The sequence below is a fragment of the Cornus florida genome, unplaced genomic scaffold (assembly GCF_030987335.1).
Source record: "Cornus florida cultivar Cherokee Brave unplaced genomic scaffold, ASM3098733v1 CherokeeBrave_3.0.0_Hap2_Chr04, whole genome shotgun sequence".
Taxonomy (NCBI): Eukaryota; Viridiplantae; Streptophyta; class Magnoliopsida; order Cornales; family Cornaceae; genus Cornus; species Cornus florida.
Genome location: NW_026775574.1, coordinates 57,564,856 through 57,636,944, shown reverse-complemented (window position 1 = coordinate 57,636,944; position 72,089 = coordinate 57,564,856). Strand labels below are relative to the sequence as shown.

At 34.3% G+C, this 72,089-nt stretch overlaps 3 protein-coding genes and 1 pseudogene across 3 annotated transcripts; 1 reads left to right on the top strand and 3 right to left on the bottom strand.

Moving 5' to 3' along the window:
* Positions 1-13,538: 13,538 nt before the first annotated feature.
* On the bottom strand, positions 13,539-16,693 carry LOC132303310 (xyloglucan endotransglucosylase protein 2). Its single transcript, XM_059800528.1, has 5 exons — positions 16,619-16,693; positions 16,312-16,505; positions 16,080-16,180; positions 15,386-15,579; positions 13,539-14,226 (listed from the first exon to the last, which is right to left on the bottom strand). Exons 2-5 carry the CDS (start codon positions 16,499-16,501, stop codon positions 13,827-13,829), a joined length of 885 nt encoding a protein of 294 aa, XP_059656511.1. The 5' UTR covers positions 16,502-16,505; positions 16,619-16,693; the 3' UTR covers positions 13,539-13,826.
* A 14,116-nt stretch (positions 16,694-30,809) lies between these two features.
* Positions 30,810-33,255, bottom strand: LOC132305009 (reticulon-like protein B2; annotated as a pseudogene).
* A 13,909-nt stretch (positions 33,256-47,164) lies between these two features.
* LOC132303308 (pentatricopeptide repeat-containing protein DOT4, chloroplastic-like) lies at positions 47,165-49,806 on the top strand. Its single transcript, XM_059800527.1, has one exon. The coding sequence runs from the start codon at positions 47,419-47,421 to the stop codon at positions 49,408-49,410; it is 1,992 nt and encodes a 663-aa protein (XP_059656510.1). The 5' UTR covers positions 47,165-47,418; the 3' UTR covers positions 49,411-49,806.
* Positions 49,807-50,490: 684 nt separating this feature from the next.
* On the bottom strand, positions 50,491-58,033 carry LOC132303307 (DNA replication licensing factor MCM2). Its single transcript, XM_059800526.1, has 17 exons — positions 57,657-58,033; positions 57,225-57,403; positions 55,368-55,546; positions 55,060-55,249; positions 54,615-54,834; positions 54,321-54,528; positions 54,105-54,239; positions 53,814-54,005; positions 53,469-53,641; positions 53,193-53,381; positions 52,983-53,099; positions 52,649-52,733; positions 52,410-52,562; positions 52,182-52,307; positions 51,902-52,084; positions 50,848-51,009; positions 50,491-50,751 (listed from the first exon to the last, which is right to left on the bottom strand). Exons 1-17 carry the CDS (start codon positions 57,902-57,904, stop codon positions 50,635-50,637), a joined length of 2,856 nt encoding a protein of 951 aa, XP_059656509.1. The 5' UTR covers positions 57,905-58,033; the 3' UTR covers positions 50,491-50,634.
* Positions 58,034-72,089: the final 14,056 nt, after the last annotated feature.

Genomic DNA, 72,089 nt, shown 5'->3' with positions numbered 1-72,089 from the left:
TAATACTTACAGTACTCTTTTCCTTTCAAGTCACTTGCCGATGGCTTATGCCCCTTAGGCAAAGATATCATTTTATCGGCCATCAAGTGATTAAAGATTTGATCTGTTTTTGACAAGTCAAAAGAATAGCTTTTCCAATATCGACAGCTCATTTCCTTACTGCCGATGTTGATGTTGATGTTGCATTGCCCCCCGTGGTCGGCTTAGGTTTAACCAATGCCTCATAAATGTATGGCTTCTTGATATTGACCTTTATAACGTCAACTTCTAATTCATCTCCAACTTCTGCTGAGAATACCTCATAATTAGGGTCCTTGTAATAAGTACCCTTAGAAGAATTCTTCCTTTCTTTCTCTTATTTAAGTATCTCTTCATACCGAGTAGCCCTGTCTGCTAAATCAAAGAGATCTTGAAACTCAACCCCATCAAACCTCTTGCGATGTTCAATGTCTAAACCATTTAATGCCAACTTGATATATTCTGGTTCTGGCAAACTTACTCGGCATTTGAGTTTAGCTTTTCTGAACCTGGTAACAAAAGTTTCAATCGATTCGCTCCGCAACTGAGATAGTCGAGATATGTCTGCCAATGTAGCTTCTGTCTCTGTTCGGTAGAATTGAGTATGAAAAGCTTCTTCCATTTCATCCCATGTCTGCATAGAATTTGCTGGTAAATTATTATACCATTCAAATGCCACCCCAGCAAGAGAGCTAGAGAATAACCTCATCCTCAACCAAGGATTAGGACCTGCTTTACCACATTGTGCTGTAAACCTCACAATATGCTGCACCGTAGAAAAATTCTCTTCACCACAGTACATAGAAAAATCGGGATACCGATAATTTCTAGGTAACTTATGGGCATCAATATGATCAGGATAAGGCTTTCTATATACCGGCCGAGCACGTTTGTGACCTTGTGCCACTTCAGCCTATATTAAAGCCAAAATCTGAGCCCGATCAATCCCTGTGTTTCTACCTGGAGGATTATTTGGGTGCAGCGGAACAAATGGATTAACCCACTCTCATTGTGGATCGTTATTTACTTATCCCCCGGCAGCTGCCGGAGGGATCAATAAATTATCCCTACCTGGGTTTTGGTTACCCAACACTTCTTGCTGATCTCTTACCGGAGGAATTAGCTGCACATATGGACATTGCACGTTTTGATTATATTGATTATTCACTGGTGGCTGATACACCGGCACTGCAGTTACTGCCAGCGGATCTGATAATATTGATGGATTACCAATCGGCATACCGAGAATAGGATTTGGCACATTGCCGATTGTGAGGCCAAGTGTTGTGCTTGGCGATATGATACATGCTGATGCTATTTGAGGCCCTTGGGATATATGTATTGATGGTGCCGACATACGCTGAAATATGTATTCATTAGCATGAGATGTTTCGGCCTGGTCATGTCGATTTTGGTTAGCCGATATGCTAGTCTCAAGCTTCTGACTCATCTTTTCCATTTGAGCATACATCATTTGATTTAACTCTCCGGTCATTGATCTCATCTTATGTCTTTGAGAAACCAAAATTTGATTGGATTCTCCCATTTGGGACCTTACTTTACCAATCTGAGCTTGTTGGGCATCCATTTTCTGCATAATTGATTCCAATACCTGACCCAAAGGAGTGTCGGATCGAATTAATGAATCAGCATCATTGCTTACGCCGAGTTGCTGGTTCTCTTCGTTAGTATTGTCACCTATAGTCACACCTTTCGAATTTCTTAGCTTGGGAGGCATATTTACTATAATTTACTCACCTGATGGGTTCCACCGGGGGTGCCAAAAATGTTGACGCTAAAATCGGCCAACTAGAGGCGATCTTAAATTGAGGTAAAACGGGCGTGCCAGAACCAACTATATGGTTCAATTGTGGATAGTCAACTTGCAGTCTCTTTGAGAAATTGACTTTCAGGCGATTATAGGAGAAAGAGAACAAAAATAGTCCTTAATGAGTTTTAATTGCCTTAGTTAAAAGGACTTTTCAATGAATAACTTATAATAACTATCAAGAGAATATAAAGGGGAGGAAAATAGATATAGAAAGAATATAGAGAGAAAAAGATTTAGAGGAAAATAGAGAGAATGAGAATTAAGAAGATAGGGATAGAGAGAAATAGCAAGGATGTTATTTTGGAAAAGAGCTTGAGAAAACAAACAAATAAATATAATGATTCTGAGGGTGCTGGACCTTTTATTTATAGAAAAATATGTAAACCAACTTCCTAAATACAAGCATTCTAATTATACTATAACTCTTTAATACAACTAAAAAATAAATTCAAAGTAAACAATTCTAGATAAAAACGAAATCTTAACTAAAATTAAATACAGGATGAATATTACATAAATCTTATCCATCATTTTAAAGTTCAAAAATATTCTATCCGCTTAGTAGAGCCCTCGCATGTTGCATGTGACTTGTATTGTATGTGAAATTGCCCAACACTTCTTCTAACCAAGACAACCCTGCAATCGGCCCATTCTTCCTCTAACTGCATTATAGCTATCCTAATCATTATCCAAGTCCATTGTTCTTTTCCCCGTAGTCCATGTTTCATCCCAATTAAACTGCTAATCTAAACCACCTTCTGCCCAATCATAAATCCATTACCCAAATATCCTCCACGGCCCATATATTAAATTAGGCCTATGACCCAAATACCAAAATGGGTGTCAACACATATACAAGAGGGGCGTTGCCTTGTTGTGGAGGCAAATTTGAAGATGGCCAGCCATCAATGGTTTCGTGAGAACCGGACGGACTCCTCTCCTGATGTCATTGCCATCAATGTCGCTGGAGGTGTCAATCTGGCCTCTCACCTCCTCAAGTATGGCTCCACCCTCGGCATTTGCCACGCTGAAGTTTTTAAGAAAGAAAAAAAGAAGAAATTATATTAAATCCTTATGAAGGTATTATTATACTAAAACATTTTTGTATGTTTTCACCTATACTAAATTTTTTAGCAGATAACCGTGTTGATAATGTGCACATTTTTGGTCAATTGCATAAAATTGTCGGATGTTTAAGTGGGTGACATACCAATCTTTAATAGTTTAAAAGGTTTTATTTAATTAAGGCAATTTGATAATTTTTGTGACACTATTATTTGCAAGCTTTCAAAAAGTTTCTTTTATTGATTTTATGGTCAATAATTCTAACATTTTATTTGATCTGTTGGGGAACTTGAACACATAATTTTTCATAAATTAATTTTCAACTTTTTTTTTTTTTTCTTCTTGTTATTGGCAAGAAACACACTACTCACTTTGTCTCTTCGGAGACTTGAACTCTCACCATCCACTTTGGAATGTAGAGAAAATATCACTAGGTCACAAAAGCCGTGGTACAAATTCATTTTCTACTTGAACCCTCAAAACCTCCACTTTCAGAGTAGATTAATTGCTTAAAACTCTCTCAAGTATAAGGAATTTGCATATTATATCCTTGTTTTAAGGAGTAATATGTCAATCTTTTACTAGGTTTTATATAGTTACCCTTAAGAGCAATGTGATAATGCGTTCATTTTGGTGGGAAGCTTTCAATAGTTTAGTAAAGTTCATTTAAGACCTTGCACTAATGTGAGAAAAAATTTAGTTTACCAAATTTTATGTAATAAATCCTTTATTTAATTTTAATTGTAATTGTATTTACATAGGTACATATATATATATATATATATATATATATATATATATATATATATAAATTAATGGTGCTTGTTTCTTTGATAAACTGTGTAATGTTGTAGAGATATGGATATCAATCTAGGAACAAGGGTGTTTGTGGACCGTGAATGTGTTGGGAAGCACATAGACCCAGGGGGCCAAGAAGTTGCTCATCACAGCTCTAGGGAAAGTTGACATAGCCACCTGTATGGTAGGTGTCAATGTTGATGCCTCCAACCTAGCTGAGCCCATCATCAACGATCTCTCTTGTACCACAGATTGCCTTGCCCCTTTTGTCAAGGTCCTTGAACAAAAAATTTGGTAATACATCATCCTCTCTTCTGTTTCATTATTGTTTCACTCTGTATGTTTAATTTCTTTTGTGTCTGTAGGTGCAAAAATCCGTCAATTATAATAAATTGAATAATAAAAGCAAAACACTCGATAAAATAATAAGAACAATAAATAATAGATATTCAGAGAATTTGTCGATGATTTTTATTGAAAACTCATGCCTCTATTTATACAAAATTTAATGATGAATTATGGTAAGACTCGTCTTACTTGTCCGTCACTATTTTTTCGCCATTATCCTCGTCATTATGTTCCATGTAAGGTTTTTCTTCTATATAAGATTATTTCCTTGTATAAATTCTTCTATGTAAAGTTTATCTTCTTTATAAGGTACTTGCTTCATATAGATTCTGCCTTGTGAGGCTCCCTTGATAAAGTAATTGGCTTGATCCGAATCATGGATAATCTTTATCCTAGCTACATATTTGGTTGAGGATAGATAGAGTTGAGCTGGTGTTCAGCTGATGATAGTCTTCTTGGGCTTCGTTATGTTGGGCTTAAAACTCATATGGCCTAGGAGAAATGGGTTACAACTTATTTAATGACGTGGATGATATTTATTGGTAGGGGGATTTTTCCCTCCACAGTTTACCCCAAATTCCCTCCTAATTTGAGCAACGATCCCTGATTAGAAGGAAATTGAATTTGCTCAGTTTCCAGAAGTGTAAGAGGCCGGTTTTGAAAGTGACTATTGACATTCTGACCACAAAACTTCTCCAAAGCTTGCTCTCGTCTTCCCTGTGTTCGCAGCCTCGTCAATTTCTCAGGCCAGTTTATACTTTTCTTATTAATTATGAACACTTCACCCACTCACGATCAAATAGAAATTATGGATTCTAAAGCACTCCTTTAACATCGCCTGTTCTTCTTAGAATTCCTCCTCCAAAAGTTTCTAAACCTCCTAAGATTTTGAGCGAAACCGTTGTGAGAGAAGATGAATCTTTGCCTCAAACGGAGGATTCCACATCTAGATTTGACAAAAATTTTACCCAAGAGGAAAGGGAAATGATTTCATCTGTCCGTCATCTCAAGTTCTCTAATGATTCTGTAATGGAGGAATTCGATATCCCTGAAGGGGTAAAATAGCCGAATACCCTTCTGATGCTGATTTCAGTTCTGATAAGGGTGTTGGTGAGAATGAGTTACTCTTATCTATTGGTTATCTTAATGCCCTTCGTTTTCCCCTTCATCCTTTCTACCACTTAATTTTTAATAGATTAGGGATTTCTTCTCTTAAAGTAAACCCTAACTTTTTTAGAATAATCTCCGCACTCCTCATTCGTCGAAGGCTAGAAAAGATTGACTTAAACCTTGCTGATTTATTATTCAGCTATACCATTTCTAAGCACCAAACTGAAAAAGGTCATTATTTCTTTACTTCGTCCATTCAACAGAGGATATGTAAAGACCTTCCTAGTTTTGAAAAGAAATGGAAGGAGAAGATGATTATTGTTAGGGGGAATTGGTCTGTGCCCCAATAAAAAAAACTCCATATTCCTCGGAAGTTTGGGATCTTAGGTATAGAAAGGCTTTCTCCTTTTCATCTGGATTGTTCTGGTTGTTTCCCTTATCAGGTTTTACTTTTTCATCGTATTTATGAATTTCTTGGTATTTTTTCAGCATCGTTTCCATCCTCAGTAGCTAAGAAGAGACTTGATTTTCTTAAAGAAAAAGTTTGGAAGAACCCACTGTACGCTGAAGACTCATTACCTCATCTAATCTTAAAGAACTTAAATCCAGCGCTTCAGCAGTTGCCCTTATGGATCTGTCACTTCCCTCTTTCCACAGCTTTCCTCTGACTGATGAGGAAAAGAAAAGGGCTGAAGCTCTTAAGAGAAAAGTTACCGAGAATGAACCTTTGCTGCTTGTACGCTCTACCGAGCAAGAAAAAGAGGTTGAGGAACTCCCTCTGAAGAAAAAGGCTAAGGTAAACCCTCTCTCTACTGCTAAAGGCTAATGCATTAACCTTACAAAGAACAAGAGGAAAAAGAATGACAAAGCTGAGACTAAAGAAGAGGTTAGGGCTTTTGGCTGAAACAGGGGAACTTGGAGGCTAACTTTTTCAAGGGCCGATAAATCAGTTCTTAATTCCAACGACTTTATGGTCGCGGATCCTTCTGCTGCGTTGGCAGTTGCCTGAGGGATGTGGCTTCCCAAGGATAAATAGCTGATGGGAAATATGGGTTGGGCCTGGATCAGCTCTTGCCTTCTGCCTCTGTGCGAGCTGTGGAGGTTTGTTATGCTCCTTTTCTTCTTCTTTTTTTTTTTTTTTTTTTTTTTTTTTTTTTGTGTGTGTGGTGCCTTCATACCTTATTTGTTTGTAGAATCTGTACCATACTATGGCTTTGTGGGCAACCGCTAAAGCTCAATCTATTTCCATCAAGAAAATGGAAAAAGGATCTTGCTGATATGGAAAAGAAGCTCTCTAATGGGCAATTAGATATAAAAATTTATTCAAACGTAAGAGATGTATACAAGGGCAAGCTTGCTGTTGCTGATGCGAAAGTAAAAGAGTTGGAGGCTGAAACTCAGCGTTTAAGGGAGTTGACCTTCACCTGTGTAACAGCTAGAAAGCAAATGCAAGACCGTTATTCTTCCCTTGTGCGCTTATCCAATGCCAGAGCTTTTAGATTCGGCTTCGTCCAAGGCTCGGCCGACAAACAGAAGGATTCGGAGGCATTCGATAAGGATATAGAGGTATCTTTTTCCTTATACCGAGAGTCCCAAGGCTCAAGAGGAAGATGTACTATTCGCAAAGATAGTGAAGAGTCACCAAGTGGGTCCTCAAGCTCATAGCTCTTCAAATATTACTCCTGCCCAGGCCTCAGGCCAGAATGTGGTAAATGCCTTTGCTCCTACTCCTTTTGATTCCAAAAGGAAATGAATTTTAACTTTGTAATCTTGTCTAAACAAGTAGACTTTTTATCTTTGAACAATGTAACATTTTTTTAAAAAAGTTTCTATGTCTTTGATAACTTTTTATACTTTTTGTGGACTAGAGATAGTTGTTTTTCCTCGGCACTTTATTGTAACAGAAGATTTTGCCCCTTTTATGGCCTTCGAACCCTTTATGGACCGAAGATATTTCCTCAGCACTCTCTTATGCCTTATAAGAAATTTTACTTTCTGAAGGCCTTCGGATTTTTATGATTCGAAGATAGTCAAAAAATGAGGGGCAAGAAAGAGGTTCCCGTGATAGTTAGGTCATTGATTGGAGACTGTCACGCCACTTGGTGATCTATCTATCAAGGGAACCCTTCTTGTTATTCATGGTGCGATTATATCAATGTTTTCTTTTTCTTATATTTTTTCGATGTGGGACAATTTGCTTGATGGACTTAGCTCTATTGGGCCAATCTTTTGGGCCTGATAGTAGGATGTCCACTAGGAGTATCTGCCCTCATTTGGGTTCAAGCCCATTCTTCTATAAGGCTGCATGCCTTCGGGTCATTAATGTCCAAGGATTTAATATGCCTCAGCATTTATTTTATACCTAAGAAGAATGGATCGACAATTTTAGACTCTTGAAGTATGAGGATCTAATATTCCTTGGCATTCGTTTGTGCCTTATAGGAATTTATTGATAACTTCGGGCTCTTAAGATCCGAGGCTTTAATATTCCTCGGCGCTCTTTTGTGCCATAGAGGAATTGGTTGATACCTTCGGACTCTTAAGGTCCGAGGCTTTAATATTCTTCGGCGCTCTTTTGTGCCTTAGAGGAATTGGTTGATACCTTCAGACTCTTAATGTCCGAGGTTTTAATATTCCTCTGCGCTCTTTTGTGCCGTAGAGGAATTGGTTAATACCTTCGAACTCTTAAGATCCGAGGCTTTAATATTCATCGGCACTCTTTTGTGCCATAGAGGAACTTGTTGATACATTCGGACTCTTAAGGTTCGAGGCTTTAATATTTCTCGACGCACTTTTGTGCCTCAAAGGAATTTATTGATACCTTCGGATTCTTAAGATCCGAGACTGTAACATTCCTCAGCGCTCTTTTGTACCTTAGAGGAATTTATTGATACCTTAGGACTCATAAGATTCGAGGTTTTAACATTTCTTGGCACTCTTTTGTGCCTTAAAGGAATTTATTGATACATTCGGACTCTTAAGGTCCGAGAATCTTAAAATGGGAGGAGGCCACGAAATAGAGTCACCATAACTAGTTAGTGCCATAATCGATTTGGTTGAGAGCTTACATTTCATGGAGACTCTTTGCTTGGCGTCTATTCGCTATCAAATGTGGTTTATAATAACCATTTTGTTTTCTTATTTTTATCCGATGTGGGACAAAGCAAAATAAGTTTATCTCATTGGTCCAATATTTTGGGCCTAAAAAGAGTAAATTATTGTAACGTTTTCGATTTTTTTACCATTTTTCATTTTCTGAAATTTTCTGATTTTTCGAGGATATTTTTATCTTTTCTAGTTTTGCATGCCGGACATCGTGGAGTGTGCCGGTTCTGTCTAAGAGTTGGTTGAGGCATTCCATTGAGTTTGGGACTCTTAGAAATGCACTGATTGCCATTTTGGCATTTTTCTGTTTTTCGGACCGAGAAGTCCTGGGTGGGACCTGCTGCTGGGACTGTTGTGTACGGGGACTATGTTTTGGGTCCATTACATTTCATGTATAATTATTTTATGCATATTTTTATTATTGTAACTTGAAATTTTGTGTGGTTGGAAAATTAAATGTTTATATATAATGAAAGAAAGGTGGATATTTTAATTTTTGATAGGGCCCACCATTTTCTTCTTTTTAAAGGCCAAGAGGCCATTTTTTTTTTTTTTTTTGCCTCAATTTCTCTCTCTCTATCCACGTTTTCATTCTCCCTCTTTTTCTTTTTTTCTTTCTTTTTCTGCAAAGCTTCAAGTTTTGATCTCTTTCTTGCCTTTGGGATTTTGTTAGTAGAGCTTTAGGCAAAGTTGGAGAACTCGTCGAGGCCGTTGTTTTGATCAGAGCCGATCTCCCTTTGGCCACAGTAGGAATTTCAAATTTTAGGGCATAATTTGGGGTCTACAAATTGAGGTAGGGGTCTCTAATCCACAATCTCTTAGATTTTTGTGAGTCAATTCCTCTAAATTTGTGATTTACCATGCTCAATTTGTGAATATTTCATGCAATATTACTTATGTGTTGTGCAAAGTATGTAACTATGTGATATATGGTGTAGGATGTTGAAGTATGTCTAATTGATGATAAATTTATACTATTTGTGCCTTAGTGCTAAATTTTATGATTTGAAAGTATGAAATATAGTTTAGAAATTTTGAAAAGCTTGTGTAGTATTGAATGTTGAATTAAAAGGCATGAATTCATCTAATTGCACGACCATTGAAGTATATGAGACATACGTGCATGCATGACATTGGGTTTCGCTCTAGCTCCTCCTCCGGCTAACTCCTCCAGAGATTGCCTTGTTCCCAGATTTTTTCATTAGCAATAGTCCCATGGACGTCGCCATCAGTCTTCCACCTGCCCTCTATTTTTAGGGTTTCGCACGTCAATTGGACGACGAATTGAGCCATTATCTATATCACACACACGATGACACATTGCGATCTGTTTGGCAGCAGGATTCTGTGACCCCTATTACATGCTAAATTTGTTTATACCCTTTATTAATTACCCTATTGTATTTATTTTCCACCTTCTAATTTTTCTAACTCCTTCCTAAATAATTCTATTTATTACAATCATTTTTTTTTTCTAATTCTATTTTTTTTATATTTATGAGATGCACTCACCCATGAGTAGATCACGGTCCAAACACAAATAAACAAAATCAGAAAAAATGATAAACAATTAACAATTTAAATCAAATAAACAAACATAATTACACAACTAATTCAAATAAAACTATTTAATTAAAATGCCTGTATATAAACTACAGATAATAATTTTTTATATATATTTTTTAAATTTTGAATATTTAGCCTTCAATAATGAGTGATATCTTTGTCACTTAAAACCTTATTTTATTTTAAGTGGTGTTTATTATTTTCAGTGATATTTAAATTATGTACTTCATTGAATAAAGGTTTAATGTGTTTAAAATTATATACAAAACTTGTTACCAAACCTAGACTTTTGTGTGTTTAATGTAGCCTAATAAAAGTGCATATCTCACAGCTAATTTCATGAAGGTTGGTGAAGCAATTCTCCTGTTTATCAGCTTGGTTTTTGAAATTTTGAAGCTTGTGTGGTGTATATATCTCTGTTCTATGACAGTCTGCTTCTACCAGAAAAAAGAAGAAATTGAACAATATTTTGTTTTGAATTTGTTTGCACCACATTTGGGGCATGTCAATGTAGCCAAATTCTACCAACTCCCTCTTTTTGGCTTTCTATATATATATATGTATGTATTAGAATATTTTTTTTTTTTTTTTTTTTCTTTTATTCATTGACAATAAACTTACATTTCTATTTTTGTTCCATTCTTTTTAAGAAGTAGGAGATATACCACTAGATTACACAATTTTTTATATAAAGGGGTAAATTGGATTTATGACTGAGAAAATGGTTATAGACAAAAGATGTGGCCCTCAGAACAGCATGTGTAGATAGATGAGTGGTCATCCTCAGCATACTTTATTGAAATTTGATACTTTTGGAGTATAAAAATTGCTTTGTATGATTATCGCGACACTTTTTCAAACCCTTTACCAACACATTTTAAAAGCCTATAGTTATGCTCCATGTTCATGTCACATTATTGAGAATTCCTTCCCCGCAACCTTAAAATAAAAGTACAAAATAAAGTCATATTTTCCAAAATAACTCCTAATAAGTCTAAGAAAATTAAAAATAAAAATAAAATTATTATTTAAAATTATGAAAGGCAATTATTTGAAAATAAACAAACATTTTTATAACGGATTTTTCAAAAACCAATTAACCAGTCAAATTTTTTTACAATTTTTTAATTTTCAAAAATAAGAATTATTCAATATATATATATATATATATATATAGGCTGAGGTTTTTTTTCTTTTTTCTTTTTGCAAATGTTGATTCTTGTTGAAGTGTCTCCAAAGCTAAACTTTTCTGTCTTCAATTTTCTGAACCTAATAAAAATACATATTTCAAGACTTACAGCTGATTTCATGATGGTACGTGAAGCAATTCACCTGTTTGTCAGCTTGGTTCTTGAAATTTTGAAGCTTGTTTGGTGTATTATTATAATACACCGTGTATATATCGCTCATATAACAGTATGCTTCTTTTGAAATTTTGAAGCTTGTTTTGAATTTGTTTGGGCATTTCAAATTTAGCCAAATTCTACCAACTACCCTCTTTGGCTTTCTATATTTATCATGTATGTATACCTAAAATTAGCCAACGACCTCTGAGATTTGCCCGAATTACTGTCAGAATGAACTTTTAAAATTAATTTTGTTCACACCCAAAATTACTCTCTCCGCCGTGATTGATAATAAATATTTATTAACCCAAAAAGGGGTGAATTGGGTTTATGACAAACTATTATAATAAATTAATTGTTTAGAAACTATTTTCATGACAAGTCACAATTGTTTTAAATTGCTTAGCTTGTTTGATCTTATCACCATGAGAATTTAAATGAGACCTTTCATATTCAACCCACCAATGAAATTTTTTTATTGAGTTTTATTTGACACAATATGTAAACATGATACATATAAGTGAATTTAGGTTTTGGTTAATCATATTCGTATCGTAATCGTGTCGATACGGATTGACGCGCTAATTAAACGTGTCGTGTTCATGTTTGACCATGTAGACACAATTATAACACGATTAACCCAATTAACTAAATGTATCGTATTCGTGTAAAAAAATGACTCATTTAATTAAACGTGTAGAATAAACATGTCTTGTTCGTGTAAAAAATGACTTAAATTTATTAAACAGGTCACGCAAGTCGTGTCGTGTTACACGTGTAATAATCGTGTCGTATTCGTGTCAACCCTAATCATGTACGTGTCGTAATCGTGTTGACATAGACACGAACATGCCAACACGAATTGTCACCTCTACTGGGAACGAAAAACATCCATATAGTATGCATATAGAATGTATAACCCTTTGTACATTCTGAAAATTTCCCAACATTCAATTTTTGAGCAAATCAGGGTCTAAATGCTGAAAAGACTATAGTGCCCCTCTATAATTAAATAAAAAGAATAAAAAAATAATTAAATGTGAAAGTTCTTCTTTTTTTCTCTAATTAAATTTGTAACGAAATAGTCACGTCAAGCTTTCTTTGATCATTTTGTGACCTCAAACCCTTATTTAATTATTTTTTCAAACTTAACGCATTTATATACCAAAAGAAAAAAAAAATTCTTTGATCATTTTGTGACCTCAAACTCTTATTTAATCATTTTTTTTTTTTTAACTTAACGCACTTATATACAAAGAAATAAATAAATAAAAATTAAGAGTGATATTTGCACAAAATTTAAACATTAAAGTTATTTTTCTTGATTTGCCCTAAAATCAAATCAAACTTAATAATAAACCTAATATATGGATTTTTCCATATAACAAATGAAACCCTAATTTGTAGATATTTTTCCTAGTAACAAAATTCATGTGGTGTAACAAGGCAAATAAATGGATTCGCAATAAAATCTTGTGGGTGGTGTCTTGAAATATATTTCATGTTGTCACTGAATTTTGAATGCGACTTGTTGACATAAGACTGAGAAATAGGTTACAGACAAAAGCTGTTGTCCTCACAACAGCATGTGCATGTAGATGAGTTGTCTTCCCCAGCACACTCATGGAAATTTGATAGAAAAATCACTTTTTCACTCCTCTTACCCAACTTTTTAAAAAGCCTACATTTATGCTATGTTCATGTCACATTATTGATTATCCCTTCCACACAACTTAAAACAAAAGTAAAAAAACAAGAACATGTTTGGTCCAATTTTTCAAAATTAGCTCTTAATAATTCAAAAAATAAAAAATTATTTTTAAGAAATTATAAAGACAAATTTAAAAACAACAATAATCAAGAGTTTGCTTAATTTATAATTATGGAATACACAATTTTCTATTCTCGAATAACAGAAAACTGTACAAAAAATTGTGTTTAGTTTAATTTTCTGAAAATTATTTTTGAAAATCCAATTATTAAAGTGCTTCTTTTTAAATAATAGTCTTTTATAATTATCTTTTTATTTTCTATATTTCTAAAAATTATTTTCAGAATTACAAATTAAACATACCCCAAACTTTTAAAATTTTTAATTTTTTTAAAAAAAAAGAGCTATTATGAAAAAATTGATTTTTGTTCAAATTTGTTGCAAGAGACATGTTGACTATCATCACTATAATCCATGTGATTATAGTTTGGAGTTGAGTGTTTATCTTGTTAGAGTGCAGATATATGCTTGTGTCAGTTCTTGATATGAGAACATAGTCAGCTGTCACTTTCAGATTCATTGCACATGGGGAAGAGGGTAAAATATGGAATATGGATCATAAAATATAGTACACCTCCAATATAAAAACAGCTAATGCCATTAAAAATAATAATTTGAATCCAAAAGTAACAATAATAAATGCATACACTCACAAGGGATGAGTCCAAATGCTAACTTTGAATTGGTACATATTACATATAGAATTGGACAAGAAAAAGAAATATAAATGATGCATCCCACAATGACACCTGACATTGATACACATGATACTAGGCAGAAAGGAAAGAATAAGACCCAACCCATCTCCCATATATATATATATATATATATAAATATATAGGTATAGATAAATGATGGATTCGGGCTTTTATACATCTCTGTCTCTCTTGCATTCAACAGGCATTGTAGGGAACCTGACCCTATCAGTGCAATAGTTGTAGATGGTGAATTTCTGGCGGACCCATCTCAGTCTCCTGTATTGGAGGGCATCAAGATCCTGGAACTCCCTTTGGTCCCACCAACGCTTGCCCTGGGTGGCACAGAACTTGGCCTGGACCGAGGCCTCACAGCCGTCAACGTGGAAGCCCCGGTAGGCGGCCACGAAGGGTGCCTTGGACCAGTCCGTCTTCTCGAGCCCACCCCTCGTGGCCCAGTCGTCGGCATTCCACAGGCTCGAGTATATCTTCATGGGTTGGTCAAATGGGAACCTCACTCCCAAGTCCTTGCTGTTCTTGAAAATCCTAATCGGTACATCGTCCACGAAGAACCTGATTCGTCGCAACAACCACAATCCATCAGACAATCATCCCAATTACGAAAAGAGTAATGATACAAAGTTCCAAGGGTAAAATATGAGGCGGGGGCCACTGGCCCTGTGGTGATCTGGACAGTGTGATACTTTCTCCAAAAAAAATCATACATTTGTAACATCATTTGATACACACATATGGTCATATATATATATATATAATCAAAACATCATCATTTTGGTTAAAAAGAGAGAAGTGAGTGTCAATAGTTGTGGTTGAAAATTAAAAGATACCATGTCGGAATCAATCTGTTTTATAATAACAACACAAAGGCAAATCTCCACCAACTCTTCCGGAAGTTGAAATTTTTTTAAAAGTTGATTGAATCAATTGATGTTTGTTTCTGTTACTTTTATTCAAAAAGTGACGCGAATCAGATCTATCATATATTACACTTTCAACACTTTTGGTTACAACCCATCAGGTGAATGATTTAGGACGAGCTTTGTACTACCTGAACTCAGAACAGTCTATTTTATATATATATATATTGACATTTTCTAATTTTCCTTATAAATGTAGAGAAAATAGCAAAAGTTTCCTCACTAAATTATTTTGAAAAAAAAAATAGCATTCCCTAAAACAAGGGACTAGAAAATTTAAAGTTCCAATTAGTTTTTACTTATATAACTAAAAAAAAATACTTTCACCAAATCAAATAACTTTTTTACTGATCAACGAAAGAGGATATTGTAAAGTTAGTTTCTAATATATTTATTGAAGCATTGAGTTACAGAAAATAAAAAATAAAAAAGTTTTAATCCAAGTATGAAATTACTGGGGTGTGTTTGCTACATCAATTTTTAAAATTAATTTAAAGAGAAATTAATTTCCATTATATCCGGATGAAATTTTACTGATACAAAATCAAAGAAAACTTTCAACTGTGTCACATGAGTTTTTACCAATCAATGAAATAGGATATTTTGATATTAATTGCTACTTTTTTACTGAATCATTGAGATTAAGAAAATCAGAACTACACTTAATCCAAGTATTAAGCTAATTGGGTATTGTTTGGTACTTCGAATTTTGAAATTTAATTGCAAATAGTTTAAGCATGAAGGCATTGATTTGGTTATTACTGAAATTTAAAGAGAAATATAAATAAACTCACACTATCTGGTAAAGATTCCACAAAACAGAGTAGGAGTGGTAGGCTGTGGTTGGGTCGAACCAGAGGTAAATCCTCTGCTCTCTGTTTCCCTTCCCTCCTGTAAACACATTTGTCTGTAAAATGTAGGGCTGCCCCGTTCTGTTCCCCAAGAATTCGAAGTCTATCTCATCATGCTCTGCGTTTTGTGAAGATAGCTGGAAAATAATAATATAATAATAATAACTTTAAATACACCAAGTATTACCCAAATACCAGAAAAGAAAAATAAAATAAAATAAACAGAAGCTAGTGAAGCCACAAAAAATAAATAAATAAATGTCAATCAGAGAAAGTAATAAAAATTGTTGGTTTATGCTTTTGAATCAGCTGGCAAGCGTCCAGCCAGAGTAGAGTGTTAGGGTGGACGGACCTATAGGCATAGGTAATGGGTTTTGGGCACATATTCATTTTTCATCATCACCATTTTTTTTTTTTTTTTCAGTCACCATCTTTTTCTTTTCTTTTTTTTTTTACTTATTTATTTATGAATATTTCTTATTTACTTCACATTTTCATTTTCTATCATCACCATTTTTTTTTTTTTTTTTATCAACTCACCATCATCTATTCATTTAGTTTCTTTGTTCTGTAACAGAGTAGTGCTAATTAGGTGTAGATCTAAATCTTAGCAAAAGATATGAAGAGATTCACTTACATAGAAAGCAGTGACAGTACCAGCAGAATCTCCAGGAACCATCTTTATTTGCATACTGAAGTGCCCAAATAAGTAAGATCCCTTTGATTGAAAACCAGTACCTTCACCCAAATCGTCAAAAAATTAAACCAATAACATTTATTTCTAAACAAAAAAAATAAAATAAAATCATAACCTCTATAAAAGGTAAAAATATAAATGCAATAATATAAATATTGTGTTATAAAAATACCAGTGTACTTGTCAAGGTGGAGCTGAATATCAGAGCCTCCATTGAAGTACTTGATGTGATCAAATGCCCAAGTGGGCACATAGTTTCTACCAAATGGCACATTCACAGGCTTCCTTGGAGCAGCACCCAATGTTCCACACACCATCAACAACACACCAAGTGATAGACTCCATAGATGGTAACAACCCATTTCTCTGTTCAATGAGAAGAAACACAAAATTTATGACAACACAAAGACACCCCAAAAATGGAAATGAAAAGAAGAAATGAAAAGAAATGGAGGCTCTTCAAGTTTCTAGTTCATTACCTTTAGATATAGAGAGAGAGAAGAGAGAGAGAGAGAGATCTGTGGGATGAGGGGAATAGAGGGAGTGCAAGGGGCCTTAAGTAGAGACCGATTTATCTATTCCATTATTGAAGGTTTTTGTTTTTAAACTTGATGTTGATGTTATTAACTTTACCGTGAACAATGACAAAAAAAATATTAGTTTTTAGCTATCAATGGTACTATTGTAAAGCAAGTTTCTTTAATTTGATTTGTGTTTAATTTGTAAAAAACTTTAAAAAAAAAAAAAAAAACTATAAAAAGTTTGCACATGACCCACCCATCCTAAATTTTTATCAAATAAACCCCCTTAACTATTAAAAATTTGCACCACCAAAGCCATAAAATGTTACCTTTATCCTTTTTAAAGTGAAAGGTAAATAATTCAAATCTCTCCAAATATATTACTGTGGGAGTTAATTGTCGGGACAATAATTATAATATATAAAAAACAATTAAAAATTTGTAAAATCCTCCTTTCACCGAGTTACGGTTAAAAAATACTAAATTGTCAAAGTATTGGAACTTTTGAAAATCTATTTTCTTTCTTTTGAATTAATTGCATAAAATTTCTTAAATCCTAAGACAGTCACATATTACATCCTATTTTACAGAGTAACGTAACAAGCAATTTTTTTGTAACGCATAGAGTTTTAATTTGTACAATTAATCTTACGAACAATTTATTTACTTTCAAGACACTTTTGATGGTTGTCCGACAACTTTTAGTCTAATGGTTTTATTCGCAAAATCTTAATAATTTAGATTGTTAATTTTATTTTAGGAATAACATATAGTTTGGTTTTTTTTTTTTTTTTTTTTTTTTTTTTATAAGTTTGAAGAGGGCTTTGATTTATTGTTTTAATTAAAAACAATTTACCATCGAATGTTAGTAAAATCTGGATTCACTCTCGTATAAATTCTTTTACTATATTTTGTTATACATTAAAACCTTGTTATTTCAACACATATACATTGGTAATTACCTCCTTTTATTCTTCTAAAAACTAGAAAATTGAGCGATGAGTCTCCTTTACATGAAAAGTGATTATTTTCTATAAAAAAAATATTAATAAAAGGATAAATAACATTGACCTGTGTGCATATTGCTTATATAATATGAACGTTCTTTATGGTTTCAAAAATAACATTAACATTCCTTGTCAGTGTTGTTGGTTTACTAAAAGCTTGAAATGACAATTATATTTATTGTACTTTTACCATTGACATATGCTCTGAAATGTTACAAGAGTAAAATAGTTTTCTTAAAAAAAAATTTACCCATTTTGACATTAACAAATAATACTGAGCGATATTAATAAAGAAAAGGTCAGTATTACTCGGACCAAAAATGAATGTCAAATGTTATTTTATAAATTATAAAAAAATTCTGTATTTAAGCATTCTACAAAAAAAATTTTGTCGGTATAATTTATCGCTAATAAAAAATTGAAGCAATTTTTAGATATTATAATACAATTGGAAAAAAATTATTGTTTGAAAAGGCACCTTTAGAAGGCTCTGTCTGTAAACATGACTTGTATGAGCGGAGGAGATACAAAGATTTTGCTGGTCACAATTATGGGTGTGACACAGCTGGTTCATATGGCGGTGACGGAGAGGTCCAATCCACAGTCTCCCAATGGGCAAGGGGGACAAAGGTCACTGGGCTGTGACTCGCTCTCACCCAGCATATCTCAAAAAGCATCATTGTATGTGGACCTCTGTGTGTTTCTTCGGCTCTAGCCCTCTGAATCCTGCAATTTTGTCTTTTAGTTTGGGCTGTCGTTGCCAGTTGTAAGTCATCTAAGACCACTTTATCACGCTCATTAATCACTTTAGGTAATGTAATACAGTGACAGTTTCGATTAGGTATGCCCATTTCATGCCTACTACGTGAGAAGTCTTTAAGTCCCTATCGTCTCAAAATAAAATACCATTAATCTCTCATTTAACACTCCAACTACAGCTGTTACATTTTTTACACTGTTTTTATTTTACAAGGAAAATACAAATATTTAAAACTAATCTCAGTCTCTATATTGTACCATCAGTGTTCTCTCCGGACACTTTAAACCCTAAATGCTCTAATATATTATAATACAAAAGATATTTAAAATTTAAAAAGTATGTATATTTTTACGAAGGAGCCGTATTTATGTTGTACTCGTATCGAATACCGACACTCTTCGAATTCGTGTTCGATACTTTATATACGTGTCCATAAATAAAAATTAATTTTAATATTTTGGACACTTCGCCGATACTTCCTAGACACTTTACCGATATTTTTCATACAAGTTTACCTACTAATCTTGAAAATAATATAAATACTTTTTAAAAATTTAACGTGCCAATGTATCCATGTCGTTCTGTCCGTATCTGTGTCCGTGCTACATAGTCTAAAACCATATCTATGTCCCCAAAGAGACAAAAAAAAAAAAAAAAGGGTGAAAATGAAAATTTTGAAGAGTGCTGCTGCCCCTAGACCTTGTTTTCAAGTCGAAATTGTGTCACAAATAGGGGTGTTTATTTGATTTATGAATCCGATTTGATCCAATCCAATCTTATCATTGCAATTCGGATTGCTTTATTAGTCTCTCAGTTCAGTAGCAAAGCTATGAAATAAGTAATTCGTAAGAATCAGATTGCAACGCAAATTTGGATGTCAAAAACCCTATCGGATCCGTTATTTATATACAGAGTCATATATATTGTAGCTGAGTATTAATGGTATTTGAGTCTTTTCAATTTCACAACAGATATTTATAAAAATTGTTCAAATTATTCATGGGCAAATAAATTCACAAACAACTCTAACTCCGTGTAGCAACCGGATAGGAAAGGTAGGTGAAATATTAAAATATAGAGAGAGTATAAGTAAAATATTGTCAAACCTCAAGAAGTGTAGGTGGATTTTTTAATCAACAGGCAAAGATAAAGTGTTAAAAATAAAAAGTATTGGGAATTTCATAAATTAAATTCTTAATTTTTTTTTTTTTTTAATAAGGGAAGGCCATTTTGGTAAAATCACCAGTCAACTAGTTGACTGTTTCGTGGCAATTTATCCTTACATAAATTTTTTTTTTTAGTACACGGGTGCTTTGATCATATGGTTAAAATGTCCAAATAATAATAATAATCATAATAAATAAATAAAATTTCAAAATTTTATAAATATAAATATAAAAAAATATAAATTTAAGAATATAAAATACAATAATAAATAGATCCTTCCTTGCATGCAACCACAGACAATCCTATAGGCTATAGAGGGTCGATTGGGGACGGATCCTTGGACTTCATTTATATAAAGGGCTATAATTTTTGTTAAAATCTCCACTCAAATTTTTAAAATACTCCACTACTAATATTTTTTGTCTTAAAAAAAAGTGAAATATTGGAGTCTGACGTCTCATTGTCTCACTCTCTAACACACCACATCCATGGTGTTCGACTCTCCCCCTCTTATTTCTCTCTTTTAACATCAGTCATTATACAGTGAACAATTGATTGACAATCCAATTATGTAAAAACAAATCTTTTTAATAATTGAAATTTTTCAATGAAAAAATCACAAAACTATAACCAAACACGTTTCCATATAAATTTCTAATTTTCAGTTCTCTCTAAAAAATAAATAAATAAATAAATAAAAACTAAACCAAACAAGTCCCTCCCTAATATTTTTTTTCCCTTTCTTATTTGTGATTGTTGATAACTAATTAAAAAAAAATATCTGTTACTTAAGTAGAGCAAGATTTATTTTTTAAAAAAATCTAGAATAATGGAATGGAATGAACTAAAAAATAAAAAAGAGAGAGACTATATAAATCATGTAGAAGAACACAATTAAATTCCAAGTACTCGTAGAAACCTGAAATGTTTAAAATAAAAAAAAAAACACGAAATAACGGACACCATAATCTTAATCTTAATGCATTGCAATGCCAAAGGAAATTAATTTAAAGGTTTGATAATATATAGTTCAGTACATACTTTCTTGTGAGTTGTGACACATTTTTTAAGTAACTTCTTGTGAGCCTCGTCACGGGAGTCTAATTACTACTACTATAAAATGATACTAACATAAATCACTGCACATCTTTAGGCGGGAAGCAGTGTGTAAATAATATATATATATATATATATATATATATATTGTGTGATTGATGGGAAAAAGCAAGTTACTCGAGATCGAATCTTAGCAAGTATCGAGAAGACAAAACATGACTCCTCGTGCCGTCCCCTACATAATTTAAAGGCATGCACGTGCATAATATTCTTTCCAATTTACGGGTGGGTGTAGTAACGGTAACATTGTAAACTGCAACTTTTATATATTGCTTGCGTGCAAAAGAAATATATATATATATACACACACACACACACACATTGCTTGCTTCCTTTGAAAAATGTACAAGTGTGTTATATTATGATTATCCACATTCTATTCTTAGAAGGATGAGATATAATAGTTGTTATGAAATAGTCCACATATTATCACATTCTATTCTTTTTGTGTTTTTTTGGATATCATATTATATTTTGGACATATAAAATAGTCCACATATTATCACGTAAGCAAACTTAACATTCCTGGTATATATTTCGTGAATTGCTAACCTAATTTTAAAAATATGCTATAAATACTCTAACGTTTTAAAATTTGTGCAAAAGCAATCTTAAATCACTTTTATGCAAAATCTGACATAAAGTAATTATAATATACTCGATTTATCCTTTTGAAAATCTCATGGAGTGTTTTATTATCTATACTTGTTTTATGTTGGGGGTGTCAAGTGTACATCACTCCTATTTAACTCTCTTTTTTTCCATCTCTCTACATCATGTTCTCTCTCTCTCTATTTTTCCTACAACTTATTCTCTTTATATATATTTCCTTTATAACAGTGTATAATCTCTCTTTGAGCTCTCACTTTCTACCGTGGGAAAGCTCATAAACCATTCTTACTTTAATGCCTTAGGTACGTGGCTCTTATTTGTACATTTTTTTTCCGTTCTCAAATTGGGGTGTTTTGTGCACTTGAGTGTTGATATGCTCCGTAACTACATTTATAGGGGTAAGTGCACTTTACTCTTTCAATTTGGGGGGGTTTTGTGCATGGCGCGTAAGAGGGTTAATTTGCACTCCACGACTTCGTTTGGATTAAGTGATTTGAAGGGATTTGAAAAGAAAATAAAAGATAGTGGAAATCGTATTTGGATACATTTTAGTGGAGTGAAAAGAAAGGATCCTTCCAAATCCGGTATGTGTTATGAAATGATTTGAAGTGATAGGATAGTGAATAAGTAATATTTTCATAATTCCAAAATTACCATTTTCTATACAAAATTTTGACAACATGATTTACATACAATTATCTTTCAAGCCATTAGATGTGTTGTATCTCAACATTTGTAAATGATATTAAAAATTGTCAACTTCATTAGATGACTTAATTGTAACATTCCTCAATTAACTATCATATAATTATCATACAAGACTTCAATTCTGTGAAGGGAAGGGAGGTGTTTACTGGTGCATTTGAACAAAGGGTGTATAGACAGCACATGACATGTGGTTGGATCTGCCAACAGTGTAAACCTGAGCACATGCACTTCTTAATTAGTTTAGGAGTATAGTGATAATCAAACATATATATATATGTGTATATATATTGACAGTCTTATCCATGAAGGTGGACAATCCGTTGACAGACACAGATATATATATAAATTGACAGTGTTATCCATGAAGGTGGACAATCCGTTGACAGACACCGAAGAAGACCCTGGAATCCGAAGAAATCCCCCATCTTTAATTAATCCTTCTGACTTTGATATATATATATATATATATATACATACATTGAATATAAAGAGAGAGATAGAGCCAGTTCTATCCACGAAGCCTCTTGCCTCTCTGGTCTGGTTACTTGTCAGTTGGATGATGGATGAGATATTTCCGCGGATCCAACTTTCTCTCTCTTTGTTCCCTCCTTCAATCAATACCATTACTCTCTCTGTTATTGGCTCTTTCCAATGTGACTTTGCTGCTAATCTTAACATCTTAACAATTTCAATCTTTATTTTAAATTAATTAAAGATATTTTTGTACTTAAATATGTCCATTTTTTAAACATATTATGATATTAAGAATTAAAATTCTCTAGGTCACATATATTGGACAATACACTTAAAAAAATTATGATCAATTCAGTTGAGTTGATCTCAACCTTTTCGGTACACACCAAATTACAGATTTGGGGAAAAAATATTGATTTAAATTGTTTGAATACATTTGAATTATATATATATAGTTTGAGAAGTTAATCTATTTAGTCAGTTTGTATGTCATTATGCTTTGAGTTCTTTAAATTTTTGGTTTTTGTTTATTCTACAATTTAACTTTAATTCTTAATTTATTTCTTTTACTGGAAATGCATCATAAATTGAGATTTAGAACACAGAAAATGAAAAAATATAGAAAGATTTGTTTTCCGTCATTCATTATTATGTTGATCCCCCGGACAGTTATTTGCAATCATTGTTTTCCATTTCCTGCATTTTATCTTTTTAATATACATATTTTCCTTTAAAATTTCAAAGATATCCTATAAAATTTAAAGATTTATATTATATTATTAATTTAGATAAGTTATCAAAACTTCAGAAAAATTTATAGAAGTTTCAATTTTTGTTAATGACTTCAAAAAAAAAAAAAAAATGGTTGATTCAGTTACATTGCATTCCTGATTCATTTTCAACTTAATTGTGTTACAAGTGTAAAACACAAACTTTGTACGGATGATAATCGGATTCTTCAAAAAAAAAAAGCATCATTTCTTTTTTCTTTTTTTTTTTTGGAGAAAAACTTTATTACTATCTTTGTATTATTCAGAGAGTGAAAACGACAAAATTTAAATAACACAGAGTAAGAATCTGAGTGAGAGCGAAGCGCGAGAGAAGTACGGCAGATCCACTAAAATAAAATAATTTTACTTATAAGGTAATATATAATTAATTGATGACACAAATAACAAAATATTAAAAGAATATTATAATTCCCAATATCATCATTATACAGTGTTGAGTTGACAATAGAAATATTATAAGATATAGCAATAAATCTAATTAAATTGATATAAATAATGCTACTTAAATGGAAAATATTCATGAGTCCCCATAATTATTGTCTATTTTCATTTCATGTTAATTAGGGAACTTTATTTTTCACTTTGAGAGAAGCTTTTTTTTAAAATATATTATCACTTCAAAAAATAAAATAAAAAATTGTTTAAGCCTACAATACACGGATTAAATGGATTCAAGTAAACTATATATTTGTCATTACAATTCGCACCCATTTGAAACTTTGTACAAGAGAGAGTTCTTTTTGTCCACATTGAAGCTTCCTCTACTTAGAGAGATTATTGAATGGTCTTTTATTCTGCATTTTTGTTTTTATATTGAATTTTCCAGCTCTCTAAATATTTCCTTACTCTTTGGCCCCTAGGCCTTGTTTGACATGCGGTTTGTGTTGATGTACCAAAACAAAATATTGCAACATGTTTAATAAAGTTGGTGTTTTCTAATATTTTCACACTGTGGCACTGACATTATAGTAAATATAATGGGTGAATGTTTACCCATTTACTCAAAAGTTTAAGTTATTGGATAATACTGCATACCTACCCATTTATATTCATTTCACTTCCCATCCGGATTCGATGTGGGAGAAGTACACTTTGTAACATTTTCCCCCACCCAAACTCGCAACATCCTCATTGTGGTTGGGTCACCCTGCCTCCCTAGGTGGCTCACTCTCCGAGTCGGGCGTTTGGCGTGACACCGGATCAAGGACTGGGTCTAATACCAACTGTAACGGATAGACGTTTGTCTCTTTACCAAAAAACTTAAGTTACTACGTATTAGGTAGTTTTACATATCCACCCATTTATATTCACTTTACTTTCTATTCGAATCCGATGTTAGAGAAGTACCACTTATAACAGTAGTCTAATAGTGAACAGTATCTAAACATTATAGCGAACATTTTTAACTGGTCTTTGTCACTAAATCGAAACACTTTAATATTACGAAAATAACAAAACACATCTTCATCTTTTTGCTGTCAAAAATCTTGAAACAAATTTTACGTTACCATTCCAATTACAAATAATTGAAACACACGCCGCAGCAAAAACGTTACTCATGAAAATGCAAAACATCAACCATGTTCAAACCAGCCCTTGGATTTTAAGCTAGAGATACATGTGGATTGGGTTCTGATCACGCTGGCCGATCGTACTAAATCTTTTATATATATATATATATATATATTGATCTGACAATTATTGATTGAGTTCAGTTACATGTACCCTGCCATGCATGCACAATATGTGCTCCTCACTTGAGCTACCTCATCGATATCAATATCAATTTGCAATGTCAGCCTTAGTTGGATGCATGCCTAATTCTCCTTAATGCAAGCTGGATCCTTACCCTACATATACTATATGTAACATGAGAGAGGGAGGTATCCCAAGAATATAGATGTAGCTTTTTATGGTATGGCAAAGTACAATCCATTCAAATGAAAATAATATAGTAAACTCACAAAAAGAATTCTTCTCATTGCTTTTTCTTTCCTCGTCTATTCAAAATATGTCATGCCAAATCATTTTATTTAATGGACAATATTTAAGTCATCTTCAGTGAGACATTAAGTTTCTTATTTTTTATTATTTTTTTTTTGGAGTGAGATTTTTTTTTTTGTTGGAGTGAGACGTTAAGTTGGATTAATAGAATATGGACAGGATTTTTTTTTTAGTACCAAATCAAAGATGGTATTTGTGTGTATCACTATCTTTGGATTTGGTAAGTAAATATGTACTATATCATTTTTGATTTGATAATTAAAGATGACAGTATTCATTTTTTTATTGGTCTACATCATCGGTGAGAACGATGTATATCCTCACTTGTGAGGACTTAAGTATTTTTCTTTTTTAAAATTAAAATGGTATGTGCGACCAAGAGAGAGTGCTACGAGCCCCCACCACCACGGCTCATTTGTAATATGATTCATTATAGAAAGAAAGTAATATGATACAGAATATGAGAGTCGTACACATCAAACTAAATTTAATTATGTAAGTAAGGGATGATGATATTTAGGAACGGATCTAGTAAGGGTTCAGCGGGGGCAGTCGCCTCTACTGAAATTTTTTTTATTTACAAAATTACCTAATTTTTTTGTTAAAATCTTAGAGACGCCCCACTCAATTTTTGATAATATCCCACATTATATTCTTTTTGTTCAAAGTCACCCCGTCATATAATTCTCCGGGTCCCATCACCGATGACGTTATTATGATATCGTCATATTTAATGACATCAACCCTTACATAAACAGTTGGATACATTTGAAGTTTGAATCGAGAATCATGAAAAAACAAGTGGCGATTTATGTTTTGGACAAAAGGGTAGGAGATTACATGTGACATTGTTGGTTTGACAAGTTTTAAACGTGCAATTGAGATTAAGCCAACTAATGTGCACCAATCTCACTCTTAATCTCCTCTTCTCTCTCTTCCTTAATTCTAATTTGTTGTTCAGTTGAAGTTAGTTGTAATGTGACACATATATATACCTTAGCTGTCTTTAATAGATAATGCCGGAGAAGCCGATTTAAACCTCAGTTGGATTAAATCATATCTGTACAGCTGCTATATATGGGCATGCTCACAAAAATGGGCTGTCATAATTAGCTGTTCAAATCAATTCAGCTCATATGCTGTGTCTTCACTCTTGCACCGTAAATCAAGGACAAAATTTTCAATATTTGGGATACCCACTTTTCAATAATCCTATCAATGAAAATTCTCTATTTTTTTTTTAATAATACATTCTTCGTACTCCAGGTATACAATACTTTATCATATAGATCAGTATATATATATATATATATATATATATATATATATATGACAATTTTTGAACGATTGTATTGAAATTTTTTCCGCAAGTGTGTCTGACATTGACTCGTGTTAATCTAATAATAGTGTTTTAATCGACTTTGGAAGTGGCTCAATCTAATTTGAGACCTCTAGATTCGGTGTGTACTATTCACTTTTTTTGGTACTGTTTTTCTATTCAAATCAAAGATCTAACTGTTGGGCCAAGGGTTAGTCGTACATCGTCTCTGTTTTGTTTGTGGGCGCATTGTTTGGGGTTTGCTTGTTCCCTTTCGGGTTTTCTTGCCCTGTGTTCTTGGGCTTTGGTCTAATTCTCTGTTGGGCTTTTGCTCTTCCTTTTGCTGTATAGTTTTGTTTCTTTAATTTTAATAATATTAATTTTTATATATATATATATATATATATATATAATGGTTAAAAAGGTTCAGTTATATCTACTCTTAAACATTTTTTTTTTTTTTTTTTTTGGTTAAAAAATAATTATATTAGCAAGAAGAAGTATTCCAGTATTGTTGGAAATTTATTATTTATTCCTAATTCTAGTTTTTCTTGTTGGTCATTGATAATTTTGAATATAATTTCCAAGCAAATTAATTACTTTCATGTATTGCATATATAACAGGAGATCCGACAATAGTTATACAAATTGCGAGTGAGAAAGTCTCAAAAATAAAATAAAACAATAAAAATAACCATAATAAGCCGGGGACGAATGAGAAATGAGATGTCATGTCTACAATAAGACTCCAAATGAAATCTAATTGGCTTTTTTCTTTGGCAAGTGTTCAAGTCGTCTAGGAAAGAAGATTTAAGTATTTAAATCGAAGATATAGAAATAATGATTGAAGATAGAGCATCCAAAAAAGGAAGAAATAGTGTTTAATAATCAGATTTTTGTATTGGAGTTTTGGATGACTTGAAAAGCGAATTTTTGAAAACTGATACTTGTAGAAATAAAACTACCTAAAAAAAAAGGATAAGAGTACGCTAGTGAGTGCCCGTTTGGATTGGTTTTTTAAATATTATTTTTGGGGTTTTGAACTAAAAAGTTATCTTGATTCTTGAGCAGTGTTTGACAATATTTTTTTAGAAGAGTTTTGGCCCTTTTGGGTGCTTGAAAGAGAGTTTTGGAGAAGCTGCAACCCCCAGCTTCACCAAAATGATTTTCTTAGAAATACAGGGAGGTCGTTTAGGGGTTTAATGAAAATTTTAATGTACCAAGCGTACTGAAAGCCTAGACAGTGAAAAAATAAAATTACAATATATGCCACTAAAAAGACATACCCATTGGACTAAGAGGCGGGAGACAGCTTGATTGCGAAACTTAAACATACCACGATCCAGAATCTTGAGTGGAACCCAATCATTAGCACTTTGATTTGAAATTGGAGGCAGGGTAGGGGATGCAGGAGTAGTGGAACCTACCTGGCCTTGAGAAGGGAGACATGAAAAACAGGATGCAATTTACAAGCAAGTGGAAGATCAAGTTTATAAGCGACTGGTCCAATATGGTGAAGAACTTGAAACGATCAATAAAATCGAGGAGCAAGATTATTAGAGACTTGAGTAGCAAGCGCGTGTTGTCGATAAAGCTGGAGGTGCAAATAAACCCAATCTCCTACTTCAAAAGAGCGTTCAACTCTATGTTGGTCAACAATGGTCTTCATGCGATTTTGAACAGCCTTGAGGATGTCTTTTAAAAGGTTTAAAATGTGATCACAATCACGAAGAGTAAAGTCCACAGAATGTACGCTGTAGAACCCGGTTCATAAGAACGAATAGTTGGAGGTGGCCGCTAGTATAAAGCTTGGAATGGAGTCATCTTGATGGAGGCTTGAAAGGGAGTATTATACCACCATTCAACCCAAGGCAACCACTTGAACCATGTAGAAGGTTTGTTGCTTGCAAAACAGTGAAGATAGTTTTTCAACGTTCTGTTTAGAACTTCAGTTTGGCCATCAGTTTGAGGATGGTAAGCAGAACTTCGACAAATTTGAGTACCTTGTAATTCAAAAAATGCATCACAAAATTGACTTGTGAAAATGGGATCACGGTCACTGATAATGGTATGTGGCATTCCATGGAGCTTAGCAACCTCACGAACAAATTCTTCAGCTAGTTCTGATGCGGAATATGGGTGGTTCAATGCAATGAAACGTCCATATTTGGTCAAGTGGTCCACAAGGACCAGTATCACCTTCTTACAGGTAGATGACGATAAACCCTTAATGAAATCAAGAGAAATATCCAACCAAGCTTCAGACAGAATCGGTAATGGTTGGAGGAGGTCGGGTGGAGACATGGTTTCATATTTGTGCCGTTGATAGATGTCACATTCAGCTATAAATTGTTTGACATCTTTCTGTAGACTGGCCATACAAAATTTTGAGAAAGACGCTTGTAGGTGCGTAAAAATCCAGAGTGACCTACTGTTGCAGATGAATGAAATTCGTGTAAGAGTTTAGTCCGCCATGGAGAGGAGTTAGCCGGGAACTAAGTAACGTCCATTATAAAAGACTAAGCCATATATTCCCAAGGAGTAAGGGCCAAGTCTGATGGGATCAGCTTGCAACCTATGCACTATAGTAGTCAAGGCTGAATCCGTGAAACAAGCCTATAGGATCTCATCTAATGCAGCAAAAACTGGTACAGAAAACGCCACGAGACTTGCATTTTCAAATTGTCAAGAGAGCGCATCATCCACCAAATTTTGGTCCTTTTCAGTTTGTGATGTTGTAATCATACCCTAGTAATTTGATAAACCACTTATGCTGTGATGCAGTGGTGATTCGTTGGTTGAACATATGTTGCAATGTGCGATGATCTGTTAAAATAGTGAAGTGCTAGCCTAATAGGTAAGGTCTCCATTTTTGTACTGCAAACACAAATGGGAGCATCTCTTTATCATAGATTGGCAGTGCCAGATTACGATCTGAAAGTGTTCTTCTCAAAAAAGCAATTGAACAGTTATCTTGAGACAATACTGTACCAATGCCATGGTCGGACGCGTCACATTCAACCGTGAATGGTTTGGTGAAGTCAGGAAGAGCCAAAATTGGTGTAGAAGACATAACAAGTTTTAATTTATTGAAGTCCTTTTCAGCTACAGAAGACCATCGGAATCCATTATTTTTAAGTGTGTCATGTAACGATCCAAATCCAGGGGTCCAGATCGCTAATTGGGTCCCAACCCGACCCAGGAACACACAAGGGAAAAATAATCATTATGCACTTTACTATATGTTAGGAGTCATAACAATGGCATACCAATCATATTTAACCAAATCGGATCCTGAAAGAATGATAACCTTGATTTCAGGTTCACCCTAGGCCCCTAGGGTTGATAAGGGTAAAATGGTCCTTTCATGTCAAAATTATGGGATGGGACCGATACCGTTATAAATATGGCTCAAAAACATGCAAGTTAGACTCAAGAACAATCCTATTAGGGTTTAAAACAAAGACATTATGGGCATTTGAAGTTTGGATTAACATAGGCATAGTGTCAGGCCACTTTGTGCTTGAGTACAAAAATTTGTGCTCGAGCATTGGCCACCTTGCAGAAAATGATTCTTGGCTAAGGTCCTGTGCTTGAGCACTAGCCTTGGAAAATGGCCAAATGCTCCTACAAAACTACTGTATGGGTCAAACAAATTGTTTAGGCACTTGAATGCATTTTTATTAGGGCTGCAAATGAACTAAGACGAGCTGAGCTTTAGGTTGTTCAAGCTCAGCTTGTTTGTTTATGGGATCAGCTTAGGCTCGGGCTCGACTTGTGGCGAGCTAAAAAAATTGAGCTCAGGCTCGAGCTCGTCTTGATTTTAAAAGCTCGGGCTCGGCTCATTTAACAAAAAAAAAAATAAAAATAAAATTCAAAATTAATTAGTATTCTACGGGCCACAATGAGACAACACACTATCATGCAAAAAAATACAATAACAATAACAACAAATTTCTATATTTGTGTCATTACAATATCCATTGTGTTTACCAGAAAGGAAACCTACAGAGTACAAACTATAGTTGCAAATGATTCGAGCAAACAAGTTAGGAAAGTAAAAATTCATCCAAAGTGAGAACCCAACTACTAGAAACATCATAAACAAGACTGAAAACTTATATTCCAGGCAAACATACATAAAAACTCACAGCCACCCAATTGTCTACCAGAAAGGAAACATCAACTTATCTTAAGCCTTTTTCTTGTCATTTAATGGCCCTTTTGGAATCTTATCACAACTTTGGCATCAAAAACTGCATACTGCTGCTTGATTTCAATATTTGTCTTTTCTACAAAGTGATCAACTTGGTCCTCATACTTTGTATGCATCGTATGAAGCAATACGAAAGCTGTTTCATTGAAAATTATGGTCATCAAAACATAGTACAACATTTATAAGAAATATATATGTATTCAATGTAAGAAAAAAAATTTACAAAATATTTATGTCATTACTTATATAAAATAGTGTCAAGAAGTTGCACCAATTTCCCCCGATTGACAGAACCCACAAACCTTTATATGTGTACATCAATAGGTACTATTTTAGGTAGGTGAGATACATTTTTTTTTTTTTTTGTTAAATGGGTAAGCTTTATAAAATGAAAAAATATATACATTATAAGTCAATCCAGCACTTCCTAAGGAGCATTCTCCTTGGTAGTGCCATAGTTAGCCATACAAGGCAATACAAAGAAACCTACTGCAAGGAAATTCAGTACAAAGGTAATACAAAGAAATATAGTACAACTTTAACTTACCAAATGTGGAGCAAATGGGGAACAAAATAATTCAGTTCTTCTGCAATCAAAAGTAGCATAGTGGAAGATTATAGTAAATCATCAAAGTATATGAGAAAACCCTTAAAGTATGATCATCACAACCATAATAGGTGTGAAGATAATCCAAGCCTAATCACAGTAGAAACCATGATTGGATGAATATGTGAGATACATTTGTTAGGGCTAGACTTTTAGAAATTTAGAACTAAATATAATTAAAAATGAATTTCGATAGTATTTCTTTAAATAAGAAAGAGACATCACATCTATGAGGCAGGAGCTAGTACAAAATAAACAATTTCTAAATTTATCCGTGGAAGAAGGTAATATTTCACAACTCAATCTCTTAATCAATATAAAAAATCTCCTAACACCGACAACTAATTATCACAACTTTGTAAAATTTTCTAAGTAAAAAAATTAGTAACTTCCTATTGGTTTTGAGTTATGTTTATGTTCATTAACTTTCTTTACTTTATCCAATTTCTCGCATTGCATTTCGCACACCATTTCAACGTGACCTAGCTCATAATCTTTGTTTTCAAAGATTTATTACTATCATGAATTGCTTTTTTAGGTATATTTTTCTGCGAAAGAATCATTGCAGATTAACTGAAGAAGAATAACCACTGCAACGATTCTGCAGCCTACCAATACAACGATGACTAGCAAAGGGGAAAAAAGATATTAAAAATAAAAAAGTAAATAGCAATAATATAGAGATAGAAACTTCTTCAAATCTCTTTCAGATGCAATCAATGTCAAGCAACATAGAAAAAAATCGGTTAATTTCAATCCTCAAGGAAGACACAACCTAGAGGAATGGATTCTCTAGAAGATGAACTTCAGGAATATGTGAAAAAGACCTGTAAAGAGTTTAGAAAGCCTATGAATTCAGAATAACAATAAATGAAACATACAACTTAGCAAAATCTCAACCATAGCACTAGAAAAGTAATAGAAACTTACTTCTTAATAAATGTTGTAGCATTGGACCACAAGAACAAGAATACAAGTGATATAATTAAAATGTGGCAAACAAGAGAGAGCAGGTGGTATTTGAGCAAAAACTGAAAGTCTGGTCTAATTTCATATTAATCATATATTTATAAAATTTAGCCAAAACTATTAGTTTCCAGTCAAAGGACTGCCTAAAATGGATCATATAACAATATTATGCAGGTTTTCTCTTTTCCAAAATCAAAATCACCAAAAAGCTCCAACCTACACATAAATGAAATAAAATAAGATAAAGAATTAGAATTTAGTTAAGTATGCTAGTAATCTATACAAATGGGAAAAAAAAAAAAAAAAAATACTTACCAAAAGAAATAGTTTCTGGTTAAGGGACTGCCCAAAATGGATCATATAACAATATTATGCAGGTTTTCTCTTTTCTAAAATCAAAATCACCAAAAAGCTCCAACCTACACATAAATGAAATAAAATAAGATTAAGAATTATAATTTAGTTAAGTATGTTAGTAATTTATACAAATGGGAAAACAAAATACTTACCAAAAGAAATCATGATTCGTGGAATGACTAAGGTAGTTTTATCTCTTTCATATCTTTAGTTATTCTCTTTAAAAATTAAAAATAAAAAACAAAAATCATTTCAATTGAATTTCAAATATAAGAGAACGGAAGTTATATTAGAAAGTTCATAAATACTTACATTTAATACTTCCTTCACTCCATGAATAGAACATACCCAGTCGCCAGCACAAATCAAAGCTTCCACCATTTTTGTAGATAATGATACACGATATGGATCTATAGTTCTACCTCCAGTGCTAAAAGCAACCTTAGAAGCAATTGTAGTGATAGGAATTGACAAAATATCAACTGCCATCTCGGATAGAATGTGAAATTTGATAATATTGATTTTCCACCATTCCATTGCATCAAAAGAGTGATCTATCTCACCATGACAAATGAAAACACCTTATTCTAAATACATGTCCAATTCAGATTTTGAAGGCTAGACACACTCATTTTTTCTAACAAAAAGATCAAATTCAAGCCTTCCTTTACTTTTGAACTTAGAAGTGTGACTAGCCTCACAATCAGTAGCTGAAATTGTTACATTCACTCCTTGCTCTAAGTTGGTGGAAGTATAAGTATCTATATACTCTTTAAATAGATCATATAATGCCTTACGCACTATGTCAATGTTTTTTTATGCTTCTAGCTCAGAATGTATTTTTGCAAAGCAAAACTCAATAAGCACCATTTTGTACCTTGGATCCAAAATTGCATCTATTGCCATCAAAAGATTGCATTCACCCCAATACTTGTCAAACTTTTCTTTCATTTTGTTGGCCATTGATTGCATATAAATAATTTTCATCCAATGAATTTTCACTCAAGGCTTCTTTTATCTTTCACAATTCAAGCAGAAACATGTTTGAAGTTGGGTACACACTTCCATATATGGTGTTTGTCACTTTCTGGAAAACCTTTAAAAATTGACACACCTCTTCTACTCTCCTCCAATCCTCTAAACTAGGAAACCATCTATAACTAGGATCTCTATCTTGATATCTTGAAAACACCTCTTTGAATTTTATTGCCGCATGTAACATAGCATATGTTGCGTTCCAACGTGTGGGAACATCTAAAATTAACTTCCTTGAAGGCAATTGCAACTGTTTCACAATCTCACTGAATTTGAGAAGCCGTGCCTCCGATGAATTTAAGTATTTAACACTATTACGAACATTTTCAATCTCATTCTGGATTTCACTAAGCCCATCTTGCACCATGAGGTTTAAAAAATGTGCACAACAACGTACATGATAGCTGCATCATTATTACTTGCATTGTCAAAAGTAACTGTTGATATTTTATTTTCAATGCCCCAATCAATTAGACATTGAAAAATAGTATTAGATATGACAATGCCAGTATGAGGAGGTGACACATCATAGAAATTCAAGATCCTCTTCTATAATTTCCATTCAGAATCGATAAAATGTTCTGTAAGGCACATATAACCAATCTGCTAACCAGACTTTCAAAAATCTAATGTGATACTGACTTTGTTAACACTTTTAAATGCTGTTTTCAACTTTTTATTCTCCGTCTCATAAATTGCCATACAATCATTCTTCGCCATAGTACGCGATATCTTTTGATAATGCGGGGTAGCCGTATTCATGAACTGATTGAAAAATTCATGCACCATCATGTTAAATGAATATTCATGCACGAGTATCATGTGCGTAACAGCTTCTCTAACCTTTGTATGATCATACTTGAAATTTGCAATATTTGGTTCACTTCCTAATCCTCATTTTCCTACACTTAGAACATTTTGTTTTTTATCAACCAGTAGACTGTGGACACTTGTTCAAGTGCCTAATAAGATGAGTTGTAGGACCCCTTACCCTAGTAGCAAACTTTGTCTTGCAAAATTTGCATTTTGCTTTTTTACTGCCATCCGGCTCTGTGACTATCTCAAATTATTCTAGATATGAGATGTTTTCTTTCTTTTATTTGTTTGAAATGGATTTTCTTCACTGACCACAACATCAATCAATTCATTAACCTCATCAATTGGCCTTTTGGCATTTCGTTTTTACTATCCATTTCTATACTCTTTGAATCTGATATTGAAGAATTCGAAGAGAAATCTGAATTTTCATTTAACATAGCTATATATTAAAAAAAAAAAAAAAAACTAAGGAGATGATAAATAAGATATATTGGCAAAATCTGTACCAGAGTTATATATCAAGAAAAAAAAAATGATATTTAACAGGAGAGAGAGAACAACCAAACATATAATATAATTAAAGAGATAGTAGAACTTAAACCTAAAGAGATGATGAATAACATATATTGGCAAAATCGGTAACAGAGTTGTATATCAAGAAAAAAGAAGAAGATATTTAACAAGAGAGAGAACAACCAAACATATAATCATAGATTCATAAACAAACGATTGAATCCACACCCTAAAAAAATAAAGAATAATAAAATAAATAAATAAATAAATTAATGTTTCTTACCAAAGGCAAAGATTCAACCTCAATATCCTCTGATGTCTTGAGACACCACGAGATTAGCTTCTTTGATCTGTTCCAAAATTCTCAGTAACTTATCTTGCTGGTGTCTAGATCGAGACGAAACTGTCAACCTTCAGGTAACGCAACCAATTATCCCCAAAGGACTTTAGAAGAAGAGGCCTCGTAATTTCATAAGTTAGGCCTCACAATTTCATAAGTTTGCCCTCACTCTAGAAGAAGGAATTGAAGAACTGAAGAAGAGGCCTCACAATAAATCGTCTTCGTTGGAGACTTGGAGTCTTAGATAGACGAATAAGGGAATTTTATTTTAGGAGATGGAGATAGAGTCAACTCAGTAAAGAGATAAGAATAATAAAAGGCTTCGTGGAGATTTCCAAGAGATAAGATTTCGAAGAGATAAGGTAAATTTTGAGCAACTGACAGGTGTGCAATAGCCAATAGGTTTGTAATTTGTTCTTTTTTATTTTGGGTACTTCTGCTATAATAAAACCATGTATATATAATATATTATGTATTATGTATATAAATATAACGAGCCTTAAATGAGCCCGAGTGGAGCCCAAGCTGTTTATGAACAACTTGGTTCATTTGAAGCACTAATTCTCATGGATCAAAATTGTTTTGAATTATGGTTATATACTCGAGTACATTAATGGATGAAATTTATACATCGACAATAAAATATCATATATCATTTATAGAGTCAAATATACTTATTAGCATTCAAATTCATAACATTGCTTCCTTATAGCTCAATATACATAAAGAGTGGTCCAATTAAGTACAACTTACAAACTTAGACCCTTGTCGAATTTACAATGCTTTACAAGAATTTACACCAACTATGCATTTGATACAAAAGTAATCAAAGTAAGCTTCCGTTAACCCTAACTATGCTCATGAGGATCCGTCATCAACCACGACTCCACCATAACCTGAAAAATGTTAATGAAAGGGGTAAGCACGGAGGCTCAGTAAAAGTAGCCTAAGGCGTCAACTTTGGACTCCCTTGAGCCACACATCACACAAATGTGATAAAGGAAAACTAGGATCATACTTGGGGTTATCATAGCATTTAATTCATGAATCAACCTCAACAATAGTATTTAAACATTTCAACACGAGTATACATATGATGCATTGTAATGCCTCATACTATCCCAACCTTGGTCTCAACCTACCCCAAACTTGACCTTTACCGGTCCCAAATTCCACCTACACTAATCTGCTTTACCGAGCTAGGATTGACACCATCCCTAGCCTCTTGGCCATTTTGAGGCCTAGTATCAACTTTTTCACGTCCTACACTGGACCGCACCCACTCTAGGTCGAGTTAGCACTGGGCTCGCGATACCTGGTCCAATTCTAAAATTTCTCTTTTCTGCCCATCCTAAGATGGCTATCTTATCAAATCCTATTCAAATTCCTCACCATTCCAAGATGGCCTAATTCCCCTCTCTTCACATCTTTCCCCCGTCATGCCATGCATATGAATGTAATTGCTTCAATTAACCTCAATGTCACTTACTATACAACTATAACATGAACATGACATTTCTTAAACACAATGATCACTAACATAACATTTTGGAGAAAATAACTACAAACATGGCATTTTGAATAATTTAGCTTCAAGCATGGCATTCATAGCATTTTAACTTCATTCAACAACATGCATGTTTTTTCATATAATTGCTCCTTTAGGTCATTTTTGCCTTTGAATGAGGGAATGGTCACTTGTAGCATATGGAACCTGTCCCAACTCATATAATTAGATGATAGAAATGTTGATAATCATCTATTTGATTCATATGGATAATTTACATAATCATACACAAAAGTATAGCTAGGCTCATTAATTAGATTCCCATTTACAAAATAATGTGAAGGTCATTACATATAGTCTGTGATACACATAGTCATCAAAAGAATATAAATACAAGTTTGAAAACTACAACTATGCCACTTATAACAAAGTTACATCAAAACACAAAATAGAAGGTCTCCATGGAATGGTGTCCATCCTACACGAGTCTTATACAAAAAAGAGAAACCAAGGGAAGCTACATCAACAATCTTGCTTGTAGGGGTGCGTTCTCCATTACCGCTTTCCTGTCGAATGTCCCCAACAATAACATCGACAATAATGAATCAAAACCACATAAACACACACCAGTCCATCACAATGATTATGCTGAATGCCATGATCTTTTCCTAAACAAACCTATAACCTTGCCATGAATGCAACCGCACTCCTCCAACTAACCCAACTCATTCACACATACACACACCGAAATCTATCAACTCTAAATGGCACAAGACCACCGCTCATCCACTATTTGGAACACGGGCTAGCTATTTCTGGCATAAGACCACCGCTCACCACCATTTAGGGCCTAGCTACCACAATTTTGGAAACAAGGTTACCGCTCGTCTTCCATTTATCCCAAATCACACTCTTGGAACAAGACAACCTCTTGTCTCCCGTTTACCCCAAATCCTTTCATAACTTTGAAAATTCATCTATAACTTCTTAAAATCTGTTTCGCACATAACTTTCTACCTCATCCTCACACCAACCCTATGCATGTGATGTATGTATATGATACGCCCATGCTTAAATTCAGATTAATAGTTATCAATCCCAATATATACACTATAAACACGCTTTCACTAATCAAACCTCAACACATAGCTTCATTTAAAAATTTCAACAAACACTTAGCATGTTTGTCATCATGAAAGCTAAATTCATATATATAGATTTCACCAATTTCATATTAAAACATATAAAAATTCTCAAGAATGACAATATCTACATATAAGTTAGTTCAATTTAACACATAAGGCATTGCTAGCAAAATTGTATCACAGATGACATGTGAATTTCTGAGGAACTAAGGGGGGGGGGGGGTGAATTGGTCCTTTTATAAACTTCTTCCTTTTATCTTAGTTAATAACAATAGATACAATGCAGTAGGTTGAAAACTTTAATCAAGTAACCAAGTACACACAATATTTACAAGGAAAACCCTCTCAATATGGAAAAACTTTGGTTCTTGGGCATAACCAATAATGTTCTACTAGTTGAATGCAAGTAATTACACACTCAGCTATCGCATACTCTACACACACCCTTGTATAAGTTAAAATACTAGCTTTCACAGCCTTTACACAAACACTAGCTCAACACATTGCTCGCAAGCATTCTCCCTGTCCTAAGCAATCTTGCTTGGACCCTATAAGCTCTCACAACTCACCAAATACAATATAAAAGATGAATAACAACAATATTCAAGTATACATGATAAGAGTGGTTGTACAGCTCAAAACATCAAATAGCTTCAATAAGCTTCATTCTACAACTCAACAGGTCTCGAGGGTAGAATGGTAATTCAGCAACAACTGTAATGTCCCGGATTTTTCTAAATTTTTTGTTATTTCATTTATTTTATTTTTCGTGCATCGTTTTACGCACTATGTGGGACCTGATTATTTTTATTGAATATATTTATTTAATTGTTTGGAAATTGGTGTGTTTTTATATGCATATAGGTATATGTATATATGTAGGTTAGTGGGGAGAGATATTATGTGGCATGTGTTGCTGGTTTGTTTAATGAAGGAAGGCTAGATTGGTAAATGGGCTAGTCAATATGGAGGACCATTTTGGGCCATTCATTTAGAAGGCTAGAATTAAGCCTTAAAGTCACCACCTACCATCATCTCACCACTCTCATTTCTCTCTCGACACTCTTTTTCCCCCATTTTTTTTTTCTTTTTTTCTTTCACATTCTCTCTAAGATTTCTTCGTGAAGGAGAAGAATTCTTGAGAAGCCATAGTTAGAGAAGTGGTAGATCTTGCCAAGGGGAACATTTTGACACCGGTCTTGCATGCATTTGGTGGATTTCGGTTGTGGATCTTGAACGCATTCATGGAAAAATGGCTATAACTTCAGATCTTGAGCTCTATTGAAGGGGATTCCTTGGTGCACTTAATTGATGACTTTTAAGTACGGGTTCTGTCCATTTTGTAGCCCAAGAGTCAACTATAAATAGAGAATTCAAGTAATTTTGTAGGGAGACTTGATTTGGGATTGGTTTGGGACCAAGGCTTGAGCTCTCTACACTTTCTCTTTAGGGTTTGCTCTAAAATTGAAGAAGAAAGCTTTGGCAGTGCTAGGAGATGAAGATTGAAGCTTCATAGATGATCATCACCATCTCCATGGCTAGCTAGCTTCCTTCTTAGGGCTTGAATGAAGCCTTAAGCCATGCAATTGTATCCTTTTTCCTTCAATTTGGGAATTTTATATTTGTGTATAGATTATATAATTTGGAGGATTGAACTTGGGTATACCAAGTCAATTTGTGTTTCAATGCTTTAATCAATTTTTTTGTGATCTTTATATTGTCTCATATCTTGATTTTGGTTTATTGATGTTAACATTCTCACTCTTTGTAATTGTGTGAGTGATAGTTATACAATGGTGTTTGTTGGGTTTGTCGCGGGCACCAACGTTTAAAGATGCACTAAGAGTGTGAATGTGCAATGTGGCCAAGTTTTAAATTTATAAAAGCCACTACTACCTTTAACTAAAAATATAGCTAGGGTGAGTAAGGATCGTCTCAAGGGATTGTGGGCGTGCTTGCAATGGAAACAATGTATAGGGTTAGTAGGTCAAATGATCAAAAGATGGTTTGTCTAGTTGATTGAACTACAATGCAATTGAAATTAAAGCAAGTAGAAGGTAACAATTTAGAATGTAGGGAAAAAGACTTGGGGTACTAGAGCTCACCACTAAGCTTGACTTCACTAGATACTAGCAATTGTATATCAATGGGGGAAATTGAATTGTAACTTGTGTGTGTGTGTGTGACATTAATTAAAACTAGGCATGGATGACAAATAAGTATAGATTGTCTAGCCAATTCAAATGGAAAGCACAACCTATCAAATGAGACCAAAATCCATTCAATGAAACCACAATTTATGCACACATAACTATTTAGAAGCATACACCATTTGCATTCATAAGTATGGAACACCAAGGAACAAGAATAGATTATCCACGCCACTACACTACATCTACACTAAAGACATGGAAATTAAACTAAGTAAGCTAAAGGTGTGGCACAATCTATCAAGAAACAAGTATGAACCATCAAATAAATTACAAGAGTGTTCAATTAAGCACTATGTTTTGATCATCACTAGATTAACTTCATTCATACACATAGACATGTATAAACTCCACTAAATCTAGAGAAAAGCACATGAATCATCCATTCTAGCATACATAGATATATAGTTGGAAATAGATAATCAATTGAGTTTAGATTATGTGTGTTTGGAGAGCACAAACAAATATTATATTAAAAATTGAGGGTACAATTGCAATGCACTACTTTTGTTAATAGTACTAGGCGAAAATGTCTGACAAGAGGTCTGACTAAAATTATGCAAATGTACAAGGGTCCCATTAACATACTGACATACCTGAAGGGGTTTAAATGAAGTTTACCCTTTCTTTTAATTCATAATTTTATCAGGTAAAAACTGTTTGTTTCCATTCTAGTTATCTAAATGGAGTTAACAAATGTTCCTCCTGCAATAAATATATGTGTATGTGTGTATATATATATATATATAGAGAGTAATAGTATAAGAGAAATTAGAACAAAGTTTTAGAGAGAGAGAGAGAGAGAGAACGAATAGAGAGAAAGAGACAAGCTATTTTCTTTTTTCCTTTTCTCAAACCATCTGTACAAAATTAAGCCTATTTAAGGCAAAACTTTCGTGGGCACCAAGTACAAAAAGAGGCTTATACCATAAGCCTCAAAACTTTTCAACATACATAATTGCATGTGGGCCCAATATATAAAGATATATATATATCTAACACTCCCCCTTGGGGTCCACTGCACCTACATTAAGAATATGCCTCGTTAAAACCTTGTTAAGGAAAACCCAGTGGGACAAAACCCTAGCGAAGGAAAAAGAGTACAGTATTCTTATGTATCTGAAAATGGTATTACATAGATTAAAACTGTCTCATTAAAACTTTGTCAGGAAAACCCAGTGGGATAAAACCTGGACGCAGGAAAAAGAGTACAGCATGCCAATATCTCTTTGATCAATTGCTCCCACTCATTAAATCAACCCTGAAGATCCTTGAGTTGACGATTCTAATGTTGTGCACCAGCTTCTTGAATGCTGTAGTTGGAAGCGTTTTAATGAATAGATCTGCTAGATTTTCACATGAACGTATCTTCTGAATATCAATATCACCCTTTTTTTGGAGTTCATGTGCATAAAAGAATTTTGGTGAGATGTGCTTGGTCCTATCACTTTTAATATACCCTTCTTTCATCTGTGCAATGCATGCCACATTATCTTCATATACTGTTGGGCTTTCTTTTATTAATGAGAGACCACATGTTGTTCGAATATATTGGATCATTGATCTCAACCAAAAGCATTTCCTGCTTGCCTTATGAATTGCGAGTATCTCAGAATGATTTGAAGAAGTGGCAATCATTGTCTGTTTCATAGATCGCCATGATATAGCTGTGCCGCCACAGGTAAACACATATCCTGTTTGTGAATAGGCTTTATGTGGGTCAGAGAGATAGCCGGCATCTATATATCCAATTAATTGAGAATTTGATGCTTTTGAATAAAATAATCCCATATCAGTTGTACAACGAAGATATTGCAATATGTGTTTGATTCCATTCCAATGTCTGCGAGTTGGTGCAGAACTGTACCTTGCTAATAAATTGATTGGAAAAATTATGTCAGGTCTTGTGCAATTTGTAAGATACAAAAGAGCACCAATCGCACTAAGATAGGGCATTTCAAGACTAAGGAGTTCTTTATAATCCTTTCGAGGACAAAAAGGATCTTTCTTGATGTCAAGTGATCGGACAACCATTGGGGAGCTCAATGGATGGGCTTTATCCATATGAAAACGTTTCAGAATCTTTAATGTATATGTTGATTGATGGATGAGAATACCGTTCGAAAAATGTTCAACCTGCAACCCAAGGCAGAATTTTGCCTTTCTGAGATCTTTCATTTCGAATTCTTTCTTTAAATAAATGGCCTTCTTTTCGATCTCGTCCAATGTTCCCACAAGGTTCAGATCATCAACATATACTGCAACAATAACAAAACCAGATTATGATTTGTTAATAAAAATGCATGGACAAATATGATTGTTTACATACCCTTCTTTGAGTAAGTAATCGCAAAAGCGATTGTACCACATTCGTCTAGATTGCTTCAATCCATACAAGGATCATTGTAATTTTATCGAGTGCATATTACGTGGTTTTGTTTCAGGCATTTTAAATCCTTCTGGGATTTTCATATAAATATCACTATCTATTGATCCATATAAATATGTTGTAACCACGTCCATTAGATGCATATGCAATCTTTCTGTGACTGCCAAATGTATTATAAATCTAAAAGTAGGTGCATCAATCACATGGGAGTATGTTTCCTCATAATCAATACCAGGTCTCTGTGAGAAACCTTGAGCTACTAGTCGAGCTTTGTATCTCACGATTTCATTTTTTTCATTACGCTTTCGTGCAAACACCCATTTGTACCTAACAGGATTAACACCCTTAGGTGTCTGGACTGCGGCTCCAAATACTTCACGTTTAGCTAATGAATTTAGCTCTGCTTGTATCGCTTCTTTCCATTTTGGCTAATCATTTCTTCGTCGACATTCTTCGACGTTTTGAGGTTCCGGATCCTTATTATCAATATCAAGAGCAACGAGATAGGAGAATATGTTGTCGACAACAATTTCATTTTTATTCCATCTCGTTTCATAATTTAATGAGATCTCATCATTTTCAGGTACCTTTGCCTCATCAAGGGCATGTGCCTCATCAAGGGCCATATCAAAATCTATTGTTTTTGCCTCATCAATATTTATTATTTCATCATTTTTAAGTACTTGAGACTCATCAAGAGCCTCTGCTTTATCAAAGGCTATTATATTAGATTGATCAATAATATCTATTGCTCCTTTTGTGACCTCTTCAGGAGTGCCAAATTTTCTTTGTGATTTCTTCTCACGAGGAGCGGTATCTTTTGCACCAACTGGTCTGCCACGCTTCAGGCGTGTTTTAGATACATTTGCTACATTACTGACAGAAGGTCCCTCAGGGACAGTAGTTCGTGCTGGCACATTTGCAGCTAGTATATGTGATTTTATCACTTTCTTTGTATCAGTAAATGCATCAGGTAATTGATTTGCAACATTTTGTAAGTAAATGATCCTCTGAACTTCTCGTTCACATTGGGTTGTACGAGGATCAAAATGAGACAATTTCAGGGCATTCCAAGTAAGATCACGTTGCTGCTATGCCTTTTCTCCCTCTAATGGTGGGAAACAGTCTCATCAAAATGACAGTCAACAAATCGTGCTTTAAGGACATCACCTGTCAGGGTTTCAAGATATCTAATAATAGATGGAGAATCAAAACCAACATAAATTCCAAGTTTACGTTAAGGACCCATTTTAGTACGTTGGGGTGGTGCAATTGGAACATATATAGCACAACCAAAAACTCGTATGTGAGAGATATTTGGTTATTGACCAAAAAGAAGTTGCAATGGTGAGTACTTATGATAAGCAGTTGGTCGTATACGAACTAATGATGCAGCATGTAAAATGGCATGACCCCAGGCAGAAACATGTAATTTTGTTCGCATAAGCAAAGGACGACCAATCAACTGAAGTTTTTTAATAAAAGATTCAGTCATACCATTTTGAGTATGAGTGTGTGTAACAGGGTGTTCGACATTAATTCCATCTGACATGCAATAATCATCAAAAGCTCGAGAAGAAAATTCAGCAGCATTATCAAGACGAATTATCTTAATTGGGTAATCAGGAAAGTGTGCCCGTAATTTGATGATTTGAGCAAGAAGTCTAGCAAATGTAGCATTATGAGTAAAAAGCAGACAAACATGTGACCATCGTGTTGAGGCATCAATTAATACCATAAAATAGCGAAATGGTCCACAGGGTGGATGAATTGGCCCACATATATCCTCGTGAATTCGTTGTAAAAATGGGGGAGACTCAACAATGACTTTTGAAGGGGATGGTCTGATAATCAACTTACCTTGTGAGCAGGCGGTGTATAAATGATTATTTGGTAAGATGATTTTTTTTTTTTATCCTTTAGTTGGTGTCCATGCGAATTTTCAATAATTCGACGTATCATTGTACTCCCTGGGTGACCAAGTCGATCATGCCAAAGTATAAAAAGTTTTGGGTCACAAGATTTTTTATAGATCACAGCATTTGACTCAATTGTCTTAATGGTTGTATAGTATAACCCAGAAGAGAAAACAGGGAGTTTTTCTAATATCAGCTTCTTGCCTGAGGTAATGGAAGTAATGTAAAGATATTCCACATTTCTTTTATTTGCGGTCTCAATATGATACCCATTACGACGCATGTCTTTAAAACTTAACAGATTTCTCCGAGATCTTGTAGAATATAAGGCATCATTGATTTGTAATCTTGTTCCATGTGGTAAAATGATGTTGGCTCTTCCAGAGCCTTCAATCAAGTTGGTGGGATCTGATATGGTACTGACACTGACGTTTGTCATAATTAAGTGGGAAAAATATTTTTGATCTCGAAGGATTGTATGTGTTGTTCCACTATCTGCAAGACATATATCTTCTCCATTTATTTTGGAACTAGTCAGATCCATTCATATTCATACAAATTTCTTTATCAGAAAAGAAACTTTTATAACAAAATAAACTTTAATACAAACTAGAAGATAAAAACTTTAATACAAGGAAAATAAAAACATAGTAGATAGAATATGAAAAGAAAATAAGATTAATTGGTGTGGACATTTCCATCACCAATCAGGAAGTCTATCCTTCCATCATGGTTCTCAAAAAAATCTGATACATCCAGATTTGTGATGTTAACTGGCTCAGAATGATTAATGAAATTCATTTCCAGATTTGTGGTGTCAACTGGCTCATTATGATCAAGGAAATTCATTTCCTTTTGTTTCCCCTTTTCTTTCATTAAGGCTTGGTAAAGATCAGCCAGATACTTAGGTGTACGACAAATACTTTGCCAATGCCCTGTCATGCCACACCGATAACAAGTATTATCATGTGCTTTGGGAGGTTGAGCCACATCATTCCCTTTTACTTGTCTTATTTCATTATGATCTCTTCTTTAGGGATATGGTGTGGATGTCTAATTATGAAAATGTGAGGATTGATATCCTTCACGGTAATAAGAATGATTTCTACCACGACCATATTCATTATTGTGGTAGTTATTTTTAACACGACCATATTCATTATTGTGGCCATTTTTACCACCACGACCACATCCACGTCCGCGTCCACGACCACGGGATGAGGCAACATATGTTTTAAGGATCGGTGTCGATCCAGTTGGATAGGACTGGTGGTTTCTCAACAAAATCTCATTATTTTGCTCTGCCACAAGTAAACATGATATCAGTTCTGAATATTTTTTAAATCTACGCTCTCGATATTGTTGTTGCAAGAGTACATTCGAGGCGTGAAATGTGGTGAATGTTTTTTCTAGCAAAAGTTCATCAGTTACAGTATCACCACATAATTTGAATGTAGAGCTGATTTTGAATAGAGCAGAGTTATATTCAGCCATAGTTTTAAAATCTTGCAACCTCAGTTGCAGCCAATCAGCCCTGGCCTTTGGGAGGATGACTGTTTTTTTATGATCATATTTTTCTTTCAAATTGTTCCACAAATAAAGTGGATCTCTTTCAGTGAGGTATTCAGTTTTCAGTTCCTTACTAATATAGCGCCGAAGAAAAATCATGACCTTTGCTTTATCTTGCAATGATGCATCATTTTTTTCTTTGATTGTGTCGCCAAGGCCCATGGCATCCAAATGGATCTGAGTATCCAGAATCCAAGATAAATAATTTTTGCTAAAAATATCCTGGGTCACGAATTCCAGCTTTGTAAAGTTTGACATTTTTAGCATAACTAGATGTGACAACAGTATAAAAATATAATTTAGCATAGTACATAAAATAAAATGACATTAAATGAAATAATAACATAATATAAATTATTTAAATAATAAAAATGGTCAATCCAGCCATAGTAAATAAATTATTAAACAATAAAGGCGGTAAAACCAGCCATAAAACATTAAATAATAAAGATGGTAAGACCGATCATAATTAGTGGATCAGTAATAAAGGTGGTAGAACCAACCATAGTGTAAGCATATATATCATTTAAGTGAACAAATTTATTTAATGAATAATAATCTATAATTAAAATTTTCTTATCATTTGGAGTCAAAAATATTATTTTTTTCGATAAAACAAATCAACCCAACAATCCATCAAAACTAATATCATAACATAGATATATGGTTGGGAGAGAAAGAGGGAGAGAAAACTTTTTCTTCAAATCTGAAATGGATGGAGCTCGTGCTGATAACGTGTAATAAATATATGTGTATGTGCATATATATATATATATATATATATATAGGGAGAGAGAGAGTAATAATATAAGAGAAATTAAGACACAGTTTTAGAGTGAGAGAAAGAGAGAGGCTATTTTCTGTTTTTTCTTTTCTCAAAACCATCCGTACACAATTAAGCCTATTTATAGGCAAAACTTTCGTGGGCAACGAGTACAAGAAGAGGCTTATACCATAAGCCTCAAAACTTTTCAACATACATAATTGGATGTGGGCCCCATATATAAAGATATATATATCTAACACCTCCAATCTTGAATACCCAAATCTGTATTTCCCTATTCTGTGCCTGTGGTGAACAGGGAATGGTGTCCCTAACTCAAATTTCATTGAGGATGTTTAAACTACTCATTTCCTATTGGTAACAGTCTTGGGCTGCCCAAAAGCACAACTATAAAAACAAAAAGTAAGTACTCCCCCAACTGAAAAATGGATGTGAAGATTTCATCATCCACGCAGATAAAGTTTTTCTTCGGAACTGAGAAACCAATACAAACAACCCAATTCAATCGTCCCTTCATTCATCTTACCTGCTTCCCCAATGCCGTAGTGAAATCCGTGGAATCTGCGCACACCCACCAAATGTTCGATGAAATTCCTGTTTCAGATACATTTGCTTGGAACAATCTTATCCAGACTCATCTCGGCAACAACCATTTTGGCGAAGCAATGTCGACTTACGGGCAAATGATGCTCCGAGGTGTTCGCCCTGACCGGCACACATTGCCTCGAATTTTAGCTGCTTCTCGCCATTCGGGCAGCTTCTTCTTTGGCAAACAGGTCCACGGGCACGCTTTGAAATTCGGGTTCTCTTCTGATGACTATGTAACTACGGCGCTAATAGAATTATATGGCCGTCTTGAAGGTGCTGATGCGGCTAAATGGCTGTTTGATAAATCCCCCAAGAGGAACTCAGTTTGTTGGACTTTGTTGGTTGGTTTGTTTGTGAAGGAAGATAAACCCCGATTAGCCGTTGATCTTTTTAATCAGATGGTGGACTCTGGGGTTGGCATTGATCCGGTGGCATTAACCACTGCTATTTGTGCCTGTGGCTTGTTGAAATCACTGCGTGAGGGAAGAAATGCTCATCAGATTGCTAGGAAATGTGGGTTGGAGTTTGATGTATTGGTGAGCAACTCACTCTTGAAAATGTACCTTGATTGTGGCAGTATAAGAGATGCCCGTGCAGTTTTCGATGGAATGACATCAAAAGATGCCATTTCATGGACTGAAATCGCTCGTGGATATGTGAAAAACGGAGGATTCAATGAGAGTTTGAAATTATTTAGGCAGATGAATATGGAGGGAATGAAACCCGATGCACCTGCAATCTCTAGCGTCCTTCCAGCTTGTGGAAGAATAGCAGCCCATAAGCACGGAAAAGAAATTCATGCGTGCTTGCTAAGAAATGGGATTCACATGAATCTCACAGTGCAGAATGCTCTTATGGACATGTATGTGAAATCAGGATCAATTGAATGTGCTTTGAAGATATTTGCACGGATGAAGGACAAGGATGCAATTTCATGGACTGTGATGATATTGGGCTGTAGTGTTCATGGAAGAGGAGATCTTGGAGTTGAATTGTTCCGTGAAATGGAGAAAGCCTCAGGCATTGAAATAGATCAAACCACATATGTTGCAGTCCTCTATGCTTGTTATACTGCTCGCATGGTTGACAATGGAAGGTTTTACTTTAACTGCCTAAGGACACCAAAGGTTGCACATTGTGCTTTATTGGTTGCTCTGCTAGCTCGTGCAGGACTTTTTGATGAGGCAAAAGCCTTTATTCAGGAACGGCAGATTTCACGGCATGCTGAGGTTCAGAGAGCATTGTTAGATGGGTGCAGGATCCACCAGGACAAGAGCACGGGAAAGCGGGTCATTGAGCAGCTCTGTGATTTGGAGCCTCTTAATGCAGATAACTATGTGTTACTGTCAAACTGGTATGCTCACAATGCAAAATGGGACATGGTCAATGGAGTAAGAGAAACTATAAGGGACATGGGTTTAAAACCTAAAAAAGCTTATAGCTGGATAGAGCTTCGGAACAAAATTCATGTGTTTGAGACGGGGGATGTATCCCACCCGAGGTCAGGGAGAATATATTGCGAATTACAGAGTTTGATGAAGAAAGTGGATGAATGTAGTGAACCTATTTCAGATTTTAGTCTCCATGATGTTGATGAAGAGCGAGAATGCGTTCCCATAGGGCACAGTGAAATGCTGGCAATTTCGATGGGGCTCATCAGTACACAAGCAGGGGCAACAATACGTGTGACCAAAAACCTTCGCGTTTGTCGCAGCTGCCATGCTTCAGTGAAGGTCATCTCTAAACTAGTAGGCCGAGAAATCATAATAAAGGATCCAAGTTGTTTCCACCATTTTAAGGATGGAGCTTGCTCTTGTGGGGATTTCTAGTTGTTCTTGTTTTCATTTTACAGTTGCTTGCATAATTATACCATCGAGGCCTTAAAAATCAGCGCTTGAGATGAGTCCAGAAGATACCATCTGAGTTCAAGATGGAATGGTATGTTTCAAGAAGCAGACAGGCACATCTCCTCAGTTGTAGGTAAATCAGATTGAATTGAATTGCATTTTTAGTTTATTGCTTCTTGGGAGGAGTGGAGTGGAGGAGTGAATTTAGGGAACACAAATCTTATTACATTGTCAAATCATTTGTCTGTTTAGTGAACTTGTTATGAAACTCGGATTTCAATTTACAAACTCCAGTTGGGATTTTAAAACAAATAGTCCCACTTGTCATTGAAACGCTCCAATTAGAGTGAATTACTTCTCAGTGTAGCTTTTTCAATATCTATCTGCATCAGTGTGTGTATTCGAATTGCACCTTTCGCTAATATGAAGGTTCTGGCATAACTTCATGAGTCAAGAATTTGAGGTTCAGGCTAATGTCAATTATGAGTAGTGATACTCACACCGAACACGAGTAGTGATACTCACACCGAACACTTCCAGTAAATTGCCTTGAATTGAATAATTTTTAATTGACTATTTATACTATATACTAAATACAAGTTATACTATATACTAAATACAAGTAAACAAAAGAGTCCATTTCTTTATTTGTTGCATAATATTTACTGGAAGAATCATTTCCCATCAATTATTTCATTTTGTTTAACTTACACCCAAACATTGTGTTTTACACTTTAATAACAAATATAAAAGCCTTTCTTTTCAACATAACTTGAATAATGCACAGATATACGATGCCCCAAATTTTTTTTTTTTTTTTTTTTTTTTTTTCCCTTTCAATTCAATAATTTTATGTTGCTCAATTTAATAATTTCTAGCATTTTGAAGTTTGTCACACAAACTAGTAAAATAACTTGTAAAACAATACTAAATTTATCTTATAGCTGCTTTAGTGATGGGTTCATAATCTTCTATCACCCAAAATAAAACCCAAAACATTATAAACCAAACTTCACTTTTGTATTTATCTCAGTAACTAAATTCTCTATTAACTTCATGATCAGCCAAAACACATCAATCAGATAACCAAATAAAGTTAGCACATTACTTAAATGATCTTCAAACATCATTTGCTGAGTAGTTTGATGCAAGATTACATAAATAATTAACCTGCCATTACAAGCCCTTTGTTCCTAATGCTAGCCTTTATCTTGCAAGGTGATGCCTTATAACTCCCCTCTCTTCATCCAGCTCAAAGTTGGCTCTCGAGAAGAGAGTACTGGAAAAGAATGGTTGCAGGTCATTGATTTCATAATCCAGTGCCTGCATGAAAAAAAATTCCGTCGCCAAAAGTTATATATATCAGGATACCATGCAGCTCAGTCACCAAGTAATAAACGAAATGCAAGCATAAATTACCTTGTTCCGCAAATCATCCACTTTCACATCAATACGGTTGAGATCTGAAATGGAGCCAGACATGATTTCTTCGAAGTGTAGAGCGTCCTTCACAAGCCCACGAAGAAGATGGAGGACTAACTCGTTGTGATCTTTCTTGAAAGCCATGTACTTTCTGAAACTCTGCATCAGGATTCCCAAATGGATGTCAACCCCCACTTTTCCCCAAAGTAAACTGTGAACACTTAATCATTTTGCATGAAAGTTTGAAGATTCTCGTTATGATTTATAGGAAATGCACATACTCTTATTATCCAGATATGAACAAGTCCAGTTACGATTCGTAATGATGGTTTAGTTTTAAGCTAGGAGAACTCTTAAAATCAGGAATAGCATTTTAGAAATTGTGAAAAAAATCAATTTGAGCTATGCTAATTATATTGAATCAGTCTCAGAAAGCTCTTATACTTTTAAGCTAGGAAAAATTCTTAAAGAGTATCAAGAAATGAAATTTAGCTCAAAAGGGCAAATAATTTAAAGAACTTGCAAATAAATGAGTCCACATAACTAGCACAACCATTGCTCGCAAGTCAGCTTGCAAAACCCATATAATCTTATAAGGTTGTTCTTAAATACATCGCTACTTCTGCCATGAAAGTAGGCTGAAGATTAGTACTAATAACAGCCGTCGAATCCAAACACTTGCAAAAGAGTTGTATGATAAAATCCTATTTATATATATACTTGAGCTTTTAATTATTTAAATTTCCACAGCCATCTCACAAGATGAGATTGTTACGTGTACTATAAAGCATCTTGTAGTAACAGCAACTTGAAAAAATTATGCAAAATTTGAAAGCAAACATGCAGCAGTTAAGCACAACCCACTGATATAAAAGTTTTTTTTTTCTTAATCCGTTGATCCCAATCCATGTTTTGAACCCTCAACCACCATCCGAGCCAACCCCACACCTTTACCAACAAGTCATTGGTGTTAGTGTGTGTAGAAAATATACACAGCAGGGACATGACAAAAATTCTATAAAACAATGACAAAGTACTGATCTTCTGGTACCTTTTGTAAAGCTTTTTGAACACCAAATTTTTGGGTTGAAATGAATGAGTCAAGCAGGACACGAATTGCCATATCCACATCTTCTTGAGCAACATGCTGTCTGAGGTGCATTCTTGCATGTGCTTCAGACATCCGAATCATCGACTCTATGTGCCTGACCGCTATAGGAACTCCTTGTCCATGCTAAAGATTCTCAAAATTCAGGTAAGTCATATTTCACGAGCTAAGTGTTGAATTAACCCATAACTGAACCATCAACGAGGAAGAAAGAGATCCTTACCGAAGATTCTCTCCTTAGTTCAGCATAAACTTGTGTGAGCTTGTTCAGGTCAGCATCATGCAATCTCGGGAATACATTCAACTTGGCATAAGTTATGTACTTCTTTAGCATATCTTGAGGGAGTATCTAAGGAGACAAATAGAATTTTAGATGAGTTTAGGAGTACAAATTCAAGTTCAAGCATGTTAACAAGTGACCAAATGAGAGATAAGATCTCAAGTCTGGGACCTCGGGATCAGTGTTTGGGCCCAAGGCTTCAGTTTCATCCCGTGAATTGCTTATAGATTTATCATCTATATTAACACCTTTGGGTTGTGATTTACAATGACTATCAACTACAAACTTTGCAAGCATCTCATCCTTGACTGGATCAACCACATCCTGTAAATAACCAATTTCCTTCCTTATTAGACAGACATCATGGTAATGAGAACTGAAAGAAACATATATTGATACAGAAAAATAACCTTAACAACACAGAGGATATCAAAACGAGAAACAATAGGATCTGTCAACTCAACATTTTGTGAAAAATTCTTCGAGGAATCATATCTGAAACAAGAAAACCAGTCAGTCACATAAGTCACTAGTGAGATGTCATTAAAAGAAGAAAAACAAGGTTCAGGTAAACAATTTGCATGCTATTCTACAAAGTAGATGATAAAACAGACATTTAAGAGCCGCGTAGTCACTGCTTAGATAATCCTTGTACGGAATCAGAATGCCAAAACCAATCCAGGACATTGCAAACAGACCCACAGTTTTGTTTCCTCACTAAATCAGATTTTTTTTCTTGCATACCTTCCTCCAATAGGATTTGCAGCAGCAATAACAGAACAACGAGCTTGGAGAGAAGTGACAATTCCAGCCTTTGATATGCTAATACTTTGCTGCTCCATTGCTTCATGTATACTTACCCTGCAAGGATAATTCCACGCCCAGTTGATAAAGTTTTAAAAAGCCACACACATAGTACAAAGGAACACACATCCATTTACTAATTTTACTTGCCTGTCTTGATCGTTCATCTTGTCAAATTCATCAATAAGACAGATTCCTTTATCAGCTAGAACAAGGGCTCCTCCTTCAAGTGTCCACTCCCGTGTGACTGGATCCTTGTGCACCGCTGCTGTAAGCCCTACAGCAGAAGCTCCTTTCCCAGTTGTATAGACAGCCCTCTGCCCAATCTTTTCAGTATACCTTAAAATAGACTTAAGTAATTATAACACTGATCACCATTATGGAACCAAATAAGACACGTCTTGGATTTAATTTGGGAATTCTTACTTGAGAAACTGTGATTTAGCTGTGCCCGGATCACCTAGAAGAAGTACATTTATGTCTCCTCGCAACCGGTGCTTCCCTTCAACATTTTTTTCTTGACCTCCAAATATTGCCAGAGCAATTGCAGTTTTTATGTCCTCATGGCCATAGATGGATGGGGCAATTGACTTGACAATCTGTAAAATTCAGTCACAATTTTTTCAACATAAAGTTTCATTATTAGAGTAAATTAATTTGAAATTTGGTCAAAAGTATGTACCAGAAAAAAATTAATCAAAAAAACTTTGGGAAGAAATTTCATAACTATAAGCATGGGCATAGTTGATAAAAAAGTATTCAGTAAACTACCCTTTCTCCAATCCTGGGATCTTTAGACAACTTCTCAATTTCTTCTTTGTCCTCCTGGGTGAGTTTATAAGCTGAAAAGAGGTCATGCTTCTTTGTGACATAATTTGCTTCAACCACAGTGGCAAAGACAGGAAACCCATTCTTTGTGTTCAAAGATAAGTCAAAATTGTTCGTGTAAATGCCAGTGACCTCCTAAAAAGGATTAGATAAAACATAGAAAAGAAATATCAGGTGGGTAAACCTTAAATGAAGTTACTAGAAAACATATAGGAGTCAAGATGAGAATATTACAATCTCTTCTCCAGGGCGAGCACAGTCAATTAAATCATTCAAGAGTATCACTTCCTTGTATCTTGGAAGTCGACCTGCGGGCACGATTCCAGGGCTCTCTTGGAGAGTAAGTTTTTGATAATTCCTGTATATTGTCTGCAGCAAGACAAAGAGTGAGTCATATATCTAAAGCTTCAATTTCTGCTTCAGAAAAATACATAAGATTAGAAAATTCACCTGCTCAATATTAACAGTGAATGGTCCTTTTGACTGGCACTCTGGGCAAGAGCCAACCTTGACCTCTGAATAGGAATTCTGGAAAAATGGCCCCAGGATCATCCCACATTTGTTGCAGTCATACTTTACTTGCTGCAACTGGGGGAAGACTCCAGAACGTCGGGTCACAACTCCCCCAATACGAATCATGGTGTTTAAATGGATCTGCCTGAAAAGCACCAAGGCAAGGCTGTAAGTTTCAAAAGACATTTATAGAATCTCAACTCCGTTTGAGAAATAGATCGTCAATGTTACCTTATGTTGCGTATCTGATCATAAACTGGTAAGTTGGTAATACGAACATAGATCTTTTGATGGATTTGTTTGTACTTCGGATGTAATTCAAAGACAACTTTGTTGGCCACTTCTTCCATAACCTCAAGGACAGACTGCGGTGCATCAGCCAGCCAGATCGCAATATTGGGATGGATAAAGATGAATTGTTTGTAATCAATCTCCAGGCTACACTTGTTAACTGCAAACCAAAATGAGTCAAGACAATAAACACACAAAACAAATGAATTGTTTTTTTTTTCTTTTTTTGACTGTCAAAAGAGAGAAACTAGGGCTTCACAAAAGACTAATGCATTTAGCAAGTGACTAGTTACATGCATTACGTAGCAAAATCCCCAGCTGTTCCACCCCCCAAAAGAAAAAGAGAGAGACAGCATAAAAAAGCCAAGAAAACAAAATATCTTACCTGATACCATCTCATTTATTTGCCGCACATACTCAAAATCCCCGTGCTCATTTTTTGGGTTTACGTATGTGAGTAAAAATTCCTTGAACTTCTTGGCAATGAAGCGGCGAACTTCATCCCTAGTAACCCACTCTCTAAGTGTTCCCTGGACACGATACATCTCAAACTCACCCTCATCATCATTTTCATCCTGCACAAAAGGCAATCAATTAGGAGTTTTCTCCCATGATGTAACCTAAAGTTTAATGTAATGGACTATCAATGCCATGGAATGTTTTGAAGATCAGAGCTAAGTAAAAAATTGACACCTCATAAGGATCATAGTCCATCTGATCAGTCATGGGCACATCATCTCTTGAGTGCCCTCGTTGTGATCTACCAGGTGAACTTTGCATTGCATCGGTATCGTCATAGCTTCTTGCTGAGGCAGGAGGCCTAAAATCAGCTCTGGTCCTTTTCGAAGGCCTATAGTTGTCATCATCAGTATCTGCAAACAAAATCATAACGTTGAGCATCATTATGTCCTCAGTACTTTTCTTCTATATCCCATTGTGAACAATGAGTACATTTTAGTATAGAAAGAAACAATAGAATTTGTAGTTAGACACAAATCATAATTAACAAACACAAACGTGAATTAAAGTTCAGATTTTAATGTTCATCGGAGATGTCATGCATCTTGGACCTTGGATACAGACTATAGCTATTCCACAAAATTTGATCTGTTCTAATTTGTAGAATGATGCACACACACACACACACACCTGTTTTACTATGTGTGCATACATATATAAGCAAAACAACTGCAAAATTAGTTCCTTTGTTTCAAGCCCACCTTTTCAAATGTAAGGCAGAGACTCAAACCCCTTTGTTGCATCTTTCACAAAATGAAAAGGTACTGTTTGTTTGATGTTCTTATCAGTACCCCCAATAAACAAAATGAAAAACAATTGTAAAATTAAAATGTTAATAATGACCGTTTAGCTTCATTGAGTCATTATTATTAACTAAAATTAATTTCATAAAAGAGTTTTTTCTTTTAAAAAAAAATAATAATTTTCTTCCCAGAAAACAAAAATGATTCAAATATTTAAGAAATTAATTTGCAACAGCTGATTGTTGCATATTTGGTAATCAATCTGCATAATTACACGTTTTCCCAGCTTCCAGTTTACAGCTTCACAGAACAATAGCCCTGGAGAATACAAATATACTAGCATCCACCAAAATAACTTCCCAGTAATCTCGTTGTTCTTCTGTTTTTTGGTTCTTTATTTCTGTATTTTACTTTCTCCTTTTTTCTCTCTTTTCTGTGTGAGCTTGTGGGGGAACTTGTAAGGCATAGCTACTGCAAGTAGATACTTTTCATAGTATCAATGGAAACAAGAAAACCTTACATAAATTTGACGTGCATTTTAGACTTTATCATCCCATTGCTCAATTGTCATCGTTATCATAAGGAATTATTTTTTAAGCAAACTAATGGAGTTTGTTAACAGTTAAGAACTATATACAGCTAATTTCGGGCAACCTCAAAAAATGCACTGAATTCCAAATCATCGTTTCAGCCATGATAGAGAATACAGCATGTAGAAATTATGGTTAGCTAAGCTTACCTCAATAATACTATTTCTTAATGCAACTACCAACCACCTGTTATCGCTCCCTTAGTAACCTACTTCGGTTGCTATGGAAAGATTGATAAGATCAAGCTAGATATATATGTATTCAAAAAGTGGACATTTTGGGTCTAAGAGAAGACATTGCAACAATGGTAAATTACAGTGAACCCGAAAGCAAAAGATCTATCAAGCAGTTAAAAACTTAAAAAGAACTGCATAAAGGTCACAAAGCACTTAAGGTAAACGCATATATATAGGCATATAGGAATATATATGAGATATGCCATGTAACTAATTTAATCGTCAATTTTTAAAAGCATCATCACATTTGGCTCTCACAGATTTGGGTTTTAGATACTGATTTGGTCAGTTTATTGGGACCCATAGTTAACAAATCAGGCCTAATACTTTATCTGATATGATAAAACATATTCAAGGAACATAACTACAAGATAACACTAAAGTCAATGTATACAATTGACAATCATATTTGCAGAATTCAAATTATTGCATTGAGAAATTGATAAATGGCTAGGGTTTCACCTTGGTCGTGGAGAAGCTGGGGAAGCTTGCGCTGTGAGACGCGACCTTCTCTCGCTTCAAGCTCGATCTCAGCAGCCCTCCGATCAGCCATGATCTGATCCAAATCCCTCTCGTCTTCAAGGGAATCATCCAGCCCTAACGACTCATACTGATCATGCTCGCCCATCCTCCGATAATCCCTACAATTTCCAAGTCACAACAACAACCAAAACCCCAATCAGCATAAACAATTTCACAAATACATAGAACATATTATATATACCCACACATATAAATTCATAGATTGCAATTTCACAGTAACAACCAAAACCCAAAACCCCAATCAGCACAAACAATTGCACAAATACATAGAAGAAATCATATTAAATATATATATATATATATATATATAAACACAAACACATATAAATCATAGATTGAGACAAAGATTACTCCATGTAATTGTCGTTGAAGAGATCTTCGCCTTCTTCTTCTTCATCGACCGGGACGTCATCGTCTGCGATGATGTGGGGATCGACGGCAGCCTCGTCATCGTCACCATCGTCGTCGGTGTAGTTGTTGTCGGAGGTGCGGCTGGTGTTGAAGGGAAGCTGATCGGTGTTGAAACCGGCGGAGGTGGGGGAATCGGGTGTCGATGGAGTTGGGTTTTGCTCCCCGCCGTCTGAGGATTCCCCTGCCATTTCTGAGAATGAACCTCTGTGTGTGTGAGGGAGAGCTTTTGTCCAGATTGCGGCGTCAATAGCACAAACACCACCCCCAAGTAGTTGCCAGAGAGAGGCTTTGTTTAGGCGGGAATTTTTGGCGCCAAATCCTTACACGTGGGAGCTGCCTGATGCCCTAGGCTAAGGTCACGCACAAATGGAGGATAAGGTTAGAAATGTAAAGCAGTTTATATGTAATTGAATATTACAGTATTAATATATTACAGTATTAATTACAGGATAAGGTTAGAAATTGATTAATCTTTTTTTTATATAGTCGTAACTTATTATATATATATATATATTGGCATGCTTTAATACACTGCAATTAGGATCCATGAGCATGTTTAGTATAAACATATATGGCATGAAATAGGTATTTACTCCTAAGTATGCAAATGAATTTTTAATTTATTTTATAGCTTGAACTTTGTAATGACCCTATCATTTTTTTTCATTTTTTCTTCCCTGTTTTTACGGATAAATATTTTTTTTCCATTGATATTTTCCTTTCTGAGTGCTCGAGAATAGTTTTCGACACTTATTCTTTTAGAAGATTGGTATAATCCTTGCGAAGACTGTGCCGTTTCCTCTTTTCTTTTTTGGACATTTTCTTTTTTCGTCTTTTTCCCGTTTGTTACTTCTTTCACGTAACCCCACTTTTCAGGCTCGGATTTGACTTCCGACTTCACGTACATCCGTTCCATTTGGTTTCCATGAAATGTGTATATTTACTTTTGCGGAAAAGCATCCTAGTTGGTTACTTTTATCCGTGGGGGTATGGATACAAAGTTTCTTCAGAAACGTTCTTCTTTCTTGGAGTGTTTTTTTGAAGATATTTTATTGCGATGGTTTTTAAGAAAGTATCTTTTAGAAGATATTTTTATTTTGGGTCATTCGTGCAGTTATCCTTTTGTATGGGCCATTGTGTAATTTACAAAAGTTAGTGAAAAGTGTTTCATTTTGGGCTTCGATCCTCGTACAGGATTCATTTTCACTTTTCATCTAGTTGCGTACTCTTAGATTTGCCTTCTGGTCATTTTTCCCAATTTTAGGGTTTTTGATCCCGGTTGCCGCCGAACTTATTCGAGGCATATCTTTTCTGATCGGGACTTGATTTTTGACGCAGTTTCTTCCATTATCCATTTTTTCTCATGTTGGTTCTTTTTCGTTCACGGACTTTTCCCGTTTGAGCGCGTATATGCAGATTTCACTTTTCGGGACCGCACGGGGCCCATTCGGGGGTTATTTTTGGAAATAATATAAATTGGGGAAGGAGAGATAAATTTTCAGTCATCTTTTCTCTCCCTCATGGTTGAAGCTACGCCCCTCTCTCCCTTTCTCTTCCTTTCTCCTTCTTTCCTCCATATAACCTCCTTAGCCTTTGATTCTTCCCTCGCCGATAAAGGCTTTATCGTCGACCATGACGAGGCCTTCATTTCCTTTCTTTTAGAATCCGGTTTTGACCATTTTTGAGGTTAGGGTTTGAGATCGGATTTGGATTTGGGTGTTGCCGCAAGAGGGTTTGTTGTTCCCATCGTTGTCCCCGTCATAACCCCGAAGTTTCGTCGGATTCGGAGAGGTTTCATTTTGGAGTTATTTGAGATTTCATCTCAAATTGAGATAGAGGATGTTTTCATGTTTATACCCTTAGTGTTTTATGTGTTTTGGGGTTTTATATAATTTGCATGCATGTCTTAATATAAAATATAGAATTTGTATATAGTTATATTTGGATGAAATTTAATTTATATGGTTGTATCTTGTATGAAATTAACCTAAGGCATGTAATTAAATTAGGTAATGACTTAGTCTTTAGCATATATGAATTTGAGACCATTTGGAAGAGTTTTGAAATCTAGAAATTTTAATTAAATGAATTAATTAATTTCTAGTTAGTGGTTCCATTGATTTAATTAGGTATTTGACTTGATATATTTAATAACCATGGCATGGTCTTTGACATATATTAATTTGGAATTATTTGGATGAGTTTTAAAATCTAGAAAAATTAATTATTTTTATTTAATTGTTCCAATGATTTAGTCTTATATTTGATTTTGTTTTCATACATAAATCATGAATCTACAACTTGTAAAATGGTAATCATGTTGATTTGCAAGTTTTTTTACTAAATTGTCGTAGGTTTAGTATTCATAGCTTACTTTGATGACGAGATGATTTAACATGTTATATGATATATGCCTTATACGTGTAACGAATCGCACACTGAAATTCGACATTTTGTATGCCTTGTATGTATAACGAATCGCACACTGAAGATTTGACATTATATGCCTTCCATGTGTAACGAATCGCACATTGAATATATGACATTTCGTATGCCATTAGTTGATAATTTAGGGCATGACTTGTGTATATTCCAACTTGTTTGTGCATGGTATGTGGCTTATAGCTTGTGTATAAATGATATATACGTTGTTGCACAATTTGTTGATTTTGAAAATTTGGGATATCGTTGTTATGACTATGGCTAGGGTATGACTCTAGTATAGGGGATAAGAGTTCCCCCTACAGTCTAGTGCACACATAGGGAGGTTACCCGTGCGCTAGTAACCCTAAAGTAACCACCTGTCGGTCTGATCTGATTGATATCCAAGTATCCACCTTTGTTTTATTTCGTATTTTTGTTTCAAGTTGATAACTATATGAAGTTGTAACTTTTTGTTTCTTGTTAACTTCGTACTTAAATTCCAAGTTGATATCACTAAATAGATGTAACTTGTTGTTTCTTGTTAACTTCGTACCTTACTTCCAATTTGATATCATTAAATAGATATAACTTCTTGTTTCTTGTTAATTTCGTATTTTAAGTTCAAGTTGATAATATCATGGAGTTATAACTAGTCGTTGTGTACTCAGTTCCCCAATTGTGTTAAATAACACTAATATTGTGGTTTATGCTATAAATGCTTTAAGGTAGCTTAGGATGCTCCCTTAATCTCACCTTTGACATACACGTTAGGTGGCATGAACCACATGGATCGATTTGTACTAAACTTGCAAAACCATTAAAACTTTAGGTTATACGCATGTTCATTTCCGACGAGTAACTTGTTTACTCACCCTAGTTGTTTGGGATCTTTTTCAGGTATGGAAACTCTATTTTGGGATGCACAACATCCTTAGACTTGTTTAGCAGCTTGGAGCATTTTGGTGTATTTGTTACATGCATTTTGTTAGCATGTTGTTACATTATTTTGGTTTAATATGCCGAAACTTGTATCTTTTATTTGAACTCTGTAATGTGCACTTAAGTGCACCTTTTGAGACTCATTTGATGTGTATGTAATGAGGAGAACCTTTGAATCACATGTACGTTATTTCTACTTCATGCCTTACTTGGAAATATTATGAAACTTGAGGTTTTAGTATGTCGTTTTTAATTTGGATTATGTAATGTGTGCCTAAGGGCAAACACAATTCCATTTATATTTATGCACATTGGTATTGTAATTTACTTTTAAAAGCAATATTATGAAATTAGAGGTTTTGGCATGTCATTTTTAGTTCGAAATGTGTAAAGTGTGCATAAGCACACTTGTTGGGACTCTTTTAATATGTATGACATGTGGCCAAGGGTCAAAACGTCTTTTGCCTTCACTTATATTCTTTTGGTTTAATATTTTGCTTATTAAGGAAAATTTTTAAATTTTGAGATTTGACATGTGATATTTTGTATTTAGCGTTCGTTGAGGTAGGCCATCGGAACGCGTGTAAATATGTATATTATGTTTGTGTACATACTCACCTTGTACGCAATATCACATTTTCATGAAATGAGCATCCTTAAGACTCATTTTTCGTTTTTATTGAAAAATCTGATTTAAGGGCATTTTGGGATTTTTTCTTTAAAAAATAAGTTACAGCCTTGACATGGTCACTTAGAAAATGTGACTTTAAGGGGGGTTTCTTCACAACATTTTTCAAAAAAATGTCGTCTCGGTCTCCAAAACCCCGCGTCAAATCTGATTTTCTGGTGTACGCACTTTTTTAGGAAAAAGTCTGATCTAAGGGGCATTTTGGGTAGTTTACTTGAAAAATAAAAATTTCTCTTGACATGGTCATGTAAAAAACATGATTTTGGGGGGAGGGTTACTTCACAATTTTTTTTTTTTTTTTTTTTTTTTTTTCTAAAAAATGTCATTTAAGCCCTCAAAATTCCATTTGAAACCCATAAAATCAATGTAGGCCCTTAAGGCAGCTGTCAAGGGTGCTGTGCGCGCGCGTGGCGTACACCAATTCGTTAGCGTTATGTGCCTTCCCCTTGGCAGCCTTGACACTCCGTTTTCAAATGGCCACATCTTCTTCATCCAGACTCCGAATCAGACGATTCTTGAGTCTAACTTTATTTTTTATTTTTGTCTTTTTAATGGTGTGCTCGGTAGTACCCATTTTTGTTTTGAAAAGACCATTTTACCCTTAGGGTTGCATTTGTCCATTTTTAAAACGTCGCTTCCGCATCTTGTCTCTTTGTGTTCTGTGGCTTAATGGAAAGTCACATTCGTGTCTTAGGGATGACGTGCATCCCTAGAGACTTCTTTTTCTGTGTGAAAGTACCATTTTGCCCATGGGGCCATAGTTAATCTATTTTCAACTTTTACTTTCGCTTTCGTTCTCGTTGAGTTCCGTGACTTCATGGAAGGTCACTTTTGTGTCTTAGAGATGATGTATGTCCCTAGAGACCTTGTTTTTGTTTCGCTTCCGCATTCAGGATCCATTATCGGATAATCCTTCGGGTCATCACAGGACGCACTGGCTTGAAAAACCAGGGCCGTCACAAACTTTGTGTATAGTGGTTACTGATTTAGCATAGAATTTAATAGCGTATTGGCATTGCAGTGTCTTATATATATATACACATGTAGTGTCATTGTAATTGATTCATACATTTAACTTACTAAATATATATTAAGTGTTGGTAGATAAATTGATATATATATAATTAAGGGTAATTTACACGGACTTCCCCTATGGTTTGCCATAATTACAGGGACCTCCCTTGTGGTTTGAGAATTTACTTGTACCTCCCTAAAAATGAAATTATCCTATACAGACCTCCCTTATGTTAGAGTCAACGTCAGTCAATGACGGATTGTGCTGATGTCATGTACTAAATTAAATAAAATGTCCATAATGCCCTTATACCTACCGTTATATATATATATATAATCTCACAAACCCTGTCACCAACGCCTTGGACCTCCTCTCACTGCCACCAAGGCTCCATTGAAGAACAATGAACAAAAAGCTCCATTGAAGAGTTACAACAATGACAAGTCATAAAGAACAAAATTAAAGTGGAGCACTGCTTGACAAAATTAAACCAAACCAAAAGAACAAAAGAATAGCTTAAATCTGTTTCTAGAAGTGTAAAAAAAAAAAAAAAAAAAGGGGGGGGGGGGGGGACTAAAACAAAACAACAAATTTAACCCTAAAGAATCAATCAAAATCACTTGTGGCATTGATTTATTGTGCAATCTTCTGCACCCACTCAATCACCATAATAGTTTCTCTGATTTGTATAAATTAGAAGAGAAATCCTTTATATATATATATATATATATATATATATATATGTATGTATCTACAAATTTGCTTGCTTTGTTAGCCAATGCAACACCTTAAATCCATCTTCAAAGGCCGTTGGATACTGATTCTCCGGCACAAACCTATACCCGATGGCAAGAACAATCACATCACCCAATTTTGCTATCTGTCGATAGGAAGAAGTTATTCGCCACCAAATCATTGCACTCACTCACAAACCCCCCTGCCATGAAATTGCAACATCATCGGCAATTTTTGACAATTGTCAATTGCCGACAAGTAGCCTATGTAAACACCACTCTTCGACTTTGAATTCAAATCTTAATTACTACAACTATAAATATTCCTTCTATAATTCTCCGTATGATTTGGATCATTCAGAGTAGATCTCGTTGTAGCCTTAACCTTAAGTTTCGATTGCGACTTAAAATCTGAATCGAGTGAGACTAAACACGAATCGGGAAGGAAGATTCGGATGGAGAGAGAGGTGAAGGCCCGAAGGGGTAAATGTGGATATTATTGGTGGCAACATTGTCGGTAAAGGAAGGGTTGACAGTCTCAGAAAGCATGACGTATATATCAGATATATACACACACACATACACACACACACACACATATAGGGTATTTCAGTAATTCAAAATAACAATTTAAGGGCACTTTAGTAATTTAGTTAAGTCCATTAGTGCATTTGACGACCTGTCACTAGGAAGGGAGGTCCGTGTAGCTTAGTCTCATTTTTAAGGGAGGTCCGAGTAAATTCCAAAACGATAGGGGAGGTCCCTGTAATTATGGCAAACCATGGGGGAGGTCTGTATAAATTACCCTATAATTAATGTTGCTTCGTTAGTTTATATGTGTGTGCTTATGGTGGAAGAATCTATTTTGGTGTATATGCAAAGCTATATTGACGTCCAAACTAGTTTTGGTCTGGTATTGGTCAAAACATGACTTTGAGGGTTCTGTGTATGTGGCGGGTCACATAATTGATGTTTATGTATGCTTTGGGGAATTTTAATATAGAATTGATGGTTGATATATAAAGCTCATAGTGTTACAGTAGACTTAATGTGAATAAAGTGAGCAATGGATGGTCATGAAGCATAGGTCATTTTCTCTTAATGCAATTAACTTAATTTTATTTTTTTATTTTTTACATTCTGTTAGTATTTTTTAAAATTAGAAAAATTAAGGAAAAATATTTTAAATGGTTGAAAAAATGTGATGTTTTCCATAATATGGTATTTTATCATATATAACCTATTTATATTGGAATATTAGGTTAGATGATTATTAGGTAGTTTTACCGAATTAAACCCAAAAATAAATATATTTTTCAGCACTAAAATGGAGAGTATGGAAAAGCTATTAAGAGTTAGGTTTTGAAATTTTAAAGGGACTTATATCTAATGTTATGGAGTATCCAGAATTTTTATACTCTCACTAGTTGGGCCTTTAGTATTCTGTTTTTAAATTAAAAGTGTATTTGGGTGTATTAATTATTAATTAATAACGTCTTTCATAATTCACCATAATTAGTAATTAATGGATAAGTTTGAATTAGTTGGAAGGGTAGTCAGGACTGTCCCTATGATGACTTTTTGGGTATGTTCAAGGACTTGCCTATTTGGGAGTACACTACCCATTTTTTTATGGCCATGGGCTTAATGTGACTTAATGTGTAGACGTGGTCCAAGATCATCTGAGGAGTAGACGTACAACCCAACCACATGTGTGATTCTGTAGTCCGGGACTATACGATTCACACCACCTTTTGGAGGGGAGCTGGGGGCTCATGTGAGATATGTTAGTTATTAAATGCTACTTAATGATTATTGAGTTATAAAATAAATTGAATTAATGCATTTACATGAGTTGCCTTTAGATATGAAAATACAAAGTAAGGTTAGCCTGCTCAACGATGATTATGTTTGGCATTTCTTGCTGAGCTTGTGAACTTACCCCATTATCACATTTCAGGTACATGTTGAGTAGGAACGTGGTGGAGACATAAAGCAAGAATGGATTTTAGCGCGTTTTCACATTCTTTTGTTTTAGTTCCGTTATTCTGTATGGAGATTATTGTAATAAGACTGATGTCATTTTGAGCAATTATTATTTTGATGGACCTTAAGACATCAATGTATTTTGGATGATGTTATGTTTTTATCGTGGTTGTATCGGTTTATGTTGTGGTTATGTAAAGTAGTTCATGACCAATTTTAATGTGAGACAAGGGTTCTTATATTTAAAATTTTGGGGTGTGATAATAGGGATTGGGCCATTGTTTTTAAGGCATTGTCCTATTGCAAATTTTTTCATATCTATACAATATATTTACCTTTCGGAAAAAAAAATAGTATGTATGTATCTATATATATATATATATATATATATATATATATATATATGCAAAGGTGCATAATCGATCCAACAATGGAAAAACAGGTGCAAAAAAACAATAGTGGAAGAATGCTGGACACAACATGAAAAATCTAATTGAATCTAAAAGTGATAATAATTGGTAAGTATGGCAGTTTACTAAGTGTTAATAATTTGAATTTCTTTTAATTTTGTATTTGACCATGAAAACGTTCTCATAACAATAAGAAAGTTAATATTTGCATGCATATAATTTTTTATTTTTCTTAATTCGACACTATCGTAAGCGGAAGATAAGATTGCTTACAAGGAACGTTAAACAAATTTGAATCCACAAAGTAAGAGATATAAAAAAAAAATAAATAAATAAAAATAAAAAAAGAAAAGAAAAGAAGAAAGTAAGAGATAAATTGAAAGAAAAATCTGATATTGTATTCATAATTGAATAAATAAAATTAATTTTTCTATTTGCAATACACGTATTTATAATAAAAGAAAACTTAACACTAGAATGAAACTAATACCATAAAGAAACCTAAAAGTAAAAGGAAACTAACACTAAAATTAAGCTTAAAAATAAAGTTTATCTAAAAATTATGAGAAAATAGAATAAGAAACATAATCAATAAAAACTACTACATATAAAAATTGAGATGAATTTGACTTTATTTAGGCCTTGAATAAAAATCCCGAAATAATCAACAAGGCCTCCTAAAAATAAGAAAATGCAATTTTAGAGCCCTAAAAAAGGGTCCTCAACCAAAAACCAACATGGCCCACAAGCTATTGCTAATGGGTTTTCCTCAAGACATTGTTTCCACCCAAAAAAACACTCAATTCAGGTCAAAAATGGACTTCTTCAACTGTTCGAAATTCTGTCTTACATCAGTCCCCTCTACTTCAAAAAAAAAAAAAAAAAAACTTGTTCTCGAGTTTGGCTGCAAATAACATGAAGACTTTCATACCACAACAACATACTGATTATTGCCATGAGAACCTCCAAAGCACAACACCAAAATATCTTCATTGGCACCTTCCGGAATAAAAACTTCTTCACGTACAATCTGCTCAAATGATGATACTTTACCAATTTGAAGCTCGAATTCTTCCATACTATCTTGGACATTTGATTTGAAAAAATCATTAACCAGTTGATCATCAATTAATTCTTGTTGCTTAATTTTAGCATTGAACTTCTTGTCACCATCTTCTTCTTTTGTCATGCTAAAGTCCCTTTTTTTTTTCTTTTTTTTTTTTATTTATCTACCAACATGTGCAAAGGAATTAATGTTGTCACATCCTTGACTTTATCTTCTTCAACTACAATAGGTGATGCAACATAGTTTTACTCTTAATTAACCTCAATAATAATAGTTGTTTCAACCAAATTGTTAGTATCCTTGATGCCACTATTTATTTTTTATTTTTGTAAATTTTCCTGTAGTCTTTTTGACAGACGGGCTCTCTTTTAGACAATTATGATATTTTTTTTATACATTGTCTCCTCATAGTTTTAGCCATGAATAGTTTTTTCATCTTTTACCATTACTAAACATGATGTAATCCTTGCCTCATTCGATTAATCTTTACCCATTCCCACCAAGCTGAAGCACACCCTTTAAGCTTGAAGGCAGCAAGAGAAACTTGCTTGTTCAAGTACATAAAAATACTTGAAAAATTCTTCAACTTCTTTAACCTAGTCTAAGACATCTTTAATAATAAAACTTCCATTAAAAGTAAGTAGATCTCGTTTTGCTTGAAACTCATGATTGTTCAGATATCTCATATTTTTGTTGCATCTAACTCGATTATTAAATTTGAACTCATCATCGGAGTAATCATCGATATAATCCACATAGGTTTAAGGCCTACATGAATGTAACCTATGTTCGGTTGACTGTAAGACACATCATCAGCACAATCCCGAACTGAACCATGAACCTAGTTGCCACTAATCCCAAAACTAGTTGTGACGAACTGTTCTTGAGTATAAATGGCTACCCAAGTGGCCTTCACTCTACGATCATTGTTGCCAAAGTGGAAGCTACCCAAATGATCAGTTCCCATCAAACCAGAAAAAAGACAAGGCTCTGATACCAACTGACGTAAGCGGAAGCTAAGTTTTTTCACAAGGAATGATAAACAACTTTGAATCCATAAAGTAACAACTTTGAGTCCACAAAGTCAGAGATAAATTCAGAGAAAATCTAATATTGTATTGATAATTAAATAAATAAAATTAATTCTGCTCTTTGTAGTACACATATTTATAATAAAAGAAAACCTAACACTAGAAAGAAATTAATATCATAAAGAAACCTAATGGTAAAAGCAAAATTAATACTAAAATTATGTCTAAAAATAAAGTTTCTCAAAAAAATTCGAGAAAATAGAGTAAGAAACATAATCAATAAAAATTACTAAATATAAAAATCGAGATGAATTCAACTTTATTTAGTCATCAAACAAAAAATCTAAAATAATCAACAGGCTTCCTAAAAATAAGAAGACGCAATTTCGGAGCCTTAAACAAAGATTTTTAGCTGAAAACCAATATGGGCCACAAGATAAAGCTAATGGGTTTCCCTCAATGTGTTGTTTCCACCCTAAAAAACACTTAATTCAAGTAAAAAACGGACTTGTTGAACTGTTCATAATTCTGTCCTACATCAGAGACAGTTGAATATATATATAGTGGGAAATTCATTAGGCCGACTAGGATTTTTCTATGCACCAGAGAGTTTAAATGGGTTAAGGGTTTGCCACCTAACTCAAAAGTTTAAGCCATTACTTAGTGATGCATACTCACTTATATATGCTCAAATCCTTCTCCATCTGGATCCGGTGCAAGATAAATCCCCTCTAACATCTCGTCGCGATTGGTTATCACCCTGCCTACTTATCTCTCCTAACGAGAGAAGAACTCAATAATGATTTGAATCCTAACTCTACCCAGGTAAGTGCTTGGCATGACACAAAATCGGCGTGTGACTCTAATACCATTTGTAATGCTAAATGCTTACCCTTTGACCCAAAAACTTAAGTTATCAGGTAGTGATGCACACCGGCATATATATGTCAAAATCCTTATCTATTCAGACCCGATATGAAACTGATGGTTTTGTATGCTCTAACCCCTAGTATAGCAAATTTTAACATATTTAATAGACATTTGTCTAGTTCTTAAATCTATGGTTTGATTTGTAATGTTACCAATTTTTTTCATTTTTCATTTTTTTCATTTTTTTATTTTACAAGGGCATTCTCGTCTTTTCTCGTTTTACGTGTCGGACACCGTGGGGCGTGCCAGGTGTGTCCGAGAGTCGGTTGGGACGTTTCCTTGAGTTTGGAACTCTGGGAAATGCACTGGTTGCTATTTCAGCATTTTTTCATTTTTCGGGTCGGAAAGTCCCGTGTGGGACCCGCCATGGGAATTGTTGAGTATAGGGGTTATGGTTGGGTCCATTTACAGTTCATCTATATTTATTTATTGTGTTCTATGTGGTAATTGTATAGTTATATGCATATATGTGTGTGTGGTGAGAAATAAAAGGAAAAAGATTTTTTTGAAGTGGTGGGACCCACCACTACTAATTTTTAATTTTTGTGATCAAAGATGCCAACATTTTTGGCCCCATTTTCTCGTTCGCTCCCGGCACTACCTCTTCTCATCTCTTTTCTTTTCAATTTTTTTTCTTTTTCCTTTAAAGCTTCAAATCTTGATTGTTTCTCAACCAATTGGAGTTTTTGGTTGCCGTTTGCGGCAAAACGGAGAGCTTGGCGAGATCTACGTATGGATGTAAGCAATTGCTTGTTCGATCACCCATAGGATTTTCGAATTCTTGGGTTCTGGGCTTTGAAATTGGGGCTTTTGCATCCATTGAGGTAGGGGAAGTCTAAATCATGAATCCTATGGTTTTAGTGAATTTCTATGCATTTTTTTACTTGATATTATCAAGCATACTATTACTTCATGATGAAATGTGAAAGTATGATGTGTATGATTGACTTCATGATTTGGATGTTTTAATAATATGATTATGATGTATATCATAATTTGTGTATTGATAATTGGTTGTATGACATGCATATTCTTGACAAGGGGGTTAGTTGAGAGGATGAAAGTTAGTCTGGGAAGAATGGTTAGGAAGTGAGATGAAGGGTTGTGTTGTAAGTCAAGGTGATGGTCATGAAAGTTTTTAGTGAGGTCGGGTTGGAAAGGAAGAAGGAAGCATTTGCATTTCATGTGTGATGATATGTTTTATGAAATTGTGAAATTCATGTACGTTGAGATGATTTTCAATCCCATAATCCCTTTTCTTGATCTCTTTTTCTTTAGTTATGGCTCACAGGATTATTAGGAATGTGGTTTAGGTTTTTTCTACTGAGTTGTTGAGCTCACTCTATTATCATTAACATTTTTCAGGTAATTCGGAGGCGAGCCGGTGGATGATTTGCATCCATAATTATTGATGAAGTTAGGAAGTTCGTAATTCAAGTGTCCATGTATTTATAATTCATTTTGATGTATAATGATGTAATTAAACCTCATTGTGATGTATGAACATTACCTTTTCATTATACACGTGTTTATGGATGTTTTGGGATAGATTTAGAGTACCTTTGTAATCTTCACCAAAGTTTTCTTCATTGGCAGCAAAGTATAGAATTCCAGTAGTAGGTTTTAGGCTCACAGGGCTGTTTCGGCCGACTGAAATGGTTGTTTCAGTCGACCGATTCTTTGTTTGGTCTCGGGACTTTTGGGGTTCGGCCGACTGTTGCCCACTTCAATCGACCGGTTCAGGAGTCACTTCGGCCGGCCGAAGCTCCACTTCGGTCGATCGGTTTGTTGCTGCTTGTTGACTTTTGTCCCTTCTTTTGTATAGTTAACCCTTGACTCTTGGGAAGTTGTTTGGAGCCTCCTTAAAGTATAATTAAGACGTAAGAATGACGTGTTAACCTTGGGCATGATGTGGATTGACTTAGGCGTCCTCGGGTTTGGTTTCGGTAAGGACCCAATTAACGGTTTAGACCCACAGGTTCGGGTCGTTACATGATTAAATGTTTTTTTATATCGGTGATTACTATGTATTGGTCGATTCAGGATTATGAATCAAGGATGTCCATTAGACTACGCAAGTGATTTACATATATGTGAAGGTTTTCGGGATATATAAATCACAAAATTGTGTTATTGTTCATCATCGATAAAAAAAGGATGGACTCTTTATCAATTAATAAATGAACTGGATCTAAGATAAGTCAAGTCCACTACGAGAGTATCATAATAATTGCTCATTAACACCTTCATGATGAATGACCTGCAAACATGAGAGATGTATGAACTCTTATATTGATTGAAAGTTGATTTAATTTATTGAGTGGGCCCTAGGTAGGGAAGAAGCTACGGGGAAGACTAAGGGCATGAAGGGAAAAAAAAAGAAGAAAAACACTTATATATGTATTGTATGTATGCCAAAATTAGACATAATTTTGTATGCATAGAACATGATATACATTTTTGTTTATACATGATTTTATCTCTTTTTTTTATTTTTTTTATTTTTTATATTAAAAAAATAGAATACTTCCATATAAAGTATAATATATTATAATTTAATTCTAACTTTTTAAAATTTTATTTTCATGCATGAGTTTTCCTCTTTAATTATACGCTTTTGGGACGTCCGCCCTGGCCCTACAAAAAATAAAAAATTTATTTTATTCATCAAACAGAAAATAATCAAAGAGTGATTGGAATAATAACATTTATTTATCCGATAACTAATTATGAATAGATGGTTCACTATACAAATTGATTTAGTGGTTAATTATTTTTTAATTGAAGTTCAACCATTTTTATTTAGTGAAATTAATTTTGGTTAATGGATTAATTGAATTAGGTCAATGAAGTTTTGACCAATCAATTATTAGTCCATTGAAAAATGAAGAAAATGAGCTCAATTGATTCTCATTCCTAATCCATGGTTCGAATTTAAGCTAAGAGATTGGAAATAGCAAGGTAGGTGGTTGAGATTGATTAAAAAAGTCTAAAGGAGTTGTAGAGTATGGTATTGTCACCCTCAAATAACTATATTATAAATAGAACGCTTGTAGATTTGTCTTGACCTAGCATCATATATCGTCTTCCATTAGGATCTATTGCTCCTTGTGAAGTAAGAAAATTTATCTGCATTTTCTATTGAGATCA

What these genes read in the sequence shown, in the direction of transcription:
- LOC132303310 (XM_059800528.1), bottom strand. Translation starts at nt 16,501, where the DNA reads ATGGGTTGTTACCATCTATGGAGTCTATCACTTGGTGTGTTGTTGATG. An exon ending in GTACTGTCACTGCTTTCTAT is followed by an intron (nt 15,580 to 16,079) that starts GTAAGTGAATCT and finishes ATTATTTTCCAG; the next exon opens with CTATCTTCACAAAACGCAGA. An exon ending in TGGAATCTTTACCAGATAGT is followed by an intron (nt 14,227 to 15,385) that starts GTGAGTTTATTT and finishes GCGACGAATCAG; the next exon opens with GTTCTTCGTGGACGATGTAC.
- LOC132303308 (XM_059800527.1), top strand. Translation starts at nt 47,419, where the DNA reads ATGGATGTGAAGATTTCATCATCCACGCAGATAAAGTTTTTCTTCGGA.
- LOC132303307 (XM_059800526.1), bottom strand. Translation starts at nt 57,904, where the DNA reads ATGGCAGGGGAATCCTCAGACGGCGGGGAGCAAAACCCAACTCCATCG. An exon ending in CTCGCCCTGGAGAAGAGATT is followed by an intron (nt 54,006 to 54,104) that starts GTAATATTCTCA and finishes AATCCTTTTTAG; the next exon opens with GAGGTCACTGGCATTTACAC. An exon ending in GCAAATCCTATTGGAGGAAG is followed by an intron (nt 52,734 to 52,982) that starts GTATGCAAGAAA and finishes TTCTTGTTTCAG; the next exon opens with ATATGATTCCTCGAAGAATT.